The 72,089-nt window shown below is 45.2% G+C and overlaps 1 long non-coding RNA gene and 1 other non-coding gene across 2 annotated transcripts; both read right to left on the bottom strand.

The window, feature by feature from the left end:
• Positions 1-17,999: 17,999 nt before the first annotated feature.
• Positions 18,000-55,517, bottom strand: LOC142581842 (uncharacterized). The gene is made up of 3 exons (XR_012828307.1): positions 55,400-55,517; positions 49,602-49,702; positions 18,000-18,069 (listed from the first exon to the last, which is right to left on the bottom strand). It is a non-coding gene; the product is annotated as an uncharacterized LOC142581842 (long non-coding RNA).
• On the bottom strand, positions 25,360-25,542 carry LOC142583792 (U2 spliceosomal RNA). Its single transcript, XR_012828657.1, has one exon. It is a non-coding gene; the product is annotated as a U2 spliceosomal RNA (small nuclear RNA).
• Positions 55,518-72,089: the final 16,572 nt, after the last annotated feature.

Here is a 72,089-nt window from a genome sequence, read left to right as displayed (position 1 = left end):
GTAGAACAACTTGGTTCTCAAGTACATAATCGCTATTTACTCATCTGCTTATACTTGACTGAATGGGTAATGCTGCTAACAAAATATATTTGCAAAAATCCGCGCCCTTGCATTAACGGGAGTGGACAGTCAAGCTTCAGACTTCGAGTTGCCCGAATTTTTGGCCGACTGTGTCTTCTGTGACGAAATTTGCTTTTGAACGCGGCGTCTTCGCCCGTGTATTTTACTCAACTGTGCGCCTGTTCATCTCGCACCGCATCCCCGCTTCGTGAACGCGTTAGGAACTCATTACACGCCTGTATATCAAGATTTAGTATAGCCCTCGGTGCGACTTGTCCTCGAATTCTGTCTCCATATGTTCCATTGTTTCTAAGACTTATTATTAAATTTTTTACTGTGTTTAGCTAAGTCCGCTCTACGTATTCTGAATAAGCCAAACATCATTATGAATTCGCATTTGACATAAAGATCGGTTCGTTATATCAGATATTTGTTATAGAAATAGATCTGTTAGACTAAAAGCGGTGAGACAATGTTTTATTTATTTGGTCTTATCCAATAACGCGTTATATCTGATTTCCTTATATCGAGGTTCGAGTTATGGGGTGCTTTTTTTAAATTTAACAATTATTACTTTTTTCTTATTACCGGTACATGAACATGATGTTCATGGGCGTTTAGGACTATGCTGTGGATTCCTGACCGTATGAGGTGATTTCTTTTCATTTGCCTACATATTTTTTATATTGTTGTTTCCTCTATCAGAAAAGGAGAAGCCATCACCATTATAAGGTGACTACGTCTCTTTCTTTACTTTCATTTCAATAAAGAAAGCAGCCGTCGGCATTATAAGTGACTAAATCTCTCCTTTTATTTTTATCTCAATAATAAAAAAAACTCAAAATATGTTTGAGAAAGGCTTGGCCTCGCAGGCTCACATCTTTCTCATTGACGTTATGCGCTGCTCCAACTCGTCATCATAACAAAGAGGTTAGCGGACAGCGTGAAAGGAGAAAGTTATCTATGAAATACAACAAAAACACTGGGAGATATCTCCTGAAATTAATCTGAACAACGGGATAAGAGCAGCTACGTAATTAAACGAGTGATTCGCAACCCCGTAATCAGTTTCACTGGACACTCGAGAAAGCACTGGAACAGAATAATTGCAAGAAACGGAGACTTCAGAGGAAAAGCTTTCTTAGAAGAATTAACCGACAGGAGAAACGTTCTCGCATGACGAACCGCGTGTTCAAAGGTGCGCCCGTAATATTTTTCTTACCTTTATTTGTTGTTTTTGTTTTGCCTTTGCTTGGAGAAAGGGTGGATCGTAAAATGTTGCATTTCATAAATACTTTCCTATGTGTGCTACCTGAACAAATATCGAACTGTAGGAGTACGATAGATAGATAAAAGCTACGAGAAATGTGGACAGCATAAAATTAACACAGCCAATTAACCAATTTCCAGACCAGACTACAGATAATTCCTCACGCAGCTAAATTAAGAAAATAAGTCAAACGAGGACATAATAAATTAGGTCAATGTGGGAACAGACTAGCGTTAGTAGGCATGATACTAATGCAAAACAATTACATTGGGCGTAAGGCAATATCTTCTTGCCTCAATGAATTCACACTACTGCTGACCCGCGCTGTTACCTTTCTTTATTATTAGTAACTGCACTCGAGGAGAGGCATCTAGCTTTTCTACTATTTCTCGCTTTCTTTGTTGTGTTTTCTTTTTATTGAGCATTTTGCTACAACTGCATGTGTGCTCAAAAGTGAACAAATCTTCTAGCAATCGGTCTGCAACCAGCTGCTTTTCATGAAAACGCAGCCATGTACCGATGTGCCGTGATTCAATGGTTTTCAATAACGTGGCGCCACCGAAGGGATATGTAACAATAAAAAAATTTGGGACAAAGAGAAAATAAATAATAAAGGAAGAAAGAAAGAAAGAAAGAAAGAAAGAAAGAAAGAAAGAAAGAAAGAAAGAAAGAAAGAAAGAAAGAAAGAAAGAAAGAAAGAAAGAAAGAAAGAAAGAAAGAAAGAAAGAAAGGAAAAGTTTCCATTTCATCCCGGCAACATCGACCCCTCCTCCGTTTGACTTAGACCTTCGAGGAAGAAAAAGTGCCTGTAAGGAAAAAAGAAGGAGACCCGGTATCGAACTGGCCGTCATTCTTGGCCTGATATTTTTCTGGGCACTTTGTGAGAAGCGAGAGACCAAGGATGGCCGATAAGAAAATCGAACGTATAGATTTCCTTGGCGTATGAGTAACAGAAGCGGGGAAAATGAAGGACTTTGCAAATGACGAAAAAGACAAAGGCGATGGTGGGTACTTCCATGCCTTGCTCGAACTCGCGCGAGTGCTCCTTTTCAGCCCCTTTCTTACATCTCCATATTCACAGATGCCTTTTATTCCGTCCGCAGCAAAGATTTAAATTTCGGGTGAGAACCTTGCATTCTCTCGTCGCAGGTCGTCACTAAATCTTTCGCTTCCACGTCGAATGGCAATGTGAACGGAACGGCAGGCGCCTTCAAGGCTCCCAAAAACTAACGAAATAAACTTGGAAAACGTTTATCGCTGATCTTCTACGGATTCAGCATGGCCCGCCAAGTTTAAACACCCAATAAATGATTGTAGCCTTTTGAGCAACGTCATGGCTAAGCAGAGTCTCGCTGTCGAAGACCTAACTTTTGTAAGTTCCATCATTGTCGCCGTATTTTCAGAAAGAACCTAAGGTCTAAGCCTGTGGTTTCATTTTCGCCCTCTTTATTTTTTTTTTCATGAAAACGATAGCTGCCATTCAACCTTTCTCTACTGCCTTCTCTAGTTACTAACAATTAAAAAATAATTTATGGGGTTTTACGTGCCAAAACCACTTTCTCATTATGAGGCACGCCGTAGTGGAGGACTCCGGAAATTTCGACCGCCTGGGGTTCTGTAACGTGCACCTAAATATAAGTACACGGGTGTTTTCGTCCCCATGGAAATGCGGCCGCCGTGGCCTGGATTCGATCCCGCGACCACGTGCTCAGCAACCCAACACCATAGCCACTAAGCAACCACGGCGGGTTAGTTACTAACAATTACTGCTAGGTATTGCCTAACTTCTTAATTATTGCGAGCATGAGCTATTTTTCTATTTAGTGGAAAGGCCCTCGCAGCCACTTGGAATAAGATTTAGCTTGAACACCACCACCGAGATCATAAATGCAAGCGAAGAGGCAAAAATGTGTGTATATAAATGACCAACCAATTCTCTTAATCTTCTCTGTCGATTATTTTGGTGTAGATTAGAGGGGCTGCCGGCGTTTAAGTGATCGCCATCAAGGCCGTTTATATTGACGGCAATTAGCTGTTGATGTTGAAAGACAGAAGAAAGGGGAAAGGCAGGGATGTTAACCAGAAGGCGAAAACCGGTCTGCTACGCTAGGCTTGAAGGAGAGAGCAGAGGGAGGTGAAAAGATACTACGAAAGTAGAAAGCGAAAAAGAAAGGGAGCACAGACGAACAATCACAGCCGGTCACATCACCACATACTGTTACCACACAGGAGCCCTTCTAGCGCTATAAAGATTAGTTCGGGGATAGTCGATAGTCGTTGACATTAAGAGAAAAAGAAAATGGAGCTGGGCAGACCATGTAATGCGTAAGGCAGATAAATGGTAGACCATTAGAGATGGCAGAAAACTAGGTGAGGTGATGAAATGAAGAAAGTTGCAGGTACAAGTTGTAATCAGCTAGCACGAGAGAGGCGCAATTGGAGATGGCAGGGAAAGGATTTCGTACCGCAGGGAACATAAATATAGGCTGGTGATGATGATAATGATGAAAAGTCAGTTCAGGCTGCAGCTGCTTGTGCAAGTTTGTTTTGGCCTTCTAGCACTCTGATGCGATGGCTTCTGAGATCGGCATGCTAAAGTGATGGTGACGTACGAGTGTCGTTTCATAAGTATGGTAAAAGTACAAGAGATGGCGCAACAATTCGGTTTTCTTCGAAGTGGTGCGCAAGAAGCGCCCTTCCTATGATGGCAGAACATATTTACGCTGGTACCGGGAGTTGGTAAGCTTCTGACAGCCATTGGCACCGCCCGGCACTGAGCTGTGGGGTGATTCCCGCCAAAATGAGAAAAAGTGAATTTCGAGCAGTGATCAAACGTTTTTATTGAAAACACTGGATGGCTGCCCAAATTAAAGCCGAGTTTAGCGAAGTTCATGGAGGCTCTTCCCCGTCACTGAAGACCATTTACTACTGAATAAATGTATTCAAACGTGGCCGAACTTCGACGCAAGATGAAGCACGTCATGGGCGTCCAGTGCAGGTCACCACGCCAGCAATGGTACCAAATATTCGTGGAACTGTCATGGAAGACCGCCGAATGTAGGTAAGCATCTGTAGGTAGGCATCTCAGCAGACAGAGTTCGCAATATTCTACATGAGAAATTGCACATGGAGAAGGTCTGTGCACGTTGGTGCCGTGACTGCTGACGATGCATGAGGGCGCACGAGGGTAGCCATCTCTAAGCAGTGTTTATAGATGTTTGATCGCAATCCGCAGGACTTTTCACGTCGATTTGTGACAGTTGACGAGACGTGGATAAATCATTACACTCTAGTATCTAAACAGCAGTCAAAGCAATGAACTGGGCCCGATGAAGGTGCTCCAAAAAAGGCAAGGACTGTTTGTTCAGCCGGAAAGCTGATGGCGACTGTCTTTTAAGATTCACAGCTAATAATATTTGTAGGCTACTTACAAAATAGCAAAACGGTAACAGGACCAAATTATGCAACACTCCTAGATCAACTGAAAAAATAATTGCGCATTAAACGACCTAGGTTAGCCCGGAGAAAACTCCTTTTTTACCAACACAATGCTCCGTCCCACAGATCGCTTGTTGCAATGGCCAAATTGCACGAGTTAGGTAGGCTTTGAGGTTGTGCCTCATCCACCCTATTCTCCGAATTTGGCCCCATGCGACTTTTTCCTTTTTTCAAACCTGAAGAATTGGCTGAGTGGAAAGAAATTTTCTTCAGATGAAGGAGTTATCTCAGCGATAAAGGATTACTTCAAGAGCCTCGAGCCATCATATTTTACTGGGTGGGGGGGGGGGGATAAAAAATTGGGGCACCGCTGGAAATTTGTGGAGCTGGAAGGGCACTATGCTGAAAAATAAAATATTGTTTTCTGTAAACATGGTATCCTTAACTGCTTTCTACCACATTTATCAAACGGCACGCGTATGTGTGAAAAGAAGAAAATAGTAAGAGCGCAGTAGCACTGATTGCTATACAAAAAGCGAATAATGAAATCTGTTAGTGTAAATTCAGACCACGCCGGAGACGATCAGCATCGTGACCGCTGCACACGCCAGAGTTTATGTTGTTCTCGGAAGCACGGGAGACGCAGTCTTGATGCCTAATGAGAAAACTGCGACATGTGTCAGGCGGAATAAGAATGAATACTCGCGCAGACTAAGCTGCAGGACTGAAGTACTTGTAATCTCACCGTTTATCAAACGGGTCTATGGCAGCAAGTGGCTACGTAAAACAATCAGTCGGCAGGTTATGGCAGCTCACGCACATAAAGTGTCTTCCACCATGAGAATGAAATATATAATTGCTTGTTGCAGACTGAGTTTTTGCTTAAATGTTGTCAGTGTCTTCTGGACAGTGCTCCTGTCTACATCATAACAAATTTCGAAAAAAATTGAAGGAAGGAAAATTTTATTTGCAGATTCCAAAGCTTTCAGTTGCGTAATCGTTAAGGCCCCGCCTTCCTAAGCGTCAGTCAATCAGATAGCCTTTCAATGAGATACTATTAAAGCTACCATCGTTCGCGCTCACGGCACTTAGACAAGCAATTCCAGCCATATCAGTGGGCTGGTAGCGTGTACAACAGCCAGACGTTTTCTGGTGTTGCAATTTAAAACATTTTCGTTTCACGTGAAAAAGGAAACGAGAAACTGACTCTAAAGCAACGGCGCAAGACTTCCGCTGGTGGTTGGCAATGCCACGACATCCTTTTGTTAAAAGAAGAAAAAAATCTTTAGTGCTGTCGGTCGAAGAATTTGGCAGCTTTTTTGACATTCTGATGGGCGCTGTAATACAAAATATAGTATCATGCAAACCACAATGCCTAAGGCGATGTGAACGCGAGATTTCAGCTCCTGTGGTATAACTGCAAACTTAAAAACATTCGTCTAAAGCTGTCGATATAAGAATGCAGGTCGCTGTATTCAAATAGACCCTGCGACCTCACCCTTAACGGTAGCAGACAGGCACACGTCCAATTTATCCATTTTTTTCTCTCTTCTTTCTTCTTTTATTCCCTTTAACCCCTTCCCCAGCACAGGGTAGCCAGCTCCCAGACAGGGAGGCTAACCTCCCTGTCTTTCCTTCTCTTTTGTCTCTCTCTCTTTTTCAATCACGGCATTTCTAAGATAAGCTATCATTAAATACATTTTTCTTTCATATTTCTTTTTAATGCAACCTTTGACGCCAGCGTTCGTGGTGTTGACCGTCAGTACTCGCCTGGAAGCCGCCTGTTTGCTGGAAACGTCAATACGCCCCATTAATCAGCGTCAGTATACGCCACGCCTTTCAGCGATGGTGTATAAATAGGGCAACGTAAAAGAAATGATAGCCTGTCAGCTCATTCGAGCAGCGGCGAACATTACAAAGGCTACACTAATAAGATACGACTACATTTCCACATATTTGATTAAACAAATTCACTTCTAAAGTTTATAGGAATGGGGCACATATGAAACTGTCGTGCTGCATAATTATTTACATTAAATATTACAAACGTATGGTCCCATTTAAAGGCTATTACATGTTCTGTATAAGTGATTCGTAGTATCATAATTTAAATTATTGTATGTCTCCATTCGCGAGTTACCGCGTTGAGAAGATCGTTTGTATCTATTTAGATAAATTAATATCTCCTAGAATTATTTAATACCTAAATAATAGATCGAATGAAGAAGATAACCAGAAGAAAGATATTATTCTTGTAGCGCAAGAAATTTCTTCGCGCCAGTGAAATTAAAACTTCTCAAGCTCACCACAACTATTCGTCCTTATTTATTATTTTTTTATTATTTTTTTTCGTCAATCGACAGTTTTCTTTTCCACTGCCTCAATCTCAAACAAAGCACACTTTCATTTACAAGCCTCCTTCTCCCAGTTTAGGCAAAAATGTATTCAACTTGCGTTTATTCTGCAATCTAAAAGTATAACTTCTACGTGCTATTGAACAACCGATACATCTCTTCCTTTTACCTTGCGTTTGTTGTGCACACTACGGCACACTTCTGTCGGCTGTTGAACAACGGGGTGTTGAGCAGCACTCTGCAGCCCGTTATGAGGACCTTGCGGTCGGCTGCCATCCGTGGAGGAGCTACTCGAGCACCGTCCCCATCGCTCGTCGACCCACGAGGCGCTGAAGGGACACATGAGCTTCTTGAGGGCGAGGGCGACTGGCCTGCGAATGCGCTTGAAAGCGTGGTGACATATGCGCATTTGCACCATACTCTCTCTCGCGCACGCGTCCAATATTCCTGTTCCCTGTTTTTCGCTCCCCCAGCATACGGTAGCCATCCAGACGCTCTTCTGGTTAAACATGCTCGTATTTCTACCTTTCTTTTTTCCATAACGACTAATGGGCTAGCGTCTTGGTTTCCAAGAACTGAGGATGCATTCACAAAATATTTTTTGATCGGTGCTCTGTGGCACTGGTGGTCGGTCTTCGCTAATAATATACCAAACGTCACGAATAACAATTCGCTGGCTTCTGCTCTCATATCATATTTATCGTATAAGACCACCTTTATGAATACGGCCTTGATTATTAACTCGTCCATTTGCAGCAATCAAATAAGTAAGAAACATAGTTTTCCTGCTTTCTCCAGTATAACTGTGCTCACTGCATCATTAATACTCGCAGTTGGGCGAGATTCAGACGTAAGGGAGGTGATGTAGGGAAATAATGAACGACCATGTTGCTGAGTCATGCTTCATTATTATGGTCAGCCTAATGTTATGTCCACTGCAGGACGAAGGCCTCTCCCAGTGAACTCCAATCACCTCTGTATTCGGCTAGCTTATTTCAACTCTCTATTGCATATGCCCTAAGTTCATCGCCCTACCTAATTTTCTGCCGTTCTAGAATGCGCTTTCCTTCCCTTGGCACCTATTCTGTAACTCTAATGGCCCACCGGTTATCTGTCCTACGCATTACATCGCCTGCCCTCTTAGTGTCAACTATAGCATATCAGCTAGCCCGATTTTCTCTCTGATCCAAAGCGCTCTTTTCATGTCTCTTAACGTTACGCCTAACATTTTTTTTTTGTTTTATCACTCTTTGCGCAGTCCTTAACTTGTACTCGAGCTTCTTCGTTAACCTCCAAGTTTCTGCTCCCTATTTTAGCAATGGTAGAATGCAATGATTGTACACTTTTCTTTTAAGAGATAGTGGTAATCTCCTGTCAGGGTTTGTTAATGCCTATCGTATGCACTCCAACCCATTTTTATTATTCTGTAAATTTCCTTCTCGTGGTCCAGGTCCCCCGTTTGTAATTGACCTAGATAACGTACTCCTGTACAGACTTTCGAGCCTGATTGACCATCTTGATTTCTTGTTCTCTTGCCAGGCTATTGAACATTACCTTTGTCTTCTGCACGAGTTACCCCAGTGGAACACTTACTTGGTTAAGGACCTATATCATTTGTCGTAATTCGTCCTCAGTGTTGCTGAATAGCACAATGTCATCGGCAAACCCAAGATCGTTGAGATATTCGCCGTTAATTCTCACTCCTAAGTTTTCTGAATCTGATACATTGAATACTTCTTAGCAAGCAGTGAACGACATATGAAAGATTGTCTCCTTGTGTGACCGCTTTCTTGATAGGTAATTTTCTAGTTTTCTTGTGGAGAAACAAGGTAGCTGTGGATTCTTTGTAGATATTTGCCAAGATATTCAAGTATGTCTCCCGTACGCCTTAATTACACAACCCCTTCATGACTCCTTGTATCGCTACCGCATCAAATGCATGTTCATTATCTTTGAAAGCCATATAGAGAGCTTGTCTGTACTGCGCACATTTTTCAATTACCTAATGTCTGACATGGACATAATCCATTGTAGCATATCCAAACGGATTCGTGTTTACACTACTTATATTTTTTGGGAGCTTCAGCAAACAGCTGGACGCCTTGCTTTACCGCAGTTCTTTACCTGTACACCCATAAAGTCACCCAAAACTTGATAAATAACGGTCTCTTATTCTTCGGTGCCATAGAATATCAGAGCAAATTGCTTTCTAAGATGGGCCAGCACTCTGCCTTGTCACCTGTTCATTTTCCGACGCTTTGTACACTTTGTATTGAAAAAAAAATATGAGGGAGGGTTAGGGCTGTCCTGATTTTTATTAGTCACTGCCATATGAAGCCAACAGAATAGGAAGCACAGGAAAGCATAGAGGAAATCATTTGTTAATTTAATTAAAATGTGGGAACGATAACGTAACGGGAAATGAAAGTGGACGAAGAACATGTTACGGCATTTTTACATTTCAATTAAAATGACAAATGATTTACCCCTTGCTCTCCTTTACGTCATTATTTCTTGGCTTCATAAGGTTGTGACTAGGCTCTGTATGTGTTGTAACATTCCTTTTCTTTTTTCTGGCGTACTTGTTATGCCCTGGTTTGATGGAATAGCGCAGGTCAATTCTTTAAGCTGTAGGCATTACTATATTTCTGTAAGTTTTCCTTGAAATAGAAACTCTCTGTAAATTCTTCTCTCACTTCCTATAATACCATCTGGCCCTACAGATAATGATTAAAGTGCAATTGCTTATGTACCTTTGAAAGTAAACTAAGAGAAATTAAAGTGACATCAGATATGCAAATCGGGACTGCGGTGGCGCTTTAATGGAGCTCACGCGCGAATCCACAGTCGTTCTGTGAGACGGCAAACCAGGGCTTGCAAGCCTTTCCCGTTAGCGCGCCTTTTTTTGATCCATCCACGTAAAGGCCTGCTTTTGCAGTTTTTTTTAATTATCACTACTATTATTTGATTTAATTCTTATTCCTTCTACCCTTCAACTTTCCTTCGGTTTTCCTCTTCTCTCCTTAATCTGCGGGCGGGCGTCCTACTCTCAGAAGTCGTTACCGCGTAGGCGCTATCTTTGCCACTGCCGGGCGAGCCCGCGAAGGTGCAGCGACGCGACACTCATTAAAAGGTCGTTTCGCTTTCGCGTGCAGCCCAGTGACCGAGCCAGTGGCAAAAAGGGGAGGTCGCTGGAATATACAGCGCGCTGCAGTTCCTACTTCGGATCATTACCTCTTTTTCGCTGTCCCACGAGTCCTTTACGCCCGGCACGGTGATTCGCGCACATACTTAGGCACGAGAACAAGTGCTGCTGCGTTTAGTCGTGCCTTCCTGGCCGGATACAGCCCTGGACCTCGCAAGGCGAAGACCATCAGCACGCTAGCTTTCACCACATGCTGGCTAGGTTGCCGTTTGTGCTTAGTGCAGTTTTTATGGTAACGTACGAGAGGACAGGAATGCAGGGCGTGTTTTATTCGTTTCATGGTGTGCATCCCACAGCATCTACTATTTGGAAGGGCTTCTGAGAAATTTTTATGCGTGATACGAGGCTGCAGTAAAAACAAACCAAAATTTTAGCTTTAAGACGTCTTCCACGCAAGGCACCTACCAAATGGAATTTCCGCGGCAATGTTTATATAGTGATACGTGCATCATCCAAGCACATCTCATTAGACTGCGCGGAGTTTCTTGTACCAGGTCAAGCTTGCGTGCGGTATTCTTCACAAACTTTGCCAGCAAGGGGGCAATCTTTCTCGAGAATAGTGAACGATCAAAATCTTTGATATGTCATTATAGCACTCGCATTAGTGGGATAGAGTGAGACTAAAAACCTAGAAGTTAACCATGATCGCGTCGAGTTGCCTATCCCATTCGTTGGTGAGAGGAAAGGGGAAGGAACGATAATAAGAAAGAAGGAGAGTGAGTGTGCGCACACGCCCGGATGACTTTCCACACGCACATGTTCACAAGAGTTCGTTTAACCCCGGTTGATTTCATGAAGCGCATTCGTGCCTTGGTGGCTTTGTGCATTCTAGAATCCTTTGACCAAAGTCCCAGGAGTTATGCTTCCGATAACGTTCTATCTTCTAAGCGACCAAGGCTCCTAGGCAAAACACTGCTGAGAGTCGAAGAATGGACAGTGGCGCATAATAAACTGTATAGTTTCTTCTCATTTGCAAGAATGACGTCGTATTTATGAGCATATATTCGTTGCCGATTGGCACGGCCAACAGGGCTGCAGTAGGAGAAATCTTTAATTAGCGGAGAAAGGTAAAGTGCTCGCAAATGTGACCAGAACACTGTTTCTGTTCACAGAAAACAAGAAATTTATAAAGCAAAATCTGCGTCTTTGGTCATGCAGTCATGTTCTGTCCTCGGAAGAGAGCTTGAAAAAGGATGTTATGAGCTCAGCGCTGACACAAAGTTCTTGGGAAAACCTACTGCCCATATACCCTGTGCAAAGTGCCCGCGCTCCGCCGGAGAATGGCAACTACAACGGCCATTCAAAACTACGTAGCGAGATGTGCTAATAGTGACTGCGTCAGAGAGGTGATAGGTATTCGCACAAATCGCCAGAAATAGCACGGATAAGGACATGTTGCTAGCTGAAAGGCGTAGAAGACTAATACTAAGGTGTCTTGCTCATGATGTCTGCGTGTAGGCGACAGAACGGAAATTATTGAAGAAAGAAACGCTGTTTAACACTTCACTGGCATTGGCATCGCCTAAACACGATAATAGAAGGGCCTTGGTGCAATTAACACTTTGCTTACCGCATGAAGTGAGCTAGGAAGACGATAATTTCACGACTGATCGAGCGATTTACTGTCGCCGCGGCATCGCTAGTCTATGCCTAAACCACAAAATATATCGCAGTTCTCTCAATCAGATGCCTTACATCTTACCACCACCTCGAATATCACTTCGTACAGGACTTTCTCTAAGTATTGCTCGCCCCCGAACCTATACTACCACCTTTTCGTCTTCTTTTTTTCCACACTCCACTGTAGACTGCAATGGCCTTCCTTACCTCATCGTGTCGATCACCAACCCACACGCCTTCATTCTCATCTTGACTCATCGTAGTCATCTTGAGCGGTCAACGTGTCTTCCTTTTTGTACACCTAACCCTTATGTAATACAAATAAGTGAAAGTTAAAACTACCGCTGAGTGGGTGATGGGAAGACTGTAGGCTGCTGTTTCATTAAGGGCTGCAGCATAACGAACCGCATCATCCAGTTACTGTAGCATTTTCTTGCGGCAAAAACACGAATAAGCATTTAAATTTTTTTTCCTGAAGTTTAGGTTCACGAGATTTAAAGAATACTGGATGCACTTCCTTGTCTGTTTTACGTTGTCGTGGTCATCTTAGTGGTTCCATAGGAACTTGCGGTTTTGGGTAATTCAGCTTGTGAAACGACTTAATGGTTCGTGGCATCCTTTGTTCATTCATACCTGATATCATACACCATTCTAAATATCAGTCAAATTGCCACTTTGAGGGCTTCACGAAAAACCATTCGCAAGCTCTGCAGAAGTGTTTTTGTTGATACACCTTACCCAAACAGCCTTCTTTAAACGGGCGAAATAGACTGGGGAGTTCCTTATGAGATTTGATCCCTCTCTTTTTTTGTGTGTGTTAAGTAAAATAAAACACTTTGTCGGCCATTCAGGCTCACGATTCTTAGATTTCAAGGATAGCCCGCGCGCTATGGGACGTCCTGGAAGTGAGATGGCCGACAGTATTAAGTGACACGTTGTCATTCTTGACACACGTTTCCTCCTGTACGTCCAGCTAAGTGGCTCTAAGTGAAGTCCTCTCACCGCTTCGTCTCTGGAGAATGATTAGCATGCGAAGACCGGTTAATACTGGAGTAAAAAGGGTGTCAAAGCACAGGTAAAGCAGCGCTAAAATTGGCACCGTATATATGTAGCTCTGTCAATCAGTAACAAACAAAAACCTAGCGCAAGACATAAATTGTTGTATCGATCGGATGCGCCAGCGTGGAAGAGAAATGAAAAATAAATGTGAAAATACCAAAGAACATCCCTTATGAAAATGGTTATGTCCTTTATGTTTACTGTATGTTTCCTTGAGTTCACATGAGGAAACGTCCTTTATGTTTCCTCCATGTTGAAATTTGGCCACTGCTTTTATGTTTCCTTCATGTGCCCTCCCTTTATGTATCCCTTATGTGACCGTACTTTATGTTTCCTCCATGTTGAAATTTGGCCACTGCTTTTACGTTTCCTTCATGTGTCCTCCCTTTATGTATCCCTTATGTTACCGTACTTTATGTTTCCTCCATGTTGAAATTTGGCCACTGCTTTTATGTTTCCTTCGTGTGTCCTACCTTTATGCATCCTTTATGTGGCCGCAGTGATTAAATCCTGTATTTTACGTAGGCATGCATAGATGAAGAGTTCCGTGTGCACATTTTATTTTTATAAACATTTCCTGAGTTTAAAAGTTTTGCATTGGTTTTCATTGTAAGGTTACTGTTTCCTACATGATGCAGCGCACGGATTGGAACTCTGCTATGGCACAGAAATTCATGCCAATTTGTTCTAAAATTACAAAGTAATTAGACTTCATAGATTATTTCAGTATAACACTTGGAGTACCACTGTACGTTCCTCACTGCAGTGCTACTGTTCTAGTTATGTCTTTGTTACTAATATGAAATGTAATGTTCGGATAGAAAGATCAAGTTGGATCAGTGCTTGCACTTTTAAAAGAAAGTTTTGACTATACTTTGCAAAGGTTTGTCTGAAACTATGAACAGTTTATTGGACTATCAGGATGTTACTTCAATTTGCCACGTCTGCTCACAGCAGACCTCTGGAATGTGGTGCTTGGGTGAGAGCTCACAAGGCACCTGAAAAACAAAACAAAAGCCAATCTTTTTCACTTATTCAAAAATATTCATATAAGCAAGAACAGCCTGGCCTGTATGCATACAGCTAAGAAACGTGGAGCAGTCAAAAACAGCTCATAAAAACATCAGGGCAACACAGAAGCTTTTAACTAATTGTTGTTTGAAACAGACTGAGCTGCCAGTCCACTCAGGTATTAAACTGCTCACAAATTCTTTTAAACATTTCTGCAGCAGCCGCTAAGTAGTACATGACCTTTAGGAGTAGGCAACTGGCCAACAAATTTTGTGTGCCTGCTTGTACAGATGTCTCGTAATTATATCTCAAGTGGTTACATTGTTATATGGTAAAATTCAGGCGGAAATAAAACCAGCAGCAAACATCAGACTACCTGGGAAATTATCACAAAAACTTAAATATCTAGTAAATCAAACGAACAATCGATTACCAAGGGTCTAAAACCTAGGCCGCGATTTTGTAGCGATCCTTTTCCGATGCTACTCCTTTTGCTCATGATCTGACCGACATTCCGCTATCCTTATTCACTAGAACAGCTAGCCGTGCAAGGTGGGTTATAAGAGTGGCAAACATCGAGCGGAAAGCATCGCAAGAAAATCTCATCCCTTATTAGGCAGTGCTACAAGCCACTGTCTTTAACAATCGCAGGCACTGACATCCTGTTCTTCGGATGAAAATATTAATGAAAACGAGCGTCTGATTGACATGTCTCAATTAATATGAAATTTCGCTGTTGTAATGTCGGTCTATATTTGCCCTACAATATAAAAGACAAATACGCGAGCACGTCGAACACAAACAATGCAGACAAGTTCTCGCGAAGCTGGACTTCAAACTGTACACTATCAATAAAGTAATCTTCACACAAGCTAATATCTGTTCAAGTGTCGAACATCGCAGTCGCGTGCCAACTCGCGATGCCCGTGACACATCATCATGCATTACACACGTAACTTGCGGAAATTCATAACTACGGAAGAATTTATTGCCGGGAAACTACCGAGAAAACAGTAACTTTCAGCGTTTACGTAAATATATTTGCCCATTAAGTCCCAACAATCAGCGGTGGTAGTACATCACTCCATAAAGCAAGCAAGCGGTAAGAAATAATACATTTCACGGAAACTCCCCTCGTGAAACGCTTTGCTAAATGTGCACAGCAACATGGTCAACATACGCTCAGGAAGTGTTCTGTTGTCGTTCCACAAGGCTTACTACATGAACCAAAAGCTGCGAGAATGCGCGCAAGCGTCAGACCTGCTTACCTTCAATGTGGTCAGCAAACGGCTCCTTCGTCTCGCAGGCACCACGCGACGACGCTCTTTCCGGCGCGAACACTGTCGAATTGCCGATGAACACCAGCGCACGAAAGCACAACTTTCAACAAATTCTTCCACGCACCATAATTCGAAGCCACGGTATCAGGTATTCCACGAGCGTACGCGGACAGGCGAGAACAAAGGCAGCTCGGACGGGCGCTGTAGTACACATAAGACACTGGCGTATCACAGGAAACATAAGGCGAACTAATGGCGTTACACGAGTCCAGAGGTTTCCTGATGGTTAATGCACACGGTACGGATCACAGTTTGTTTAGGCACTTCGAAAATATGATTAAATTACCGTGTAACTGCAACGAGCACTCGCACCGCTCACGGCAACACAACGTGGCCCAGCTCACCGTCAACCGTCACACCGCGGCAGCGCCGCACAGCGGTTAACAAGTGAGTTTAGCCTCTGAGATCTGCATTTCCTTTTAGGGCGTACATTTTGAAAAAGCACGGCCTTCGAGATTAAAAAAAAATCGTATCTGGAAGGAAGGCTGGTATTTAAACACAAATTATTGAGTTTAAAGTGTCTTGGTGCGCTGCCTTGTTTTTTTAAAGTATATACAGAGATTTTAGACGAACTATGCGCGAACTTTTGCCGGCGGACACGAGCCAATCAGCGCGCACCATGTGCAGCTCCGTCTTCTTGGTATGGCGCACGGTGTGCAAGTAGCCACGATAGCTGTGACACCCACCGATCAGAAATTCGGAATCGCCACACATACACGCTTCTTATGGCGCCCAGTGGCGTGTTTTTGAGAATGTCAGGCCTTATCTTGAATAGGTGGAACCATATTTCCCGTAGCGTAAGGAATAAAGGCAACAAAATGTGGCGATGGCTGGCTTGCAGCGGCAGCGCAACTTCGGCCAAAGTGAAGCAGGCGTACTGCTTGCATGCTCGCGTAATCAAATACGGCCATACCCCGCACACAACTTTCATACTCAGCCAACTCACAATTATAAATTATTCAGTTGTACGCCCAAGCAAGCATTTACGGGATCCGCGCTCCCTTCTTCTACGCGTGCTAATATCGACACAGCAGTTACTCGTACTTGTGGTCAGCGCGAAAGCGACGAGAACAGCTGCTTAAATGGTTGTATAATCATATACGCTCACTATAGCAAAGCGGCAGATTGGCAGCGGAGGCGTCCGCCTCTTTTGCGGCTCATGTAGCGCAAGCCATCGAACAGTGCGCGTCGTGCCACCGCGTCTCCAGCCGCCGCGCAATTGTTATTTGTCGTGAGGGGTTATTCGCTGCATGAGGCTTTGATGTACGTATGTACTGTTGATGGCGCGTGGTGATCAATACGGCCAAGATAGATAGGGAGGGGAAGGAAGGTGCACCCCCCCCCCATTTTTTTTTTTACTTTGATACGCCAGTAGTTAAAGTTAATACATCTTTCAGGTAGACGATCTATCTGTAGCATGTGTAAAAAGATAATCACTGAGCGCACTCTATGTTACCTGGATGTGCACTCGAGGAAGTACACAGCCAGGTAACATAGAGTGCCCACACAGGTAACATAGTGCTCATATATATATATATATATATATATATATATATATATATATATATATATATATATATATATATATATATATATATATATATATATATATATATATATAAGCCAGAGATAAATATTAAGTAGATTATTTCCCAAACTGGAGGCGAAGCGGAGCCTCTGAAAGACGCCTGCTATGAGAACCGTCTTAAACACTCAATCAACTATATTTGATAGCCTAGCTGGCGCAAAACTTTCATGAAATTCTTGCATATTAGGTTAAATACTGCAGATTTCTGCATATGACTTGCTACTGGAGAATAGCGGGTTGAAAAAGTAAGAAATACTTTATATATTAAGAGAACGCATGGCAGAAATCATTATATACACCATCCTATTTCATGGCATGCTCGATTTTCCGCACAATATAGCCACAATTAGTGCCGGTCGGCATGTAGTGCGAGGGGGGCAAGCAGTGCCTTTTCCTTGAATCTGCGAGTGACTAACATACAGTACAGATAGCTCTAACTGTACTATTCGCAAAAGATGCTTACTGCGCACATTCTGTTACCTACATGTGCACTCAAGTGCACGTGTAGGTAACATAAAAAGAGTGCATGCACCATATATAGATTAATGCTCTATGTTACCTACGTGTGCACTGAAGTGCACACATAGGTAACATCCCGCCGTAAACACAAAGGGCATATACTACAATAATTATATATAAGGGTTGTTTTCTTGGGGCAAAGGAAAGGATAATAAGTCAAGATTTAGTACTTACAATGACTCTGCAGAGTGTATCAACGGCTGTCACAAAGTACAGATATATTTGCCTGTATTATATGTACAGACAGTTGTTATGTGCACTCTATGTCACCTACATGTGCACTCAAGTGTACACTCAGGTAACACATAGTACACATCCAGTTAACATCCTGCTGTAAACATAAAGGACACATCCTAGAGGCATAATAAAGGTCACTTCCTCGAGGTATAGGTTAGGATGAGTAAACATGTGGTACACACAAAGTTGGCGTCCCGGAGGTCACACAAAGGACAAGGAATCATAAAGGTCACATAGGGCACAAGAAGGAAACATAAAGGAAACATAAAGGCAATGACCATTTTCATAGGGGATTGCCCTGAGTGGCAAGTGACGTTGATGGAGAGATGGATTTCAGCGGCCACCCGAGGTGTCGTGATATTGTCCGGCTGGCAGAAGAAAAAGAAAGAGCATGTTAACGTAAATAGGGTCTCTTTTATTTTCAACATTAATCAAACACCAAAGTAGCGTGACAAATATTCAGTGTAACGGGCAGGACAAGGCTTTTTCCAGAGCAAATAAATAATTCGGAGAACCAAAATTAAGTATTCATACTTGCACCTCCTGCCCTTGTGTTGAACACGCAAATGCTTTAGCACCATTAACAATATGACATATATGTAAATGAGACACGCAAGACGTTATACGTGGTTTTCCGCGTAGACCATAACCACGTTACCACTAGAACCTACTGAAAGCGGTTCTTGGGAGCAGCAGCATATGAATGTAATTCGCTACGGAAAATGTAATTTCGCTACGTGGAACATTTTATTTTACACCGCGCAATGTTTGCATGAAGTTTCGATGGGAACGAAATTGTTTATTTAAGTATATCAATTGTGCTACCGCTTAACTTTTTCGCTGGTATCAATGCAGTTCTTTTAGTGAAGGTTAGTAATCCAGCGTACCATTCAGAACTGGGTGCAGACGTGAAAGAGATCTGTTCAAGGCAAATTAAGAGTACACGCGGACTCGCAGCGGGCAGCATGCTGGTGATCACCAGCACCCATCACACGAGGAAGCGTGAAAATTATATGAGAAGCAATAACAATCGCTCATAAACATACATACATACATACATACATACATACATACATACATACATACATACATACATACATACATACATACATACATACATACATACATACATACATACATACATACATACATACATACATACATACATACATACATACATACATACATACATACATACATACATACATACATACATACATACATACATACATACATACATACTTGTGTCTACGAAGGCATCACATACCTGTGACAAACTTAGTTTAGTTGGGCATATTGCAGTCCAACACAAACGTTTACGGACTACGGGATCTCGTAAAACGTTGAGTTTCCTAGCAGCCTGTAAATGTAGCCCGTAAAACCGGACATCAATCACCATGTTATTCCCGTATGCTAACAGCGGCTGGAAATTTTAACATCCCGCTCCCGTGTGAGGGTGCAGAGGTATTAAGCATTCTCTCAGATTTCTCTCAGATTTCTGTCCGTAAAGTGTTGTGGGCGACTGTACCTTGCGATAAGAAATGGGCATGTGGGAATACTGAAAGAATTTCCGCAACTAACCATTTTCACTGATTACTTGTACGTCACACAGAATAAGTTTTGATTTTCTAGAAATTTCGAGGACTACACTAATTCATATAAATTTGACTCCACGTCATTTTCATGCAATGTTGGTGTAAGCTGCCTTTTGCTGTAAGTTGGGCTCTCTTACAAAAAAAAGTGCTTTTTTCCTTCTTTCTGAGCATGCTGTGCTGGCGATATTGAGAAAGGGAGGGCAGCAGTTCAGACGCTGTGGCAGGAGGATGTTTTCTCGATGTTAGACAGTGCGATTGACTGCACTGTCCTTTCTGCCCTCAACACTGTGCTGTATTCTGTGTCTGTGTGCACAAATGACAACTGTTCCGAGTAACCAGCAGGTGAATTGAAGAAACTTGCTTGATCTATTTGCATTAAATGCTGTGTATCATGTAAAGGCCACGTTTCCCTAAAGAAGAACTGAAGTTTGGGATAACTGGTATAGATTCACCTCAACGTCTGATCATCATCATCATCATCATCAGCCTGGTTACGCCCACTGCAGGGCAAAGGCCTCTCCCATACTTCTCCAAATCCGGTCATGTACTAATTGTGGCCATGTTGTCCCAGCAAACTTCTTGATCTCATCCGCGCATCTAACTTTCTGTCGCCCTCTACTACGCTTCCCTTCCCTTGGAATTCATTCCGTAACTCTTAATGACCATCGGTTATCTTCCCTCCTCATTAAGTGTCCTGCTCATGCCCCATTTCTTTTTCTTGATTTCAACTAAGATATTAACTCGCGTTTGTTCCCTCACCCAATCTGCTCTTTTCTTATCCCTTAACGTTCCACCTATCATTCTTCTTTCCATAGCTCGTTGCGTCGTCCTCAATTTAAGTAGAACCCTTTTCGTAAGCCTCCAGGTTTCTGCCCCGTACGTCAGTACTTGTAAGACACAGCTGTTATAAACTTTTCTCTTGAGGGATAATGGCAACCTGCTTTTCATGATCTGAGAATGCCTGCCAAACGTACCCCAGCCCATTCTTATTCTTCTGATTATTTCAGTCTCATGATCCGGATCCGCAGTCACTACCTGTCCTAAATAGATGTATTCCCTTACCACTTCCAGTACCTCACTACCTATCGTAAACTGCTGTTTTCTTCCGAGACTGTTAAACATTACTTTAATTTTCTGCAGATCAATCTTTAGACCCACCCTTCTGCTTTGCCTCTCCAGGTCAGTGAGCATGCATTGCAGTTGGTCCCCTGAGTTACTAAGCAAGCCAATATCATCAGCGAATCGCAAGTTACTAAGGTATTCTCCATTAACTCTTATCCCCAATTCTTCCCAATCCAGGTCTCTGAATACCTCCTGTAAACACGCGGTGAATAGCATTGGAGAGATCGTATCTCCCTGCCTGACGCCTTTCTTTATTGATATTTTGTTGCTTTCTTTATGGAGGACTACGGTGGCTGTGGAGCCGCTATAGATATCTTTCAGTATTTTTACATACGGCTCGTCTACACCCTGATTCCGCAATGCCTCCATGACTGCTGAGGTTTCGACTGAATCAAACGGTTTTTCGTAATCAATGAAAGCTATATATAAGGGTTGGTTATATTCCGCACATTTTTCCATCACCTGATTGATAGTGTGAATATAGTCTATTGTTCAGTAGCCTTTACGGAATCCTGCCTGGTCCTTTGGTTGACGGAAGTCTAAGGTGTTCCTGATTCTATTTGCAATTACCTTAGTAAATACTTTGTAGGCAACGGACAGTAAGCTGATCGGTCTATAATTTTTCAAGTCTTTGGCGTCCCCTTTCTTATGGATTAGGATTATGTTAGCGTTCTTCCAAGATTCCGGTACGCTCGAAGTCATGAGGCATTGCGTATACAGGGCGGCCAGTTTCTCTAGAACAATCTGCCCACCATCCTTCAACAAACCTGCTGTTACCTGAACCTCCCCAGCTGCCTTCTCTCTTTGCATAGCTCCCAAGGCTTTCTTTACTTCTTCCGGCGTTACCTGTGGAATTTCGAATTCCTCTAGACTATTCTCTCTTCCATTATCGTCGTGGGTGCCACTGGTACTGTATAAATTCGTATAGAACTCCTCAGCCACTTGAACTATCTCATCCCTATTAGTAATGATATTGCCGGCTTTGTCTCTTAACGCATACATCTGATTCTTGCCAATTCCTAGTTTCTTCTACACTGCTTTTAGGCTTCCTCCGTTCCTGAGAGAATGTACAATTCTATCCATATTATGCTTCCTTATGTCAGCTGTCTTACGCTTGTTGATTAACTTCGAAAGTTCTGCCAGTTCTATTCTAGCTGTAGGGTTAGAGGCTTTCGCACATTGGCGTTTCTTGATCAGATCTTTCGTCTCCTGCGATAGCTTACTAGTATCCTGTCTAACGGAGTTACCATCGACTTCTATTGAACATTCCTTAATGATGGCCACAAGATTGTCGTTCATTGCTTCAACACTAAGCTCCTCTTCCTGAGTTAAAGCCGAATACCTGTTCTGTAACTTGATCTGGAATTCCTCTATTTTCCCTCTTACCGCTCACTCATTGCTCAGCTTCTTATGTACCAGTTTCTTCCCTTCCCTCCTCAGGTCTAGGCTAATTCGAGTTCTTACCATCCTATGGTCACTACAGCGCACCTTGCTGAGCACGGCCACATGTTCTATGATGCCAGAGTTAGCGCAGAGTATGAAGTCTATTTCATTCCTAGTCTCGCCGTTAAGAGCTCCTCCACCTCCACTTTCGGCTGTCACGCTTGCGGAAGAAGGTATTCACTATCCGCATATTATTCTGTTCCGCAAACTCTACTAATAACTCTCCCCTGCTATTTCTAGTGCCTATGCCATATTCCCCCACTGCCTTGTCTCCAGCCTGCTTCTTGCCTACCTTGGCATTAAAGTCGCCCATCAGTATAGTGTATTTTGTTTTGACTTTACCCATCGCCGATTCCACGTCTTCATAGAAGCTTTCGACTTGCTGGTCATCATGACTGGATGTAGGGGCGTAGACCTGTACAACCTTCATTTTGTACCTCTTATTAAGTTTCACAACAAGACCTGCCGCCCTCTCGTTAATGCTATAGAATTCCTGTACGTTACCAGCTATATTCTTATTAATCAGGAATCCGACTCCTAGTTCTCATCTCTCCGCTAAGGCATGGTAGCACAGGACGGGCCCGGTTTTTAGCACTGTATATGCTTCTTTTGGCCTCCTAACTTCACTGAGCCCTATTATATCCCATGTACTGCCCTCTATTTCCTCCAATAACACTGCTAGACTCGCCTCACTAGATAACATTCTAGCGTTAAACGTTGCCAGGTTCATATTCCAATAGCGGCCTTTCTGGAGCCAGGGATTCTTAGCATCCTCTGCTGCGTCGCAGGTCTGACCGCCGCCGCAGTCAGTTGCTTCGCAGCTGCTGGGGACTGAGGGCCGGGGTTTGATTGTCGTGTTCATATAGGAGGTTGTGACCAAGTACTGCACCCGGGTGGCCAATCCTGCTCTGGTGAGGGAGTACGTTACTGGTTCTGGTCACTGGGATCAGGCCACACTCCAGGCCTGTTTATGCAATTTATCAACACGCGGATTTTTTTTTAATCCGGTGGAAAATTGCGCGGCACCGGGATTCGAACCACGGACTTCTTGCACGCGAAGCGGGTGTTCTACCTCTACGCCACCGCTGCACCTTCAACGTCTCAAGCTCCAAACCCAACGCGAAAGGAAGGAGGAACGGAAGGAAGGGAGGAAAGGAAATAGATAGATAGATAGATAGATAGATAGATAGATAGATAGATAGATAGATAGATAGATAGATAGATAGATAGATAGATAGATAGATAGATAGATAGATAGATAGATAGATAGATAGATAGATAGATAGATAGATAGATAGATAGATAGATAGGCTTATTCTTAAAGAGGAAGTACTACGGGGCTAACTGAAACTGAACGACCTAATTAAAACAATACAAATCCGTACAAATCAACATGGCAATCAGAACACAAATCAACACAGAAAGACACAAACTAAAAGAACTACAAACAATCCTCACCCGAATATCGCATGCACAATAAAAGATACACAGATGAGGAATGAAGCATACAGCAGCGTGTGTGAAGAACAAATGACACAGTTATCTCAGTGCTTGAAGATGTAGTCTGCTTCCATAACATCTCGCCTAATCCTTCTCTTGTGCCAGAACAAGAAGTATGCAGTATTAAAGAAAGGGCCACTGCCTGCGCCAGCGCCATGATAATTAAGCGGCTTCTGGCTTTCTTGTCGACATCATTAGCATGTTCCCTTGATCTAATATTCATGCCTCTACCCGTCTGCCCCGCATAACAATGGCCACATTAAAGGGATCTTCAGTGAGCAACCTATGACGTGCATTTCTATATATATGTTCTTATGCTTGACGCTACACTGGCTGTGCGAGCGGTGACCGAAAGTATGCTGCTATTCTTATGACAGCTCCGTACGGTGTGCTTCCTATCTTCTTTGGTGCCGCAAAAGTTATATCAACACCACATCAACTCCTTCTTGCGCTCGAGAATCTGAATGACATGGAGTACTGGCTCTGGAAATAGCTGCATTAGGTGTCTTTACTTCCAATCCACGGTTTTTGTGTAGAAGGAGGAGACGTCTGTTCGTAGGGCCTATATCTATTGGCTCGCGCCTAGCGCCTGCTCTAATTTATTTTGACAATGTGTCACCTGTAATTAACCTTACACCTCTTCGCTCGTGGTAGTTCACCTAACATGACCCGGGAGAAGGAAAATTAGTAGTCAGAAAGCATTGCTGATTTGGGCTCTCTTCAGTAAAGGAGTGAGTGAAGTATGACATGTCTCTCTGTGTTCTGTCTACTACCTGGACGAACAAAACCGGTACAGGAATGAGAACATTTAACATCACATGACGACTGCGGTATGCGGTCAACATCACCGCCAAATACCGTCAATGAACACAAACAGCCCAGATAGCTTCGCTTCCACCAGTTCCCACTGTGTGTGGGAACTGATTATTTTTAAAGAGAAGCTGTCTATGCCTACCCTCCGGGAAAATCGTGGCGGCGAACAGAAAACGCCTGGCGGTAAAGCCAACTTTTTCGTGAATGATGTATAGCTGTCAAGTTAATGTAGGTATCTTGAAAAAATATCATGCTGAAATTCACTGCTAAGACGACTCTATCATTACGCCGAGTTTTATTTACTTGTCATAATTAGTTAGTTCACAAGGAAGTTGTAAACGTTACAGAATTCCCATCTGCTGTCAATACATTGGCAGCTACAGAGGGAGTATGGTTAGAGAAAACGGCTGTAACTCTTGTTTTATCAAACCTCTCCCGAAACAGATTATATGACAATTAGCAGCTAAGACAAGTCTAACACAACGCAGAGTTTCATCTACTTTTCTTAATTACGTAGCTTATAGTGAAGTTGTAAATATCGTGGAATTCCTGTCTGCGGTCGATACGTGGACTTCTACGGTAGGGAAACGGACAGCCCCGGTGTTTGTCCGCTAGAATAAAACTCTAGTCCTTCCAAGTTTCATTCAGCTAATTAACTAGAAAATATGCTCAATCCGAAATTACAAACAAACGTGTTTTATATCGTGCACTCCTTTCGACTGTGCCCCCGTCAACGCATATCATCGCTCGCGTCGAGGCTCGGTTTAACAGCCACCTGCGTCTAAACGGCGTCCCGTCGCAGCTACGTCGACAAACCTGCGTCTTTTATGACGGCGTCGTAAAAGCCCTTTGGTGTTGGCAGAGCCACTGGCAGTACGTGCATCACAGTGACCACAAGGTCATCGTCACTTGCTTGACAAGATAAAGATGTAAAATAAAGAGAAACGAGACAAGACAACAAATGATTGTGTATTTCATTGCATTTCGCATAAATGTCATATACGTAATTATATCTATGTTACGTACCAACAAAACTCTGTATCAACATACTTTATACCATCATAGAAGCTTCGCTGGTTCAACCACTTTCACAGGGTAGAATGGCTCCTCAATGTTTTTTTTTTTTTTTTTTAAGCGAAGCCGTTTATGACTAGGGTTCCGGGTATTTATGTTCTGCGTGTACAAAAACCGTGTGCCGATTCCAGAGATGGTACAATTCCGGGCCAACCCGCGGCTGAGGTGAAGCAGGCTTCAAGCACTCCGCCAACTTGCAAAATTAAGTTTAATATCGTGGGTCCAAATAGAACGCGCATGAGATATCATAATGGCAAGAACAGTTTTGCACTTTGACCCACGTCGCCCATGTCTACGTTCGCACTACCCTCTCCGTGTCGGCGTTCCAAGCGCTTGCGTATGTACTCTCCTTCCCCAGTGCAGAGTAGCAGACTAGAGCGCACTAGCTCAGGTCGACCTCTCTGTCTTTGCTATCAATAAATTCTACTCATTTCCTACAGCTTTTCCGTGGTGGCGGTGCCGTCGAAACATCACGCGTTTCTAGTTTCCTGCGGCTCCTCGGGTGCATATATATATATATATATATATATATATATATATATATATGGCTCTTTTTGAGACTCGCTGGTCATCCACTTTCACAAAGGGGAACGGCCCATCATTTTCCTTTCTTTTTCGTTTTTTGCACATGCGTAAATATAGGGGGTGGAGGGGGGAGGGTTCTTTAAAGCTGTTCATTTCTGTGATTTTAATAAAGTATTTCACTGTCGAGTTAGCACCGTTGTCTGTTCTCTCTATTTTGTGTCCTGTTTTGAACCCAAGATATCACGCTGATTTTGTTTGCATATGTTTAAGCCCTTCCTAGTTCGCTCCTTCCTGAATATATTTCGTTCTCCTTCTTTAATTTTCTTTTCTCGAAGCTCACAAACGCCAGTACTCCCTTGCACTGCCTTAAAGTCAGATATAGTAGATTCAAAGAATAACATCTACATTTACACTGAGGTGGCTTCATTGGGAAACTTTTCTAGTTCACCATGAAAACAATAATAATTGAAAGGAGCACCTTTCTTTTTTTATTCTTCTTCTTTAAAACAAGGTATTCACGTGCATCGCATTTACGCACTGCAAAAAGAAAAGAAAGGAGTAACGCAAGATAATAAAGACAACTTACATTCATGGTATTCGTTCAACGCCTCGCCGCCACACGCAAGCGTGTGTCTACTTTGACATAAACAGCTTGCAAAAAACAAAAAGAGAAAGAGGAACGCACACGCGCAAAAGCCTTTCAGTGCAACAGTAAGCTGAAAAGATAAAAAAATGTAGCAGAAAAGAACCGGCCGTTAGGACAGGTCCCTTCCAGACAGAAACGGTGCGACCGAAGACTATCACTCGTTGCGCAACTGACAACGCTTTGAACACGAATCGTCCGTACCTTGTTGTGGCCGCAACACGGCTTGCACTCGACTGCTACAAGCTGTTCTCGACGCTTTTCCTTTTTCACGCGTTCCCCCCTCCCTTCTTATTGTCTCCTCCGCGTTTTATTTTCGTATTACACGGATATTTGCGTTTATTTCGTTTGCTTCTTTCCTTCCTGTCGACCTACCGCTGAAACGAGCAACCGCGCACGACCTACCGCGTATAGCATCGCCAACCGGTACACTCTCGCAAATGAGGCGCCGCGATTAGGGAAAGGCCGCGCACTTTCCCGCTGCAGCGCCACTTACCGTGACTGCTGCCCACGCGGCCCACGGCTCACCCTTCAGGAGCACGCATTCACGGCGATTACGGCTACTCTTTTCAATGCTTCGTTTTTACTGTCGGGTGGAGAGTTGTTTCCTTTCATTTTTCGCTTCACCAACCTCTTCACTTCTCATTAATACAGACCTGGAGTTCTTTTTTTTTCTTTTTCTTCTTCTAGAAGTATAGATTGCTTTCGCTTTTTTTTTCTCTTTCCTTTCTTTTTTTCTCGCTGCTCTCACTTGGTAACGGGCCTGCTGCTGCAGACGTTAATTAGGACACGGCGATAGAAAAGAAGGATGAAAGAAAAAGCTCAGTGCAATTCCACGATGAACGTAAGCGTATAGGGAGACGCGTCGGTACAGCAGAAAAGATGGAACGGAGCATTGTAATGAACGGAGATGAGGAAACAGAAATCTTGGCGAGCCAGAAATCCAATGACGGCGTATAAGATGGAGTCAAATGGGGTGCACGCGGCTCTATGCCTCGACTCGTCGGCCAGACATTCGGTTGCGTTACATGCGTATAGAACAACGCCATCTCCCACCGCACCCTTTCCATTCTTTATTTCAAATTTCTTTCCTCCAGATCGACATCGAATGAGATCGATGAGACGTTGGCCGGGCTGTTGCAACTGCAACGTCGTCGCGGTTGCAGATTGCGGTGGCGACAAGAGGATTTATGCTGATTGCGTCGGCGTCACCGATTCGGTCCTGTGTGTATGCGCATGCACAGGCGTGCAAATTTGTTGCGCGTTTCTGAGCTCGTCCCTGTAGATCCCTAGCGCCCACGACCGTTCACGGCTTGCGTACTTTGGAGAGGGGGCGCAGGAGCGAGCGTCCGCGTTTGCATTTTCTCGATGCTTTAGAAACAGAAAGAGAAAAAAAAACTGCGCTTTTCCACAAGAACAACTATCACGCCTCGCATCAGCAACCTCCCGTCGCTGACTGTCACCTGTTTATATTTGCGCCGCGCCCCTCTTCTTTTCTGCCTCTCCCTCTTCATCTTCTTTATTCCAGCTACAGCTTTGTCCTCGCCACGCGCACGTTATGCAACAACGTGTTTATGAAACCTGGTGCAAGCATATTCGTTTGCCGTTACGGCGTAACAAATGCCATACCAGATATGACCGAGTGCATGCAGTGTTAGGCGCGGAACCCGCAGAGATGTTTCATGAAGGTAACTTTGCTGTTGTGAGGTTGGGTTTGTCATTTGGAAATACTTCCACAATAAAGAAACTGACACGACAAAATTGCTGAGACTGGAGATATCATGAAAGGCTGGACGATGCACTAGCTGACAACCGACTACCTTGCTGTTTGGGGAAACTACAAAAACAAAATGCAATCCATGAGTTAGTCTAAACGAAAGCAGTAAAAAAAAGGCGTGGCATAAAGGAACCGGTAGTCCGCACCGCTCCTCGTATGAACTGCATGGCAGCGTCATCTACACATTTGTGTAAATAACCCTGCCGCCCTTTTTGAGCAACTACCAGTTACTGGTGTTCATTACAAACCACAGATAGAGTGCAGCATCAAAAAAAAATGGTTATTTTAATTGTGAGCCAGCTGCAAATTTCATTCTTCCAGCTGTACAGAGACGAAGGCTGAGGGGACAGTCAAAGCTCTCGTAGAGCTGTTGGGGCTGCTAGAAGTGGTGTCCGCGCAGATATGAACGCGTTCAAAATCTGATTCATGCATGAGAGAAAGAGACAGCCGCTTCAAGGCTAGCGCAGGTACGTAAGCCTTCTTGGCGCTCCCAGGAACTGAGATGCGCAGCTAATATTTTCATGTGCTATGGCATCGACAGCAGCAAAACTTGCGGTTCTCGAAAGTGGCGTTGATTATGTGACTCAGCAACCACAAATATGGTGAGCAATATTTTGTAATTTCAAGGTAGCCCTTCAAACACTGCAGTTTTGCCTTGCGTCATGGCTCTCGTGAGCAGATGGTATGTGAAATTAGACATACTAACCACCAAGTCTTTCGAGCACAGCCATGACAATTTATTTCAGTAGCTGCCAAGCCGCTGCGGAATTGACGGCAACGGCAGGGTAGATGAGACAGAGCACATGGCTCTCCAGGAAGGTCAGCGCGTATCATTAACGTTGTCGACAACCAGTGCAGCTGCGCAACTTTACTTGCCTGCACATAGCATTACACTTTGACATTGGAATTTGCCTGATTTTACCAACTCGCGATTATATTCACTGGATCCTGGAGTCCTACTTCGCCTGCCATCCCAGTCCTGCCGCCATAAAACAACTTCTAGCGAGCGGCCTGTGGCTGGGCGTCGCATTCAGTAACGTTTATTCATTCTTCATCGGAATGGCCAACATTACCGCACGCAACTCTTGCGGGCGAGATAAGATCGTTTGCAATTGTATACCCAGCTGTCCGACGAGATAGGGAGAGAATGGCTGACGTGGTAGAGAAGGAAACTTCTCCTCTTTAAGAAGCATCCATGTGACAAACACATGGATGATCTTAAGGAAGGAAAAAGTGGAGAAGGAAAGCAGGGAGGTTAACCAGTTTAGCCTAACCGGTTTGCTACCCCACACATGGGAGCGGGATCGTTGGTTACAGTCTGTCACTCTTGCGCGGTACGTCACATCACTGTCACAGCCACTTGTCCAAGCCCGTCTCTTTCATAAACCGAAGTAGTCCCTTAGTCGCCTTCAGCTGCGATGTCTTCTGTCGGCGATATGTGAAAATGGTTGCAACTGACAATGGTCTATTGTCAAGGTGCTCTAGAACGGACGCCATGGACTGTCTCTGAACATTATATTCAGGACAGTCGCACAGAATGTGTTCTAGTGCCTCCTCGCAAGACAGGCATTGCAGAGAGCGTTGTCGGCCATTCCAATGCGAGACGAGTAAGATTTCGTGAAGGCCACCCCTAGCCATAAGCGATAAAGCAGGGTGGTCTCACTTCGGCGGAGTCCAGTTGGCATACAGAGATGCATCAAGGACGGCAGGTCGTGTTGACGATTGCTCCGGTTGGTCTGGCTGCTTGGTGTGCACCATAGAGAGAGCGTGATCTCCCGTGCAAGCACTTGAAGTCTGCTGGCTGCGTCGGACCGTGAAAGTGGTATGGCCTCTTCCTGTGTGTCTTCAAGAACTGTCCGAGCGGCTTTATCGGCGTCTTCGTTTCCTATGACGCCGCAGTGACTTGGCAGCCGCTGAAACGTCACGTGGTGTCCTTTCTCATGTGATGTATGGAGTAGGCATCTAATATCGAGCACGAGCTGTTCGAATGGCCCGCGACGCAGAACTGTTATCACAGATTGTAGGGCTGCCTTTGAGTCACTGAAAATTTACCATTGTCGAGGTGGTTCCCGATTGACGAAACAAAGTGCAGCGCGAAGAGCAGCTAGTTGCGCAGATGTAGATGTCATTGGTTAATAATAATAATAATAATATTTGGGGTTTTACGTGCCAAAACCACTTTCTGATTATGAGGCACGCCGTAGTGGAGGACTCCGGAAATTTTGACCACCTGGGGTTCTTTAACGTGCACCTAAATCTAAGCACACGGGTGTTTTCGCATTTCGCCCCCATCGAAATGCAGCCGCCGTGGCCGGGATTCGATCCCGCGACCTCGTGCTCAGCAGCCCAACACCATAGCCACTGAGCAACCACGGCGGGTCTGTCATTGGTTGGTCAGTCCTAAAGCTCATGGTAATACCTCTTGCTGGGGACGACCACAGCACCGGACGAACATTGGGTGTTTGTGGAACCATCAGTATAAAATTGTGCACTGTCCGCGTACCTCTCGTGCAGAAGAAGCAGAGACAGTTGTTTCAGCACAGGCGACGACGGCTCAGACTTTTTCCCGATTCCTGGTACGCTGAGATGGACTGTGAGGCTGACAAGGCACCAAGGGGTACCTTAAGGATGATCTTAAGGGACAGTGTGGTAGATTAGGTGAGTAAAATGCATAGCTTTTCCCGAAATGCTAGTACGAAACCGTCCTTTACTTCTTGGTATTAGTCGCGAAACACCTTTACTTCCAATGACCAACGTCAAGATATTTACTTCCGTGACCAATGTAAAAATAGTGAAATTGGTCACAAAATGTATTTACTTTCGGAAACCCTATCAGCGCTGACATTTGAACACAGCTCTTTCTGGAGGCTATCTCAGCTAAAGTCCATCTCTGCTATGATAATCGCAGAAGAAAAAGAAATGCTAGCGCAAGTACCATAACACAAAGGATGTTTACTTCCATTGTGCACCGTGAATTTCGCGGCGTTTTAGAATGTTCGTTCCAGAATCCTCCAGCAGCACTACAAAGCTCATGTATTGCAGCTATACTGTGCACAGCAGGCTAAAATATGAGGGCGTGGCTAAGGTATATAGGGGTACGTGCGTGAGCGTGTGCAAGTAGGCAAGCGGTATTTAATTCAACGCGCTATTTTACAGAACTCGGGTAGCGTGCCTTGGGTGCACGTTGAAGAACCCCAGGTGGTCAAAATTATACCGCAGTCCGGCACAACGGCGCCCCTCATAATCATATCCTGGTTTCTGCACGTGAAATTCTAGTATATAATTTAAATATTTTAATCTGAAAGAATTCAGTTATGGAACTCTTTCATATAATAAAGAAAGCTGAAAGTGGACCACTTAAAGCCAACATATGCGTGGTAAAGCCAAGTGAATGGCGAAGAGAAAGTAACGTTTCGTAGAAAACTAGCTTCAGTTTAATGTTTTTTACCAGCGGCCTTTTAATCATGTGTGATTGCCTTCAAGCACTCTTGTGAAAAACGGAAACACTGAAACATAGTGCCTGGTTAACCGTGCAGTGCCTGGTAACCATAGTGCCTGGTAAACCGTGCAGGTTAACTCTTGCGTGCGTCTTACCCTGATTATCTGTGTGCGTTTTCTTCTTACGTGCAGAGTCAGTTCTTCGCGCTATCGTAAGTAGTTTTGGCGTGTACGACGCACATTTCTTTAAAAGTTGTGCGTTCCTACCTTGAGCCTCTTTTCTTTCCCATTTATTATACGTATTATTGAGGCGTATATGCACGCAGTATGCATACATATACGCTTCAACGTTCTGTGGCGGGGAGCATAAAACTGCAGCTTTTTATTCATTTATTTATTTTCATTCCTAGCATTTTCCCCACACACGGAAAAGAACACCAACGGGCGTCGGTCCATTTGTGTTAGGAACTTTCGAGCGAGTTCCCAAGCATTAGCGAAATGCAGGTATTGGGTAACAAGAGAAACTGCCGGTGCTGGCCCAGCGTCATAAGCTCTGGGCACTGCATCACTAGCGCGTATGTGATTTTATTTTATCAGACTTTTGGGATGTAAAAGAGGCCCTGCATTACTTCAAGAGTGACGGAGCCCGCGCTGAATTTACGTCGTAAGCGAGGTTGTGCTGCTTGTTGAGTGGGTTTTAAAGGGGAAATGGAAGTAAGAAATAAATTTCAGCATTGCCATTGCCATACACCAGCTGTGCGCCGATGTACGGGCCCTGCCTTGTTCTTGCGAAGCCGAAAAATAAAGACGTGCGAGAGATTATCGAGGCTCAGGCGATCTGCCAGATTAGTGACATGTGTGTTAGCGCTCCTTCGGTCGACTTGTTAGAGCTTTTTTGAATAGTTAAAATTTGGCTGATGTAGCTTCTATGTATGGGAGTTAAATAGGTGGTTGTTTCCTGAAAATAAAGTTGTTGAAGTTAACGCATTCTGGTGTCGTCTCCTTTCTGTGTTTGTACGCTGGCGCTAAATATGCTTTCAATGAAAGTAAGAACACGTGAAAAGTTTCTTTCTGTCTTTTTTGCAGCAGTTTCCGATATCGAGCACTCTGTGTCCCTTACTGGCGCGACTTTTACATGTAGCTGTATGAAATGTATTGCTCATTTTATTGATCATGAAGATGTAACTTTCATGGAAAGGCTATTAGTACATGCCATAGGCATAAATGATCTTACGGTTACATTTTACTAGACGTTTGCAATGCTGTAGCCTTTGAGGGTTTAATATAGTATAGCTGATGGGCACATTATTAGGATTTCTCTCAAGTCATAATTGCAAGCACATCTGTGATATTAATATCAGTAGCGGTGTCCAAAAGACCGGAAAATAATGAATCGAGAAGTAACGCAAACAAGATCCTCACTGAAGTGGCATAAAAAAAGAAGAAACTGGTTTCTAATGAAAAAAATGTCATCGTGGAAGAGATGATAAAGCCACTATAACTTACGGTTATATGTATCGTTTTGCTGATTTTACATGTGAAGCTATCACCTTAATCTGTTCACAAGCATAAAGCGGCTGTAAAGCAAGTACTAGCTTCCTGCAGAAACAATGAAGGATTGAACCGGCTCGCTCGATCAATAGACGGTACTGGCTTCGAATCAAATACAACTTCTATGCTTCTTGATCATATCACTTAGTTATCGATTATCCGAGGGGCACAAGGAGACCTTCCCATGGTAGGGAGCGTGTTCGTTCTGCTGTTTGATCAAAAGCAAAATGTGAACTTTTCAAAGAACTTGCACGTAGACGCATATACATCAAACTCATACACAGAATAGTCCACCCGCATATATCTTGCAACATATCCCTTGTTTCCCAATTTACTAAATAATTTTCTTTTTATTTTTCTATTCTCTCCCTTTGCAGAGTCATACGGGCGCTCGCCTTTCAGTTCCACTTCAACTTTAACAAAAACAGCCGTAGCGCAAATTACGACTTTAATTTTCTCCTAAAAAGTGTGCTAAGAGCAACGCGAGAAACTCAAGGAAAGGCACACTCAAAAAACAAACACGCCCACACAGACGCACCCAGACACAAACAGAACGCGAGAGCATTGATCCATAAGCGAGGAATACATTTGCGAGGAGGCTTTTGTTCCAGGCGTCTCCTCTCCCGGTTTTTGTCTCGGTGCCAAACGATAAAACGGTCGAAGAAAGAGCGACAGAAAAGGAAGGGATGCGCTTTCTTGTTTTCACGTGACTGCACTGAGTGGCCTAGTTTTCCTCACGAAGCGGTTATGGCGACGTCACATAGATGCGCCTTCGAGGGGGAGTGCTGGAGAATCGCTGCAGAAGCAAAATGCGATAAGCGTCTTTCTCGGTCTTTAACGCCACGACCCTTTGTTTGGTCTCGTGCCCACGTGATTACACTGTCGCGCACTGGAAGGCATACTGAGAGTGGTATTTTAAAAGAGCGAGGTGAGGCCGAAAACAAGCTGCTATCGCAAGCTGTATAGACACGTTGTTTTCTTTCAACCATACGTTATACCTCTAGTTTTTAACCTTTCGTTTCTTTCCTCAGCACTAGAGATGCCTAAAAGAAAGGAGGGGGGGGGGGGCGGAGCTTATCTCCAAACTTTGGTATGTCAGAAGCTGTCTGAACTCGTGCATAACAGACCCCGTGGCCCCACCCACTTTGATTCCGCAGTCATGATTCCCTTTATACATTTCTGTCTCCTCATCTAAAGTTTATCGGTGCGTTGTATATTGATTCGTCGTAGCAAGGAGAATATGGAGAAAAAAAAAGCTTTAGCAGCATTTTTGCTTCTGACGCTAGTCGCCGACAGGGAAGTTTCCGGCCCGCTTGTTGACCACTTTCGGACGGTGCTTTTTAACCTATACATTGAAGGCAATGTATCAATATATCAACATATGAATAGAAGCATATATGAATCAAGCACAGTTCTTTGTTTTTTCCGCCCGAAATTTAAAACCTAGAGCCTTCCTCTTTGCCTTCCTCTGAAACACGTCGAACATAAACACAGAACCGTCATTCAAGTGCTTGTTTACGAAGCCAGATTCACCCGACACAGCGAAAGTAGTAAACTTTCAGCCCATGGCACTGGGCAGGCAGGTTAACTTTCAGATGCACCGGCCCGATGCTTTCTTTAACTGGTATAGAGTTGGGTATTGTGCAGCAGCGCAGATTCCTTTAGAAAAGGAACCTCTCTGCTGCACTTTTTTTGTCTTGGCTTCTCTCGTATATCTACTTAAGTCCGCACCCCTAAGATCAATCGATATACGACTACTCGCGTCAAATTATATTACATTTATCTGGCTCGACACAGCCTTTGCTTATCTACGTATCAAGGAAACGTGTCCTTGTAAACGTATATGTTTTTGCAAGCTTCAAACCACTGCCTAGCTTTCCCGTTTAGGTTGGCAGCTATTGCTCATGTCTGCTAAAACCCGCCTTCAAAAGTGCCTCGTTTGCCAGCAAGGCTTCCTCCTTGAGAACAAAGAAAGAAGTAAATACTTATACAAGATTTTGTTCGTAGCGCCAACGAAGTGTGTCGGAAAAGCGTTTTCACATTGAACGCTTTCACCGGAAACAGGCTGCCGAAGGATGGTCGAAGTGCAGTAACAGTGCTTTCCTTCTTGAAAAAGCAGAAAAACATACTGCAAGAGAAGACTGCTCGGGACGTTCAGGAAGTCCGCCGCACGTATCATACACCTCGTGGTAGAGACAGAGCTCGGAAAGGGCACGAGGGAAGGCAAGAGGCATGTTCTTGGTCCGCCACGACGTCCTGCTATGCCAAGCGCACGGTAAAAATACAATAACTCTTAAACAAAAAAAAAAAAAAGACACGCACGAGCGACGGAAAGAAAGCGCGCGCGCGCGTTCTCTCTCGCTTCAAGGTATCGGAAAGCAATCCCAAACCGTGAGAAACGACGCCACTCGGCAACATCTGTCGGGAGCCTATTTGCGATGTTCCGTGGTGCACCTACTACTCCCACAACGAAACAGGAAAGAAAAGTCGAGGTAGAAGGAAACAAAAATCTGGAAACGAAAACGGAGGTTGAGCGAGAGACTCTCACGAAAAGAAAAAGCTTGCCGTTGCTGTGTCGCACTTTCTCGAAAAAAAAAAAAGAACAGCAAAAAAAAAAAGAAAGAAACAACAGAAACGCGGGCGTTCTAGCTGCGGCCCGCTCTCATTTTCGCAAGTTTTGGAGGCGGGTGTTCACAAGCTCCTTGTTGACACTCCTCCGTCGGCGTCGTCTACGGTGTCCGTTAGAAGGGCAGTATACGTTTTTTTCTCTCTCTCTCTCCAAGGGTGTGTGCTTACTTAGAAGGGTGCGTACTGAAGTAGCCGAGTGCATCTTGACTTCACTTTTACTTTCTGTTGGATTTCTTTTCCTTCATTTTGTGCGCGAATCATAGTTTCTATTTCTATTTTGGGCTCGCTCCTCGGTATACATCTTTAGGGTGGCTTTCCTCTCACCTATTGCCACGATGAGACAACCTGCTTTGTCCTTTGCCAAGTTTGCAAGAGCTTGTTCAACACGTGTGTGCTTGCTTATGTTAGGCACATTAGCATACAAATTATTTTACGAGAGACGTTTCAAAGTGCTACAACTGAAGCGTTCCTGAGCTGCCTGAACGTATCAAGTGGTATGGGAGCTTACGAGAGCAAAGTCACGCTTATGCCGGCTGAAACGGGTGTTCGTTTCTGGTTAAAGAAATGCGCATATCCAACTAATAGTGACGGTTAACCTAAAGTAAGCACTTTTATTAATCATGAACATTTGTTAGGGCTCCTTCTCACAAACCGTGCGAGCTAGTCCCAGCTACCTTTTTCACGACCCTCTCTTTCCATTCCTACAATATCAGTGTAGTTGTTTGTTTTGGTTTTTTTACTGCAGAGTTTAGTGCTGAGCTAAGACTACACTAGTTTGTGTACGTTCGTTTGCAATTGCAGGAGGCTGAGTACTGCCCATGTCAGTGAAGTTAGACCATGAAACATCATACGTGCAGGGATGCAGAGCTGGGATGCGTTATGTTCTGTCACTGTTTCAAGACGTGTGGTTGTCTCCCACTGATCCCCAAGTAAAAAGCAAAGTGTTTCCAACCTAACTCCCCAACAAAGTAAGTGGCTCGCACGCATTGCTGTGGCATTGGCTCGGAATAATGCATAAGGCTAAGGAGCAGCAATAATTAGCGCAAGTTCTAGCAAAATTTATTGTTACCAAACATCACACATTTATTTCTGCGTGCAGGGCCTGCTGTAACCTTTGTCATGCAGTCTACTGCTTTTCTTTTTTCATCACTCGCGAACCTACCTATTGAATAGATTGAACTCCGACCGATTTTACGCGTACTCAAAAGACCTAAAAGCCCATTCTAGTAAAGCACAACATTAGTCAACAAGCCTGGCCTAGGTAGAAATTTGCAACGTTTAATAAAGCTCCAGAAACCTCTCAACTACATTCGCAAGCCCCGCTACTGACAGTAGGTATGCGGACATTTTCAATAGCATGAAGTTGATTAGCGATAGCGTCCCACTCGGACTGCATGCAATACGATAACAAACTGAAAGTTATTCGTTTAGAGGAACTTAGTTAAAAAATGGTTATCAAAATGATGTTTATCATCTTGAGGCTTGTGCGAAAGCAGGAGCATTATTGGAAGAGAAGGGAAAAATAAATAGAAGCACACACGACTATGCTCAAGTGAAGGAGCAAATAACGAGATACCTTTTATAACAAAAACCTGTCGGCTCACCGGATACGTTAACGTCTGGAATTTACATAAATAAATGAGGGCTATACCAAAGTAGCTTGATAAATATATAACACCCTGTGGATGCGTCATCCTCCTGCATAATGGCGGGACTGATAACGAAAGCAACTATCGATTTCTTAAGCACTTTCAAAGCAGGTCCACCAACGTCACACTTTAGCAAGAAAAGAAAGAAAAAAGCATGCACACAAAAGCGCCGCTTCGCAAAGTGCCGACTTGTTTCTAGAATGATGAAAGGGAAAAAACGGACAGTGCTCCAGCGAACAGATTTATCTATACGTGGTCTTTAAGTGTCTGTGTGCGTGTTTTTTTTTTCTAAAAACACTGTGGGGGATCTCTTGGCACTTCTCGCTTTGATTCCGGCTCTCATCGTAAAGTAGAGATTTCCTCGGGCAGATACCCCAAATTACAGCAGACTATCAGAGGCCCCTTGTCTGCGTCGCAAAAGCTCACTGCTGAAAACTTTTTGTCTTTCTTGCATATTAATTAGCATCTACTCAACTTATGCGTTCCTCCTTCTTTGTTTTTTTTTTGACAATATAGCTTTAAAATGTGCTTCTTTGTTTTTTGCTGGTGGAGGCAACATTCTTGTACACACTTCTTGGAATACTACATTCAGGATAACTTGACGGGCTGCTTAAAAAATGTGTATATTCTGTCAAGTTGGAGAACGCAGAAATGCCTGAAAGGCTGGCTTCCTTAGATCATTGTGGCAGGGTTAACTTGATAAATAATTATTACTTGCTTTTGCCTGTGCTGTAACTTCTCCGCTGAGTGTTGAATTATGTGTGAATCAGCACGCGGCGCCCGAGTGCGGATGTGTTGTGCGAGCACGTCAAATATTTTTTCTACTCAGATTGTTTACACAGTATAGGAATGCTTGAAATTAACTTTATGTTACTTTGATATACGTCTGTTACGCATATCTGTATACAGTTTTTATCAAATGTTCCTAATTACAGAAACACATCTGCAGACGTTCCTTACCAATAATATTGCTTCCTAGACTTCCAAAATGAGAAATCCGCTTGCAAGAAACACGATTGCAAAATGCTACCGCGTAACTCGTTATGCCTATTTTCAATTACCTAGTTTAATTTAGAAACTCCCAGACACAAAAGCAAGCACACACACGCAGATCGTGCGGTATGGCACAAATAAATTAGCAATTGGGCAAAAAACGATAACAACGCATGGAACACGCACGCGAGCTAAGCGTTTTTTATGTCTCGTGTAATCACGGTTATGATGGCTTCACAAAAAGACAGAAACGTGCGAGTACGCAACATGAAGCAGTGGCGCAGAGAGCATGATCTGGCTGAACTGGCTGGTACAGGAAACTCTTCGTCGTCTATGGATTTTTCCTTAAAGCAAAAGAGATATTTGCTATTTGTTTTCCTAAACTTCGTATGACACCGAGTATGCGCCCCTGTTTCACAAGGCGTATAGAAACCTTAAATATATTTGCACATGTGTCGTACACCTTTTTGCATACATCATTCCTCCCCGTTATTACTTGTAGAAACATCCAACATCGCCGTCGTTCCCATGTCATCGCTGCGTCGTCGTCTCACAGCGCGCATCCGCATACGGCGGTATTTGCATTTCGCCATAGCTCTTGAATGATGTAGTGGAAAAGCATAAATTTTGCATCAGATTAAATATTTAGCCGGTGAAGTGCATAAACATAAACACTTCATTAGATTGCACTTCGTATACATAACCTTCTTTATGTAGCTGCACCAAATTAAAAACAAATTGCGCCTAGCAGACAGCGCAATCCTTACCCTTCAACTAAATTAATTGATGGTGCAGCGCCTACGAGAAATAAAAACAAAAAATTGAATCATTAACATCATTACAATATCTTTATAATTGCTTAACTTACTGCACATATTTCAATTAGTGAATTTTAGCCTGTTAGTTCGCAAGACGTACCGTACATACTTGGAACGAATTCTCAGGGCTGCGCCCTTTTCGAGATAATTGTCAGTGTCTGACGAAATGTATTGGCGTTCCGGTAACTTTTGTAGTACAAATGCAGAAAACATCCTTTTCATAAAGAAAACGTAAGTTGACCAACAGTGTACTCCTAACGGAACTTTGACGGCGCCTATCTCGAAACCGGTGCTATCCTCAGAATTCGTGCCAAGTCGATCTGCCTTGCATATTCAGTAGCTAATTTTGTCGATTGAAACATGTGCCGTAAATCAAATAATTTAGAGAGTGAATTAGCATAGTTATTTGATTATTCAATTAGCCGTTTTGATATCTCGTAAACATAAAAGCCGGGTCATCGAGTAATTTGTATCAAGGATTAGAATTCTGCTATCGGCTTCAGGTAAGTTAAACAAAAAAATCTGGTGCAGCAAAAAAAAAAAAGCGCTGTATAGGATGAAAATATAGAAAACTGTATGCATCGCATTTACTTGCATAGATTTCATTAACCGCTTCAGTAAAGCCTCGCATCATATAGCTTTCAACATGTTCATTGGATTTGCATAATATTTCTGTTCAGTTTCAAGACTCCACTTCTATAATCCCCGCGAAATTCTAGACTTGCGCAAACTGCATCTTTCAATGTCAGCCGCGGTAATCATCAAGTATTCATTTTTTAATTGCGCTCCTCTCTTACTGGATCCGGGAATTCATATATGTTAAGTACTTCATACTTGCTTGCTCCACTTTTGAAAGAAATATTTTCGGTTACTAAGGATATACCAGGCCAGACGGGTCGCTTGTTGAATAAACATGGCTATTTGGCTAAGGCCACTGTTGCTGGCACCATGCTTTATTTCGTTTCGACGACAGGTTATATAAATACGATCATGTATGTAGGTACACTTATTTGAAGGTAAAATGATCTCTTACATCTTTCACAGAATTTCAGCATTTACGACTCTCCTCGAAGCAGAAAATTTTGTAACAAGCTCTGTTTTCAAGTAACATTGGCAAAACTACGCTTTCAACTGCCCTTTCCAATGCCAGAGCAAGCAGGGGGCGCTGCAAGCGCTTGATTTCATCGGACGTGTGTTCCTGCGGCTCCGGCGTTTGAAGTGTTTTTTTCCCTTTGTAACTGTGAAATTCCGCCACCTTTGGCCGCTGCTCGTAGCCAGTCCACCTGTGGCACCAAACCGAGCTATCGACGGCCCCCGGGAGCATCGCCTAAAGTGAGTTAGAATGCTTTAGGCTTAGCCGCCTCATCGCAATAACGCCATGCAAGAAAGAGCAGCTGTCGCAGCAGTTAGCTGTGGAGATTATGGCGACTATTCCTGCTGCTGAGTCGGTAACCGCCACCAACGAAGAGACGATGGAAGTAGAGGTAGACGGCCCGCGAACACCGGCGTCTCCGTGCAACGCTGCATCACCGGGCACGTCTCGCGTGCTTGCCTCGTCAGTTGCTCCTGTCCAAAAGCGTCCGTGTCCGCAGAGTCCAGACGCCCTCCCGGTACGCCCATCTAACAGCCCCCCTGGATCGTATAAGGTTGCCACCCGTCCAAAGGAAGGCTACAACATAGAAGAGATCCCTACGACGCCCCTTCAGAAGAGGCTCGCTACTTGCATCACCGCGACGGGCTTCTCAGGCTACACATATCACCGAGCCTCCAACACGGTGTCAGTGTGGGTGCCACCCTTAGAGAAAGTGTGTGCCTTGTGCACATTGGCAGCAATCACCCTTCCCGATGGACACGTCTTGCCCGTTCAACCACACCTGCTCTCAGGCACGGACATCTCTCGCTACGTGGTAACAGCGGTCGATACCGACGAATAGCCGGAAACCATACGTGATACTTTGACTTGTGACACTCATCATGTGCTGCTAGCCCGCTGCCTAGGACGTGGTCGCACATGCCTGGTAACACTTTCAGGACCCGCTGCCCCACCCAAACGCTTTATCTACAATGGGCGCGTTCTTCGACCTCGTTCATACCGCCCAAGCGTAGTATACTGTTACCAGTGCCTACAACAAGGCCACATGCGTGCATCGTGCCCCAAACCGGTTCCGGTGCAGACAAATGAGCTAAACACTTCCCAAGCCTTTCGATGTGGTCTATGCAAATCCAATGACCATTCAATAACGGATCGTGCTTGTCCAACCAAAAACGTAAGGCTCAGAAAAGTAAACGCGGCCTTCGCACTTTTCGCCCTATATACTCCACATACCCAGGACCAGTTGGCGCCTCCCAACCGCTTCGCTCCGCTAACAGAAGAGGATGAAGCCATCGAGGAAGATGACCGTTCATCATCTAAGGCGGTATGTACTCCTCAGGCGACCTACAGCGATGTTACCAGCTGGACTCGTCACAGACATCGTGTGTCTACAACAACGGCCCAGGAGGAACTTCAAAAGGAATTGGGTGACGTCGATCGCAGCATCGAAAAATTGCAAACGGAATTATCCAAACTCAACTCTCGCCGCAAACCCCTTGTCACTGCGAACACTTCGTCGACAACAAATAAGTCATCGGCGGCGCAAACGCCTCATAAATGTCCTCCGCCAGTGCCGGTGTCAGGTATTGCGTCTATGCTTGAACCTGCGCCTAAACTTGCCTCCGACCCGGCATCGCCTCTGCGTTATGTCGTGCAACAGTTACAGGCCCTAACTGCCATTCTTGCGGAGCACTTATTATGATGGCTGCCACAATGACCTCTGACCTTCCTTCATATGTGATTCAATGGAATTGTCGCGGTCTCGCTAACATGGTTGGCGAGCCCCGAGAACGCATTTGCTTGGGCTCACTTCGAGCTTGGGCGTTACTCCTGCAGGAGCAGAACTCTCTTCCTCGAATCTAGGGGTTTAGCAGCTACGCAACACCTTCCATCCCAGATCGTCGTGTGTGCCTGTCAGGTGATAAACCAGGCAAATCAGCTATATATGTTCGTACCTCTCTTGTTCAGACTGCTATACCTATGGTGACATGGTGCACTGCGTGGCAAGAGGTCATGGCTGTAAAGGTGCAACTCTCTCAGTGTATGTTTGTGCTTGTGTCGTGTTATGTGCATCCCCACTCGGGACAAGCACCCCGCCTTCGTCAAGGGATGATCACTTGGCTTCGTCGGCATTATCCTGGCTGTCCTATTCTCATCGCCGGTGATTTCAATGCTCCTCACCGTGCGTGGGGGTACTCTGTGTCCAGTGAACGTGGACGTCTCATCCTTGATACTCCCACCCAGAACAACTTTAATCTGATTAATGACGTATCCATGCCTACACGACGCTGCACCCACCCACGAATGACACCATATTCACCGGACCTGGCCTGGTGGTTGGGCCTTCAGGCAGTTATTTGGCATCGGGAACCGGACTGCTGGGGCAGTGATCACCATCCCATTCGGCTCGGCCTAGCCCCTCAGAAAACCGACCGCCTCCGTCGCCAATGTAGGGTGATCGAATGGCACATGTTTCGTGCTTCGTTATCAAGGGACCATCTCGACCCTCTATGCGACCCCATGCCAATGTTACAATCGGCGGTCAAAACAGCCACTTTAACGTCACAGGTCGAGGAATCTCGTCCAGCACCAGATCTTCGACTCCTACAGCTTTGGGCACAGCGTCGCCAGGCAGAGGTTTATGCCAGCCGACACCCAGATTCCGGGGAGGCTCAACTCCGCCACCGTCAGCTCACAGCTGCAGCTAGACGCCACGAATGCCACCTGCCACGTCAACGCTGGTTGGCGTGGTGTTCTTGGCTAGGTCCAACCACCAGCGCCACCTCAATTTGGAGTACGTTCCGAGCAATGGAAGATGGTGGATGCTCTCATGAGCCGGGTTCCAGCGCCTGCCTCGCGTCCGGCAGAACCCCAGACGTCTTTACGCTTGACATGGCGCAGGTATTCCCGGTTATGATACGCAACCGCCTGTGGTCTTCGTCCCACTTATGCTTCCGCTGAATGCAGAGGCACTCCCATCAGCTCACGTTATCTCTGGGATGCAGTCTCTGTTCACGGTAGCTGAATTTCTCGCTGCAATAAACAAAGCCAAATTGAATATTGCCCCAGGTCCTGACGGCGCGACCTATGAGGCGTTTAAAAACCTAGAAGGGGCCACCTTGGAAACTGTTCTCAACTCATTAAACGCTGCATGACTGTCAGGAGAAGTACCGGAGCACTGGCTGCAAGCAGCTATAATCGCCATCCCAAACCCCGGCTAACCTCATGACAACATATCAAATCTTCGACCAATTTCTCTTATGTGTACATTATGGAACTTGTTGGAACGCATGATGTCTAACCGTCTCTAGTGGTGGCTAGACGTACATCACTGGTATCATCCATCGCAAGTTGCCTTCCGCCTCTACCTGGGCGCAGAAGACGGCCTAGGTCACTTGTCCTCTATGGTTTTGATTGGTGGCCGATCGACCTGAGTGAGGTCCGCTCTCGGCATGGATGTACACAAGGCATACGACCACGTCAGCCACGCGGCCCTCGTTGAAGTGCTACGCTGGAGTCACTTACCCGCACACATATGCAAGTTTATTCACACCTTTCTTATATCTCGTGAATTCGCCATCCGCATCAACAAAGAGAATGTGGGATCCTTTTGGCCACATCGCCGTGTACCGCAATGGTCAGTGCTGGCCCCCATGCTTTTCAACATTAGCCTTCTACCCTTGGCGTGGCGATTGGGCGACATTGCTGACCTACCTGCACGCACTCATTTATGCGGATGACATCACAGTCTGGACCGTCCACAAGTCTCTCCAAATGCAAGCGACAAGGTTACAGCTCGCTCTTGCAATTCTAGATCAATGGTGTTCTTTTGCAGGACTCACGTTGTCGCCTCAAAAGCCGGCTCTGCTTTCTATCGCGAATGCGCGCGGTCTCCGTGCGTTTAGCACCACCCCTATCGTCCTTTTCTTGCACGGAAGCAGTATTCCAGTGGTCAGCTCACTCCGAGTCCTCAGCCTGGACCTGTACGATTCCGGCTCCGCCGACCCCTGGATTCGCACAGCACGTCAGAAGGCATCTCAAATGCTGCAACTCATCCGCAGGATTTCTCAAAAGTCAGGTGGTGCCACAACCACCATCGCCCGCCTCCTCATACGTACTGTGTTACAGCCAAAATTGACATACCACGCCCAGTTTCACCACATGACACGCGTAGAGTGGGACCGCTTGGAAGCTATCAATCGAGCAGCAATGCCTGTTATTACGGGCCTCTCACAAACTACGCCCATTCATGCGCTCCAGGCCAAAGCGCAATTAAGTACGCTAGACAAACTGGTTCACCAGCGTCGCCAAGCTCGTTCCGCAAAGTACCATAATATCCCTGAAGCCGCAGCTCTTGAGAAGTGTATCGCAGACGATTCGGTGATGCCCCGCGATTCCTGCCCGCCACGAGCACCGTGGATTTATCAGCACGTTACGGACAATCGACCTCTGACTCGCATACACCCACGATCCGTTGGCCACCTTAGTGAGTCGAGTATAATAGCAAATAGCTCATTAACTACGAGTGCGAGCTCTTCTTGCAGACATGGAGCGTATGTCGACGCTAGTGTGAGTAGTGATCACGTCACCATGGCTGTCGCTTGTCCAAAAATATTGACAGAAATAGCAACCTGCTCGTATACTTGCTCCCCTGCCTGGCCAGCGACACAGGCGGAGCTCTTGGAAATCTGAGACGCAATATCCATCCTCTGTCCGCCCTTTTTGCCATCTAGTAGGCACATTGACATCTTCACCGATTCCTCAGCTGCCATCCGTTGTCTGCGGCGTGTTCTGAATTCCGACGTTTTGGCACTGGAGATTCAGGACACAGTTGAGCAATTACCCGTTACCGTACGTGTGCAATGGATACGTCGCAATGCACATCCCACACAAGCCTTAGTGGATGCAGCAAGTCATAAGAAAACTTCTCGTCCGCTTCAATCAGCCCCCACCTCTCCGGAGACAAGGCTCCTCAAAGAAAAAGAACACTTTCGGCACGCCACACGTGCAATTCTCCCACCGTGTGTCGCCGACCTCCCTGGTGGCCTATCGTGCTGGGAAAAGGTCTTGCTACCAAGGTTACGCTTCCGTGTCGCCCTTATCCCTGCGGTAACTTGGTCGTGGTCGGCACAGTACCGTGCCTCCATCAGCGATTCCTGCCCCTTCAGTCCCACTCCTGTCTGCGAGGTGGACACTGGGCACTTCCTCTGGACTTGCCCCTCTCTACACGCCCTCCGCGAAAAACACCTGCTTCGATGTGGACCACCCCCAGGTCGGCCGCCAGACGTAGACAGTTGGATCTTGGAGCCCCACCACCGGACACTGCTGGACTTCCTCCGAGAGTCCGGCGTGTATCTACACGTGTAAATCGTTATGCCAGAAGGCACACTGTCGCAATAAAAAATATGCCACCTCTAAATAGTTTCATGTTACCTACTTGGTCTGGCTTTCTTCATTTTGTCCGTTATGCAAATCATTACACTCAAGTGATTACATTTTACTGAACTGTCATCGTTCCTCCTTCGCGAAGAAGGGGCTGTAAATGCCAGTGCGACAGTTTAGCCTGCTCTTTAACTCTCCTGCTCTGCTCTCTTTCGGGGCGTCCGTACTGGCTCCTTGCCACAGGGACATATGTATCACCATGGAGAAATTCGTTCACGAATTTTGTTGCTTGTCGTATTAGCCTTTTCTTTCTTCGTAACTTTTCTCGGCTTGGCTATTTCTTGCTATTGCATTCATTCAGTATGAATCCTATACAATAAGCGTCTCCAGTCTTCTTGGTTTCATGATCTTTTATTACTGCCAGTATCATTTTTTTTTCAATGAATCCTTTTAATACACTGAGAAGAACCACCTGACGCATGGCCTGTCAACCGGCGTTGGTAGATGCCACTGCGTTTCGGGTCATCATCAGCATTGGCGTTATCATTATAATCAACAACAACAGCGAGAACATAGCTACCAGCCAGGCTCTGGCCTATGCTAGTCTGCTTTATGCACGTCCTTGCGCCGAGCAGTGTACCACCAAATCCCAAAAACTAGAGTCAAATAATATGTGGTCCACACAGGCGAATAATTTTGTTATCACAACACAAGAATTCATAATTAAGAGAGAGAGCTAGAAGAGACGAAAGGCAGGGGTGTTAACTAGGCGCAGGTCCGGTTTGCTATCCTCTACCGAAGCAAAGGGACATAGGGACAATGAAAGAGAGACAGAAAAATAACGGGGGAGAGGAGGTATAGACTCTCTGTGCATCAAGTCGGGAGTAAGGAGGAAATAGTACTGGCGACGTTATTATTAGCGATGGCAGAGAGGCAGGAAGGCTGGCGAAAAATTAAGGATGTAACGGTTTGTAGGATGAACTTGTGTCCTCAATGTGGAAAAACATTTAATCCGCAATAACATGAGCAAGCGCTGTCGACATTTTTCGGATGAAGTATCATTGCTCGAGTCCGTTCACATCTAAAACTAATTACTTTCTTCTGCTACCGTGCGCGTTTCTTGAGACCCGCTATTTTGCCTAGTAGAGAGATTTTCTCTCTCTAATAGGCAGAGAGTGCTCTCGACAGTCCTTTTCCTTTTCTGCCGCCGCTACTCTTCATCTCTGGGGACAGCGGAGAAGGTCTACGGCGGCAGGAGTGGAGGAGGACAGTCGCCTTTAACGCCACCGCGCGAGCCGCTGGAGGCAACACACAAATTGGCATTTACATTGATTAATGTTTGATAGTTTCTGCGGAATTTTTACCTCTGCGCGAGTCATCGTCGATTATACGGCAGTTGGTGGAGCTCATGAAGGTTTGAGACTATTCTATACTACTCGTGGCCCGGCGGAGCAGCCTGAATACACATGGCGGTCTCTATCTTCTTTAAGATGATATTTACAAATTTTCATTACGGTAATCGTGCCTTGCGGGAAAGTGTTAATGTTACTACAATAATAGCGATCACAGGTAAAAATAACACACATACAGTTGCCATCTTGCCGCACTGACACAAAGTCGGGTTATAGGCAGCGTGCAACCCTCCCCTCTCACCTCAAAGGACGTTTACATAGCTCGGTGTGAGCTGTTCTTAAATAGCGCTGGCGTCTCCTCACTGCCTTTTGGGCCGGGCATTTGCTTTATCTGCAGCAAGGGGCACTAACACACTACCCTAAATTCTTTACCCAACACTATATCCCGCAGTGTTTGCTGCCTAAGAAAGAACGGGAACTCATTCGCTGGGTCCAAGCTTAGCAAAAAAACATCCGAGTGTTAGTTGCGCACTCGCAGCCGGTGCAGCTTGACGACCAGCTCAAGGTACTCCAAGCTGCGAACCCGGCCCGAGATGGGATGGACACCGAGACCAGCCGAAGCTCTTTTAATAAAGCTCTTCGCTCATTCGAGCTTATCCCCGTCGCTCGTGCATCTCTCATCACCAGCCTCGTCGAGATGCCTCACTCTCCCAGAACCACTCAGGCCGGCGAGATGAGCAGCACAGATCTCCTTGATCCATTCCTAACGATCTCGACGCCGCTGCAGAGATGAAGATGCGTGCCGAGCCCGTCACGCGACTAGAAACGCGCCCCAGCCGTTTCGCATGAGTTGCGTGCAGTGTAGTGACTGTGCACGTCGTCCTGCTAGCGTAGAAAATGAGAGATCATCGACACAGCGGAGATTTTTGACAGACGTACAGGCGCTATGGCAATCGCATTACAAACCTACGAAAGTGCAACGGCGAAGCTAGTTAGCTAGCATTTATTTTAGCTGGCGTAGACAGACCGACGGATGGATGGACGGACGGACGGATGGACGGACGGACGCATAGATAGATAGATAGATAGATAGATAGATAGATAGATAGATAGATAGATAGATAGATAGATAGATAGATAGATAGATAGATAGATAGATAGATAGATAGATAGATAGATAGATAGATAGACCCATTGCAGCAAGTAAAATTATTGTGACCTACAAGTAAAATTATTGTGACCTAAACTGAGACGTTGCTAAATGAATTATCGCTCCTTCCCGAGCGCTGCTCCACGGGACATTTTCTCGCCCTTTCCTTGAACAGGAGTGTCTGGAACATTCTCCTTCTGCACGGAGATTTTCGACAGGAATAGGATGCAAAATAATACTTTAAAAAACCGTGTCGCTTCCTAACCAGATGAACACAACGCAGTGGTGCCTACCAAAGGGACTAAGCTTACTGGTTTCGCCACCAGATTTGGCCGCCAGTGTTTCTTCAACGCAGCGTTATTATATCGCGAAAATAAGTTGGTACAATTACGTTGATGAAAAAAAGCGTATTATGACAAAGATGATAGCTGCAACATAAAAAACGCAATGTTTCCGGACCCACATAAGTCATATCCTTATGTGTTTGCTCCACGTGTGCGTATACATTCATAAAAAGTAGGCACAAATATTGCATTGAAACTCCCAATATGGAATCTGTAGCTAAGTAACTGGGGGCGCTGATCTAAATCCTGTTAAGCTAGCTGTACTAATAATACAGCTGTTATTTTACACATTATTGTTAGAAAGATATGAAAGCTTATGTTAGAGAACTTTTATTATGTGCTCGTTACATAGTGCTTGTTTTTTTCTGGTGCATTGCACCAGAATCTGGTGCAATGCAGTTTTGAAGGTATTCCTTTTTGTCTCTTAACTTTCGCCACAATGTCGATCGTACAGGTTGATTGAGAGCAAATCATTTCCCTCTCTACATATTGTACTTAGAATGGAATATTGGTGTTGGGCTCTACGCTCCTCATAGACTGCACTATGGTTTGCAAGGTTTTGCACATGTGCTGCGTGTTCAAATTTATTGTACCGGATTGCTCGCTGTCAGATCATGCGATGCGTGCGGGTAACACGTGACTGTTTCTCGAACCTGTGACCGGTCGTTCCTTTACATTTTCACTGTTGCACTGTACTAAAGAAGACCGAATGCCGCGGAGGGTGCATCAATAAAAGCGGCTCCCTCTACTCAACGTGATGAAGCAACCTAGGTTCTCTGATATAGCACACCGTTAGGAAGCATGTCGCGGGTTTTGGCGTCATTTGCGTGCTGACGTGATGCTTCCTTCGGTAATGGAAGCATCATATCGAGAAACAACTGCAAATGGCAAGTCATAAAAGGGAACGCGCAATATATTTGCTTCAAGTTTATATTAATTTTTTTCCTCGGTTGTGACACAACCAGAATTCGTTCTTGGGAATGAAAATGCGGTAGGCACTGTTTCCTCACCTCTTTCTTTTTCAAGTCTTATCTTCTTTTTTCTTTCTTTGAACCCTGCGAAGCACTTTCTCTCGTCGTACCGTCCGTCCTCGGTCGCTTGATTACTTTTTCTGTGGGACGGGAGATTATGCGAAAGAAAGATTTGCGCGCCCAGAATTTGATTAAGACATCATCACTCGTGCAAGCCACCATCGACGAACGAACGCTGCGGGAAAGACTATGTTTGTGGTACCCCCGAGAAATCCTTTCATTCCCGAGTTTTTGTAGGTTTATTTCTTGGCAGCGACTTTAGGTACAGGCGATTGATTTTTTTTTTTTTCTTACTTCCTTTCTTTGCCTGAAGTGCAGGAAAAAGGACGTGACGCGTTCAATAACTTGCACACTCTCTTATAACTCGACGAATGACAGCTCAAAACCACACAGCTGTAGTATAATCATGACACGTCTTGCGATCACGATATAATAAAAAAGTTTGGTTGCTTGAATATTCAGTTAAAGCAAATATAAATATTTTAATTTACCTATTTAAGTATAGTTCTGGCCAGGAATTGACCCAAGCAGGAGTTGTGAAGTAATGTAGCAGGGAACTTACAAAAGAATAAAACAATAGAGCAAAAATCTGAAATTCGATGGGGGCGAAATGCGAAAACACCCGTGTGCTTAGATTTAGGTGCACGTTAAAGAACCCCAGGTGGTCAAAATTTCCGGAGTCCTCCACTACGGCGTGCCTCATAATCAGAAAGTGGTTTTGGCACGTAAAACCCCAAATATTATTATTATTATTAAAAATCTGAAATAAATTTGGACACTGCGTTACATAAAGCCAATGAAAAGCAATGCATTCTAGTTCCACGGGCAAACTATCGGCTTTAAAACAGCTTGGTGGTAAGGCTCCCGCCGTCCAGGGAACGGTGAAAAAAAAAAGAAAAAAAGCTGCCAATCAAACTTCGTTTTATCAAAAGAAAAAAACAAACGCAATCAAGTTAGATTACATTTAGCTAGATGATCAACTAGAGAGGCTGGAAGGTACGTGCTTCCTACTACCCCATTTCGCTTAAATACGGGCTAAGGTTGTACGAGTGATGTAAATAACTAAAGATAGACCTATATACAACAAAAAAAAGAAAAACAGCCAAATATTGGTGGCGTGAGTAACAATCAAGCGCCTTGTTGAGAAACACTAAATGAAGTTCAAGCATATTGTAAATATCATTCATTCATTCATTCATTCATTCATTCATTCATTCATTCATTCATTCATTCGTTCTTTCATTCATTCATTCATAAAGTTCAAGCGTATATGCACTGTCAGTACTTTGAAGCAAGAGTGCAAACCAAATAAGTTGCGCACAGCGTATAATGTACTCTATGCTATGTCTCAAGAAGGCGACGGTCTAAGAATAGTCCCTAAAGAGAGAGCGAATTACTCTTTGCTTTAATCTTGACAAGCAGTTCTTGCCTCTTCTAATCATAAAGCGGACAAGCTAAGAGCACAAGAGATGTGACCTCCTCTGGTTCGCCAAGAGCACGTGGGGATGATTCACCGAGGCATATCAAATGTAGGAAGTGGTAGGCGAAATCTCGTAAAGTTAAGAGAAAAACTAAATTTTATTTCAGGGCCCACAGCATGAACAATAAAATCTTTCGCTGCATTGTATTATGTTTGTGGTAAACCCGAGAAATCCTTTCATCCCTGAGTTTTTGTTGGTTTATTTCATTATATACGTTGCAGTGTCTGTCAACGTATAAACACGTTGACAGACGCCATTGCATAGAGAGCTCCTTCATAATGAGGCTTATATTTATGGCTGTGATGAGTTCGTCGACTACTAAGAGGCTTCACGTATGACTTCAGCGATAGCTAGCATTATATTAGCGAATAAGATAGATAAAGCAAAATAATCTAATAATGCTCATCTAAACCCATTTTTCTAGATATTATTCTCTTTCATCAATTTGGGTAACTAATTGAGTTTCTTAAGTTCTTGATTTGAAGGAAAAGCAAGCCCCCCTGTTCTCTCCACTATCTTGCTGAAATCATGCACGGTGAATACCTGAACCAATTTATAGAATACAGGGTATTTTACTTAACTTGCACCAAAACTTTCAAAATGTGGAAGTGCTGCGTAGCTGAGCAGAACCAAGGGAATGTTGTTTGCCGTCTCTTGGAGATACTCAGATCATGTTTTGCATCCCGCTTAATTACGTAATTAATCTGAATTAACTAATCATTTCTCAATTATTATAATTGTATGAAAAGCGTCAAGGAGAAAATTGTAGAGCAACATGAAAAACTTCCGATACATATACAGATTTCTGTCGCTCAATACGTGCTACATAGAAGTGTTTTTCCGCCCGTGAAAGAACCCCGCAAATGCACGCAAAGTGCCTCGAGCGGCAATCCTGACGCTCGCCTCTTCTGACTGGCGTCGGGCTACTGAAGTTTGAAGCCAAGTTCTGAAAACACTCTAATTTTCATTTTGACTTCTCTGGCATCGCTGTTAACACAGAAACAAATAGCGAAACGTTGACCTCTGTACTTCATCAGGATAATTATAGGCGGGCTTGGCAATCTGCGATGTTATGGTATGAGTTAAGTATGAGATAGGGTATGAGAACGAAACATTTTCCCGCTTGGTCCACAATTGTCTGAAGCTCTCTAAAAGCAACGAAAAGTTGTTGACATCAAGGAAGTAAGAAAATCATCGTAAATTGGATAAAGTTACGAAATGCTGCCCTGACAAGCTGACCATAAGTGCGCATACATGGCCAACTGATGGCCAGCAATACTTGGCTAGCATGCGGCTTGCCGGCAAACGAAACGAACGCAACGATTTCCAGGCTAGTTGCTACACAGACACGGGGCGCCATCCGGTGAACCGACGTGCAACCAACCGGCGTAGCAGGCGGGGACTGCATAAAGTAGCAACACCGCGGCCGCGTTATCGATTTGGACTGGCATGGAGCTGCGCTGCAGTTAGCGTAACTTCCGCCAGATGGCAGCCGCACTCCGCTAAGACGTAGGAAGCGCTCAATCTTTAAAAGTAGCGCCATCACCGCGGTCCTCCCCCGCTCCGCGCTTGTTGGTCACGCTCCCGCGCCTCGGCATCGACGGGGGCGCCGTCAGCACTGTTGCAACGTAGCAGATGACCGCGGGCATGTTTGCGCATGTCGCATTTCTTTCGCTTTTCTCAGAAGTTGTGTCTTTGATGTTTACTTCTGCATCAGTAATTAGAAAATTGTTTCCTTGTTATCGATCGGACACATAGCGTGCATATGCGCTAAAGGGAGCCGTGGCATGCTTTACTCCGTGCGCGTGCGCGCCCATTTTCTCTAATTTGGTTGCGGGCGCGTGCTGCGTGAAATGCTCTGCATCAGTCAAAAATCTCTGCGCAAGCACAGCTGTCGTGGTACACCCGATTCTTCCAGTCGCGCCTTATCTGGCGCGCATATTGTGCTTGGCTTTGGTGCACCCATACAGCTTTAATTTACTTTTCAACGTCCAGCACGCTTGGCGCCGTCGCCAGAACTCGGATAACGTGTGACCACTTTGATGCCGGCGTCAAGGTAGAATACAGTGAAACATGTGGGGCGCTCCGAAGCTTAGTTGACGATGTCATGAAGTTCCGTGCACGGCACCACAGAAATATTCTACGTGATACTTCGGGTAATAAGATCGGGAACAAAGCTGTGCTGCGAGAGCAAGAAGCGCGATTAGTTTGTCATTACTCTTTTCCAGGTTGCAGTCACGGAATTTGTGTACGCGTGTGCCATCTGGTCATTTGCGACCCAATGCTGTGGTCGTCGCATCTCTGTGGGCACCAAACCTCTGCGTAACATTCGTCGTGAAAGTCACGGTGTTATTTCGCCGTGCAGTTGCTGGGAGAAGTTTCGCACCGGCAATGTTGTCATGCGTTAACCGTTTGTGTTAGGAGAGAGTGTGCTTTTTTTTCTTTACACTGGTACTCTGTGTGCCAGTCTCAATTTCTTATCAGACTGCCTCGATAAAAGCTGCATAAAATAACGCATGCCTTATTCTTCTTATTTGTTTGTGCGTGTGTGCGTTTTATCCTTGTGTTTGCCTTGTTCATGCTATATTAGGATAGAAAGAACGCAAGAGATATACACACACAAGACGCGCCTTCCAACAACGTTTATTCCTAGAAACCGGCTCTATTTATACACAGAGCGCTGTCACAGTTCATCAGTGCACAGTAGCTGTCAAGCAAAACAGCTCCTCCGGCGATAAGGGAACCGATGACTCATTGATGCAACAATCGACTGCCTCAATGCTTCTTCCGCAGTCACCTTTGCTGTCAAGCAGCATAGCCACTTGCGCACGCCATTGTTATCATGAAAGTCCCGATAACAGCAATTATCTGGATCTTCTTACAGTATTCATGGCATATCTCCTTCAGCGGTTGTCTTATGTCGCCGTTGCTGTTCACATACGTTGTATATCCTTGATAACAATCACCATCGATTATCATGATGGCGATAAAACGAAAGAATAGCTTTGAAGAAAGGAAAGTATCCCAACAACTGTAGAACTATGGATGTTTTCGCACACTGCATGCTCCCACTAAATGCGCCGCTTGGATTTCTTTCGAAATTGCCTGTTAATTCATCGACGTGACATGAATATTCAAGATACGATCTAGAGTACCCTTTCGGCAGGTTTGCGCAGTATTATTATACAGACGATCCTGCTCTCTGAGACTCACGTTCGCTCACTTCACGCGAGTGACGTGCGACTCGCAGCGATATCCTACTTCACGCTGATTGTTTCTTTATCTTATGTGTGCGCTAAAAGCTTCAAATGCATTGTTCCGCAAGCGCGCTGGGCCACGCCATCTAGCTGAAACAGCGAGGTTGAACTTCGAACCGAAATAACCTGGGAAGGCTACGAGAAGTTATCAGCCGCTGAAGTAAGCGGAAATCGTTTCCCAGCTCACGTAGTGCCGTCTGTGGTAATTAGGTACTGAGTTATGAAATACGTGGGAGCTAGTGATGGTACCGCCAGCACTAAAGCAAAGCATAAAAGGACGACAAGGAACGCTGTCGTGGGAACGCGACTGCATGGCGCTTTGCATGAAGGTTTGACTACCCTCGACTTATCCGAAAGTCGAATGTATCTTTCAAGGTATTCCGCGTTTGGTAAGCAGTCAACTGCGACGTCTAATTGTACTATGAAAGCGAGCGAAGGATACGTGACGTTATTCTTTTTCCTTCATATTTATTTTTATCTCTGCGGGCTCAATTCCGGGAAAAACAACCTACGTTTGACTACGCGTAGCATAGGTTGCTTTCATACGTTTAGATTTTGACATATTGACTTAAACGGCGATAGACAACAGTCGGTAAGCAACTGATGGAAACGGCATAAAACAGATCTGCGCCACCGTTCCCGACATTAATGAGGCAATGTGGCTTGTAAAGAAACAGACTACGCTATCTCTTTATAAGTCATTAGGAGCCTCACTTATTTTCCGAAAGCACGCTGGGACAAAAATGGAGCCTTGTCCATTGAGCTACAGTAGGCTCACGTCCTTAACAATACACAGTTACCCCGCATCATTTCGCATTTAGGCTCGGAAGAACCCGACTGAAGCTTACTCTCCGAGTACAAAAGGTGTAACAACGCGCCCGTGATTTTCCGGCAGCACTACGAACCTAAGTGAATTGTCGCATTGAATTAGAGCACCCGGGAAGCACGCAGGTTGTGGATGACAGTTAGCAGGCACGCGAGAAAAATTCAAGAAGCAGCGAGTGGAAATTAATGCTGAATTGCGTAACAAACTACATACCCGGAAAGTCAGGAAAGCATTGTTCTTCGCAAACACATAAAAATAGAAAATCTTAAGTTCCTTTCCATCGAAAGCAGCCCCGCTTTAATTTCCGCTTTCGTTGGCACTCCAAACAAGGACCGTATAGTTTCAGAGGCTCTTATTGTTTTATCATAGTCGAAACAGCAGCTGCGGCCTGAGAACAAAGCTCGCCTTTCTCGGAGAACAGAATAAGGCGCATTCGATTCATCAGCTTGGCTGCCAGCAGTTCGGATGGATGTTCCGCGAACGGCGGTACGCAGTCACCGCCGTCGGCCTTGGCTCACGATGGTGGGGTCAGCCGAAAGGCGTGACGGGGCGGCGTTGATTCAGCTTTGCCTGTGCAGGGCTGTGTTTGGGAAGGACTGAGTATTATTTGCACCCGCGCCGATAGTGGCACTGTTCTGATGAGTGCGAATGAGAGAGATGGGAACACGCAGAAAGAACAGCGCGCTGAGCGAACGAAGTGCGCGCGGCGAAGGCCTCGAGAGGTTCGCCGTTCCAATTACAGCCGGATCTGATTTTGGGCGGAATTCCGCAGTGGGTTGAGGGAAGCGGCGTCGTCCGACCCCTGATCACGTCTCTTTGATCCCGTGCTTTCCTTATTTTGGGAAGAAGTCCTGACCTCCGCCCCCCCCCCCTCACCCCCCCCCCCCCATCAACGTTATTTGCCCTTCCCTGCTCCCAGAAGAGTGCAGCACCAGCGGAGCATCGGTGATGGAAGAACAGCAAACTGTGCACTGAGAAAGCTCAGACGTGGACAGGGATCAGCCGCGCTCGTGCATCGCAGGGGTTCCTTAATTTTTGCTGTAAGGTTGGTGTCACTGCTTCGTTTTCTCCAGGCAAGGCCTTGGCTGCGGATAAAAAAAGTAACGCGACCCGGATTTTGTAGTCATGTTGTTGAGACTTCCGCTCACTGAGAATCATTAGAGGAGAAAGTTTTTGTTTTTCTTTGGTTCGTCGTGTGACTCGTCGCTCTTCGGAGCTGAAAGCCAATTAAATGCGGCGTTATTTCGCCCACGCGACATCCTATTTGCTTGAACTGCTTTAAATACTCAGCGCACATTCACCCATTTCATGTTATTTTCTATTAATTGATTGACACTCTCTCTCTTATTACGCTTTCTATTTCTTGTTGGCTTTCTTCTTTCTTTTGACGAATGTCGGCCCTCCTACCTGTTCTTCCCTTACTTAGCCACAGGGTGAAGGTTTCTTTCCCTCCGACAAAAATTTGTTTGCTCCTTTTAAGCTTGCCCTTCTAAGACTTAATAATATAGGTACACTCCTATATTAACGTGAAGGGCGCAGGACGCAAAATCACGTGCATAAACGATTACGTGCGTAGCCTGCGGTGAGACGGCACCATCGAATTGGATCGTTTTCTATTTGATCGTGAAAAAAGAAGAACTGTCGGAAATATATATATATTCTGAGAAAAGGCATGCTCGAGCTCAAGGAAACTTCAAGAATTAATTATATGTAAAAATCCTGGCTTCATTGATGCATGTGTGCGTGTGTGCGTGCGTGTGTGCGTGCGTGCGCGCGCGCGCGTGTGTGTGTGTGTGTGTGTGTGCGTGTGTGTGTGTGTGTGTGTGTGTGTGTGTGTGTGTGTGTGTGTGTGTGTGTGTGTGTGTGTGTGTGTGTGTGTGTGTGTGTGTGTGTGTGTGTGTGTGCGCGCTATAATATGTTCGCGACACTGCTTGACATGCACGAACAATTATTACATCCCAATTGTTTGATGAAATAATTTTATTAAGGTAAGTCTTTGCTAGAGCTCATATAATATCAGCTCTACTAATTCACCCTTGAGGCCTGTTTCATCAGGGGGTCTCCAATGCTCAGGACTGGGTCATCTTTTATTCCTGCTTTATATTAATGATCTCCCCTTACACACATCAGTTCAAATACGCCTTTTGCAGATGATTGCGTTTTATATCATGCAACTAAATCTCATATTGGTCCTTTTGCATATCATATGTATTATGCATATCAACTTTTCCAAAACTGTCTGCGCGTCCTTTACATGGTGCTCATGCCCTTCCTTCTTTGCCTATGCCTTTAACAATATTACTTTAAATAGGGTCTTCGAATTCACATATTTAGGCATCCTACTAACCCACGATTTGTCATGGTCGAAACAAATTGATGTCACCTGCAACAAGGCCCTTAAAAGAGCAGGTTACTTACATCGTCTTGCTTCTCAAGAAACTAAACTTCTTACATATAAAAGCCTAATTCGCCCCATCCTCGAATATGGCATATAGGGAATCCATATAAACACTGTGACGTCAAAGAACTAGAATCAGTGCAAAAAAAGGCAGTGCGTTTTGTTTGTAGGAGATATGACAAGGAATTTTACCCGTCTATCTCTCTTCCCCTACATGGTCTCACTCCTCTTGCAGAGCGTCGCACACTTGAATGCTTAAAATTCCTTCACACTTCAATCAGTTCTCCTCACCTCTCCTCTCTAGATAACTATTTGACTTTTTCCAAACCCTCATGTACGAGGAATCACCCTGCTCCAAATATTTCAACTTTTTTTGCCCACACTGGTTCCTGTACATACAGTTTTTTTTATCAACAATTGAAGTCTGGAATTCATTAACGGGCAACATACCACTGAAATAATTCACGAAAGCTTGTTTATAAATGTTTGTAAGCTTGTTGATCATCCGACTCCTGCAATAGCCTCATTGAGGCTGCAGTACAAATAAATAAATAAATAAATAAATAAATAAATAAATAAATAAAAAACATACACACACAAAAAGGCGGGTAAGGCAGGGCTAATCTACGCCTCCTTTGCAAATTTCAAGTAGACTATATATTTTTCTGAATTTTAACAGTACTTTCGGGGCACTGCCCACCGTATAAAACAAGAAGCGCGGAATAAAGTGGTGTGAACTGATACTATCACACATGGCATGTGAGAAATTTAAACATATTTACTGTCAACGCATTTCTAGCACTAGTCTTGATGGTCCTGTTACAAGTCATTAGGACACAAGTATGGCACTTCGTCACATAATAATCAGCAGATTTACTGGCATTAGCTATGCAGGCCTCATATACACATTTTTTTTTTCATGAAACCAAAAGTGGTTGAAGGCAATGCAGTTTGGAAGACTGAAATCCTCATCACTTGTAGGTCTCAGTATTTTTGGCCCCAAAATTTCGAAGTAATGTGGACATATACACATGCAAAGCACGATTCTCAGTTGCTAGGTAATTTTGCCCTGAAACCTTAACGAATTATGCCGTAGCTTTTTTCAATGATCCATATTGAAGCGTATCAATACACCATTGCTGACATTAGGGGAAATTTGTCTCACCATGACTAGGTTACAAAGTAGTTTTCTGGAACATTCAGTTTTGCGACGATATATGTATCAAGTTGTAGATTTTCTTTCTTTTTGTGCATTTAAACAGAAGACATCTGGCTAAAAGGCAGAGTACGAGCGCATATCCTAAAGAAACGTTAGCGGTTGGCGAAAATTACGGAACTGGCATGCAAACACGAGCACGTGACCACCGAATTATGTATTATTGTGATCTGTCTCAGATGGAATCAGGGAAGCAATGACATCTACTTTTCAGTGAGAAACACGACAAAGGAGATCAGGAGAACTAGCGGATACAGCGGTCTTTTGAAATACATGCACTTGCACGCGCTGCTGTGCCCACATATGCTGCCAGCGAGCAGTAATACATATTATTCTTCGCTCCGCTAGGCAAGAAAGAAAACCGGACTTATTCCCGATGCGAGTAGGAAACGCTCGAAAGCTTTATTATGTCCGTATATTCAGTTTACCTCAAAGGATGCCCTTCGCAAGCTGGCTTTTGTCTTTTCTTGCAGTTTCTTTCAATAGAGGGGGCAGAAAAATAAACTAACGGAGACAGGACGGACTGGCGTTCAAAGCGACACCGATTGTTCCGTTTTGGCTGGAATCAGCCCTGGCTTTTTGGTGAAAAGTTCAGCGGCTCGCATTCAGAACGGCGCATCGGTAAAGCGGCACAAACGAACACGCGGCGATTGCACTGGCATCCCATGTGATTACAGCGCGCTCCAGCGCACAAGCACCGTATACTCATCCTGACACGCTATAGCTACGGCTGCAGAGGCGGTTAGTTTCTGTACTCGTCACCGGCGTCGCGTTTGCGGCTGCGCTACGCCCTATAATTCGGGAAGAGAGATACCGGTTGGCGCGCGATGTATAAGCTGCTAGTTTCCTTTATAACCACGCCCTCTTCACATCTCCCTTTCCCCCCTTCCCTCTTTCCCAGTTACCCTTCGTCTCTATCGGCCGGTTTTCCAGCGGCTTCTGTGAGGACAAAGACGGATCATTTCGATTGCACTATTCGATCAACTTGGATCTGCAAGCAAACTTCAGGACGCGCTCTGAGCCCGTCGAAACATTTGTTTTCTATTTTTACACTGTCTTTCTAGTAGTTTCTTTTCGCTTCTCCCCTTCATTCGTAAAGTATCGCGAGCCTCAATCCGTTTGTTCGAACCTTTTCACAAACCCCCTTTCAAACCTTCGCACCGGTCTTCTCGTCACCCTTCCGTGCGGAAAGTGATCCTCGCGTCAATGCGTTGTAGTTGCATGCGATCGATTTATACGCGATGGAGGTGCTGCCCCTCAGCTTCCGCTTTGTGTTACTCCTTTGGTTCTGTGCCGGGCTTTCTTGCTCAATGTTTATGACTTGTTCTATGCGTACACGGGCCACAGAGACAGTAAGTGCGCCTGCTACTCAGCGCATTGGCTTCAACATAGCGGTGCGAAGAATTTGCGTTCTACAGCACTAACCCGCGTGTATTGTTACTTCAAAGCGTGAATAAACTTTCTTTTTATTTGGGCGAATCTAAACTCTCATTACTACGAGTTCATGTCAACACAAACAACTGCCACTAGTCAACCTGCTGTAAAAGAAAGGAAACAAGAATAAAAGAAAACAGCTTGCATGTTCGCTTATAGCGACGAGAACGCCACTGTAAAAGGCGAAACACTCATATTTCCTGAAAAAGAAAGTGTTTTTGGAAAGGGAAGGTAAATTGTAGACTCAGCATATACGCCATGATCTGTCATCGTCAAATGAAAAGCTAAACAAAGGCCTGGAAGTGGGTATACGACCGCAGCTATACCGTCTTATAAGACATGATGGATCACGTTATCAAATACGGAGGCCAACGGGTGCGCCCTCTTTTTTTTTTATTTCTCGCAAGGAAAATTTTTGTTGCACAACAAGGCAATATGACGAGCGAGCTTACAGGAGTTCTATGCCTGACTTCTCTTTACTTTATTTTTACTTTGTAGAAATAATGCCGGGCGTCATGCTCCCAAATTAAAAGGGAAACTCCCGTGAAGTAACAAAAAAGAGCACAGATTACCAGCGAAAATGCATGCGGCGGGGCGAACATAATGATTACAAATACGAGAAATAAGAACAACATAAAGCACTGCGTACTGTGATACTAAGAAATGAAATCTTGTGCATAAGCGTAATAGGTAAATGCGGTACCTCTACGACGAGGGGCAGGTGTCGGTTAAGGAAAACTGCCAAATTATTTCTAAACTCACCACAGTCATGTCGGTAAACATTAAACTCTCATAATGAAAAGAAACCCTCCGAGTAGAACGCTCTGAATGAAGCACTCTCATTTTAGAAACTCTGAACTGAAATAAAAACACACTGATATCTTAACGGACAGAAGCTATATTGCGTGAGAATCAGTGCATTTTTCGCGGCTTCTCAGGGATCAAATTTATAATGATAAGCCTGTATTACGGTAAATTCGCAGCAAAAGCGGTGCCCTATACTGAGCTTGAAGTTGAATGGTGGTGTATCCCTCTCATAATGTATCTTTATTCTCGCGTTTTTCTGGCAACCTATCGGCATGTTTGTATGATACGTTGGTATTCTTGCAATCTATAACTTCCTAGAGAATTCTTCATGAACGACATTTAGAAAACGACGACCTTCCCCATAGCTCTAAAACATTAATTTGTCTTATAAAGCTGGTAAAAAGAAAGAAAAGGAGGAAAAGAAAGGAAGCTTGTAGGATTCCACATACACATGCAAACCGCCTGACGGTTAACCATGACTGTGAAACCGCCACCAACTCCAAACAAAGCATGGCGATGTTCAGGTTATTATTTCATTAAACGGACATTTTAAAGAAACATACTAGGCCACCTTAGATCGATAGAGTAATCACCTGGAAACCTACCATTTTACAAGTGCCAATGTATGCCTGTTGTGCAGAGAACGGCCACCAAATGTCCTTCCGCTCTTCCTCAATTTGAATCGCTCGCACCAAAACAGACTATTTGACGTAATTCTCACGTGATGTTCCTCTGTGCCACTCGCGGTCAAACAGCTATTTTAATTTGTCTTAATCAGAACAGTCACTTCCGACATCACGTAACAGTTACCACATCCATAATTAGCGGTGCCCCTCCAATCTCCTTTGTCCTTATTTTTTTTTTCATGTACAAAAGCTCACTTCTGGTTACTACTGGTGAACCTGTTACTACAGAAGCCTAATTTTTCAATCTATCTTTATATAATATTCTCATTTATTGTCCCTTTAATGGCTTGTTTAAGCTCAAAAATTTGTCTGAAACGTGGTCTTTATTTTTTTATCTCTTTACCGCGCTGTCAGAAATTAAGGAAGTGCCGCGATACAGCATCTATGGAGGCTGATATAAATTTGTTGATTCTTAAAATGTGTCTAGGTGCACGCTACACAGATGAAATCACTTCTGCTGAGTGGAGTATGTGGAACTAACAAGAAACGGTGCTTTGAAACTTGACAGCTCGCGATGGGACATAAAAGAGCAATTATATGATGTCCCCAGCTTTCGAATATGTTATTCGGAATAGTTTCTTGTTTTCGTCTTATGCACTCGCCTCATGTAATGAGTGACAAGGTTGTTGGGGGCGAACATTATTATTATTATTATTATTATTATTATTATTATTATTATTATTATTATTATTATTATTATTATTATTATTATTATTATATGGAAACATACAAGCAGATAAAGGAAACAGGGTGGGAGCAACCTGACAGCTGTCACCGAGAAGGGCCCTGATTCATGCACAGTGTAGCCAGTTTCCTCAATAAAAGATTACTAACGTGTGCGACATGTAATTCGATCGCAGTCCTCATAGGAGCTCGTGGCACTGTACGAAAAAAGACTTATGATGTCGTCAAATATATATATTTTATGCTTTTTTGTTTTTTGTTCTTGCTCACTTGACGGGGCTAGAATGTTTTACAGCGAAGCTGTATACCTCTACCCTCCAAGGAAATTTTCCTGTCTTAAGCAAAAAAAAAAAGAAAAAAGCTCTCCATACGCGGGCCAATCCCGGAGGTAGTGCAATACCGGCCCGACCCGCGCCGGAGGTGGAAGAGACGTTAAGGAGTTCCCATATGTGGGCCGATCCCGAAGATAGCGCAATGCCGGGCCAACCTGCTGCGGAGGTGCAGTTTGCCACTAAGGTTCCCACATAGACAGCTTCGCTGCTCATCCTTCTTCACAGAGTGGAAGGGCACTGAGATTTTTTTTCTTCTCGCTATCAGTTTGGCGACACTCTAATCTCATGTCAAGGATATTTTACAGACAGATGTCGTGTGCAAGAGGACGTACAGGTTGATGATACTTTATGAAAACATGTTGCAAACTTTATATTATATGTGCTCTCGTAAACTCTGATATATTCTTTTATCGACCGACATAACTCATACACCGCGTACGAAGAGCAGAACGGCGTCAAGAATAATTCATGTAAGGAGGAAACAGACGTGATACTTCTCGACATTTTGTCAACTGACGCACCAGACAATATAACGACTTAAGTAAGTGTTCCTCCTTTTTTTTTTGGAAGTAAAAGATTAAACACATTTTCAGCTTTACACAGAATTACTACTCTTGTCGAGGCCTCTGAACATAAGGAGATGACTGATGCCCTGTATTTTTTTTTCAACGCTGTTTTTCATGACTGAATGTATTGCGCAAAAGAAAGCCCTGCAGGAATTTAATGTAAAGTCCCGTGCACTATGACCTGCAACACCAGTGCCCGTCGTCCAAGGGGCTCCAAGACTGTACGGCTGCGCAGACACAGGGAAAGTTCCAGGCCTAAACACAGCTTCAATTGGTAGTACTTATTAAACCACTATTTCGCATGTCAGAGCCGCCACGCAGCTTTAGAGACCCTTCAACCACGAACAAGGGTATTGCAAGTCACATTGCACGCGACTGTACGTCCATACGAAAAATACACGGAAAGAAAATATTGTTGCCTACTCTCCGATAGAGTGCTGTGGCTACCACGTTGATGAGAGTTTTCTATTCATGTGAGCTCGAGGAGAGATTGACACCACATTGTGTTGTTGGACTATCTCTGTTGAGTGTAACCATTATGAGAGCAAAGCTGCCTGTTGTAATGCCATGTTCCCGTCTCAAAAACGACTGCAACAAGTGGCTTTCTCCTTTGACACTTACGTCTCACAGGCAAAGCACGCTTTACAGGATAAGTGGAAAGAGAGAGAGAGAGAGAGAGAGTGTGTGTGTGCAAACTTCGGTCAGTAGCGAGGTAAGGGCCACTACTGCTGATCAGACTCAAAAACTAACATCCTCCCACAATATGCTGCGTACTGCACATGAATATATATTATACACATGTTTTAGATGCGACAGCACGGGTTAGGCATTGCATCAAATCTATCCTTCATACTCCGATGTTTTCGTTCTTTATTTACGGTTCACTTATTTCTCGCACGTCTGAAGTGGCCTGCCGGTTGAAGTGGAAGTGATAACCTATATTAGGAGACATCTTGCTAAGTTACGGTAATGTCTAAACTTGGCCAGAGCACGTGCATAATAAGTAGAACATAATTAAGAGCCCTCGTTGCGAGAGTGGCGCTCGCTTACAGTTTGCTTGGAGCTCGGTACCGATGCGCTGCGCGAGACTCTAATTACCATATTAAGCGCGGCTCCCTAATTCCACCACCGAAGAGACCGTCCGCTTGTCCGCTCCCCGACGTGTAGGTGATGCGTTAGGCTAGACAGCGCGGAACACCATAGTCATTATACTGAAAAAAAAAACATAAAGAAAGCCTTGTTCACACTAATCATCCTAGTATCTTTCGTCGTGTAGGCCGCAGTCAACAGGAAAGGTTTGCGAAAAGCACAACAATGAAGAAACGGAACTGAGGGAAAGAAGCTTTAAAAAAAACTACGCAATCAGGTATGCGGAAGGTAAAAACTTGCGTCTACCAAGCAGGAAATTGCACGAGCTACCTATTCGAAGATGCCGTTCAGCATTCGGTGGTTTACGACTTTACCGATATGGTGGCTTGAAATTGCTAGCGCGTAATGAATCACTCTGCCTACAGGTTTTAACTGAATTAATTAGGAACATTTTACTTTTAAGGCATGGAAGTTATTCTGCAGTCCTGAGTGTTGTAATCACACCGCTGGCGCGAGTTGTTGGGAACTCGGCGCTGACGCCCGTTGTTGCACCTGGGTCGCAAGCCCCAAGGGTAGCGTTGGCCTGGCGGCCTGGGGTACAACTGGAAGCATCCGAAGGTCCCGGCAAAGCATGAGTCGACTGGTAACAACAAAACAACTTGTTTATTCTAACATCGCAAAGAGTTGGCGGTCAGGTTGACCGAAGTAGAGAGACGGGAGAGCACATTACCAAACAGAAGAAATGGGAGCCCCCCTTTGGCGTCCGGGGGCAGCTGCTTTTATACTCTCGCAGTTGAGGGCGAGAAGGAACCCCTCTATAGACGAGCACGTGACTGTGCCGCTCGGGAACAATGGGATAAGGTGGCGCAGCCGTCGTGCCGGCGCCGCTGGGGCACAATGGGAAGAGAAGGTGGCTCAACGTCGTGTCGGCGCCTGTCAGACCCCCTCGCTTCACAGTTGTAGGGAGCTCCTCTCCCCGGCTGCCGCGCTTCGACAAGCGTGGGCACCAATATGCACATACACTCACACACGCACATGAAGACACGTGGCATCGGAACATGCCTGGACGCGCTTGGCGGGGAGGCGTAGCGGCGGCGCCGAACGGGCCAAAATGTCTGCCGCTTTGAACGAAGCCCCGGCGTCCGTTGCATCCGCACCGGCTAAACCGCGCGTCGTAGGCGAAACGTAACAGACCGCCCCGCCGGGGGAAGAAGATCCCGATGGACAGGGGACTGCATCCGCTGTCCGGAGGGATGTCGCTCGATGATGCTCATAACCGAAGTCGGGCGTCCCTCGACATTTCTTGAGCGCAGCGCACAGAGAAGGCCTCGTTCTCTCGTTCAGGTTCGCACGGGACACTGCAAAGTGACTTCGGGAGAGTTCACATTTTTGTTCTCGTTCCCGGCAAGCGTTAGAACTACGCTGAAACTCAACCGCTTAGTCAGCAAGCACGGCACAACCCTCACTAAGCCCTGCCAGGCTCTTTCCCCTTCTATACCACTGCCTAGTTCCTTACAGTAGTGTAGCAGCACTCAGAACGCGTCCACAAATTGGAAAATTGCACTAGAAAGCATGTCATCACTTTGAAACACTAAACAAAAGCAATATGTTAAAAATCCTGCCTCAGGAAGAAAAACATCAGTAACAAACAATTTTGAGGCTGATTCCTACGTTAGGGGCTTCGACTTAAGCCATCGGCGTTACCGTTGAGACTCCCCTTTTTGTAACGCACCTCAAAGGAATATTGTTGCAAAGCGAGGCTCCAGCACAGGAGGCGGCCATTTTTGGGAGAGATGGTCTGCAGCCCTTGGAGAGGGCAGTGATCCGTCTCAATGATAAACTTCGAGCCGGCTAGATAACATGACAATTTCTGAACGGCCCACACGAGACATGCACACTCTTTCTCGGTGGCGCTATACGCCTGCTCATACTGGTCAGCTTACGACTAGCATACAGGACGGGGTGTTCTACTTCTCCATTTTCCCGTTGGCACAGTACAACGCCCATGCCTCGCTCACTAGCATCGCACTGAACAACGAACCCTTTTGTATAGTCTGGCGATCGTAGCACAGGCTGGCTTGTTAGGGCACTCTTTAGGGCGCTAAAAGCTCTTTCCTTTGTCTCGTCCCAGACGACTGTTTGGGGCTCTGTTTTTCTTAGAGCATCCGTCAGGGGAGCCGCGATATCAGAATACCTGGGGATGTACCTCTGATAGTAGCCGGCGACACCTAAGAACGACCGAATATCGGTCTTCGTGCGCGGTTGCGGGAAGTCTCGCACAGCGGCCACCTTTATTTCAGAGGGGCGGCGACGACCCTGACCAATCACGTGACCGAGGTAGACAACCTCGGCCTGTGCTAACTGGCACTTGGGAGCCTTGACTATCAAGCCCGCTTCGCGCAGGCGGGTTAGCACTGCCCGCAAGTGTGCCATATTCTCAGACCAGGATGCGGAGAATGTCTAGATACGGTAAAGCGAATTCTTGCTGTCCCCGCAACACTTTATCCATGAGGCTTGAAAAACAGTATGGCGCGTTCTTCAAACCAAAACTCAACACTTTAGGACGGAATGTTCCGATTGGTGAAATGAACGCCGCATACCTACTAGCCTCTTCTGTAAGTGGAACCTGCCAATAACCCCTGACAAGATCTAGGGTGGAAATAAACTGAGCGCTACTAACTTTCTCAAGGCGCTCCTCGATGTTAGGGATCGGATAAATTTGATCCTTAGTGATGGAATTAAGCCTGCGGTAGTCGACGCAAGGACGAGGTTCCTTGCCCGGTACCTCAACTAAAATCAAAGGGGAGGTATAATCACTCTCACCTGCCTCAATAACACCGAGCTGTAGCATTTTCTTTATCTCAGCCTCCATAATATCGTTCTGGCGGGGTGACACCCGATACGCCTTGGATCGTACTGGCTCTGGGGAGGTAAGTTCTATGTCATGAGTAAGGACAGAAGTCCTACCAGGCCTCTCAGAGAACAGACCTTGAAACTCTTGTAAGAGCTGGTGTAGTTCGGTTTTCTGCTCAGGCGACAGCGGTGCTTTACTGATATGGTCACTAATGACTTGACCGGTGTCTTCCCTGTTCGTCACTGAGCCTAGTCCCGGAAGCTCGACCGGAAGCTCTTCAGGAACGTTTACCATCATGCACACCACTGCTTCCCTTTGTCTATAAGGTTTGAGCAGATTACAGTGGTAAACTTGCTGTGCTTTCCGCTTTCCTGGCAGACTCACCACGTAGTTAACGTCCGACAGTTTCTGAACAATTCGTGCTGGGCCCTCCCACTGCACGTCTAGTTTGTTGTTTAGCGATGTGCGCAATATCATGACCTCATCGCCCACCTCAAAACGACGGGCCCTGGCGGTCCGATCATAATAAACCTTGGCCCTCTGCTGGGCCTTTGCCATTGCTTCACCTGACAACTCCTGTGCCCTTCTTAAGCGTTCGAGGAGTTTAAGCACGTACTCCACCACGACTGGGTCGTCGCCCCTGCCTTCCCACGATTCTCGAAGCATGCGAAGCGGAGACCGAAGCGAGCGACCGTACACCAGCTCAGCTGGCGAAAACCCCGTAGCTGCATGCGGCGCGGTCCGTAATGCAAACATCACCCCAGGCAGACACAGCTCCCAGTCAGTTTGATGTTCAAAACACAAGGCTCTCAACACGCGCTTCATGACGGGGTGGAGCTTCTCAACGGAATTCGACTGTGGGTGGTACACTGAGCTGTGTAACAGCTTTACCCCACACCTTTCGAGAAAAGTTGTCGTCAAAGCGCTAGTAAACACTGTGCCCTGATCTGATTGGATTTCCGCAGGAAAACCAACTCGCGCAAATATGGACAGTAGTGCATTGACTATCTCAACTGAGCTGAGTTCTTTAAGCGGCACTGCTTCAGGGAACTTTGTCGCTGGGCAGATCACAGTCAAAATGTGTCTGTACCCCGTGGCTGTTACCGGCAGAGGTCCCACTGTATCAATAACGAGCCGTCTAAAAGGCTCCGTAATGATAGGTACCAACTTCAACGGCGCCCTCGATTTGTCCCCTGGTTTGCCCACCCGCTGACAGGTGTCACATGTCCTCACGAAATGGTCTGCGTCCCGAAAACACCCTGGCCAATAGTACTCTTGCAAGAGACGGTCCTTAGTTTTCTTAACTCCTAGGTGTCCGGACCACGAACCCCCGTGCGACAAGCGCAACAAATCCTGACGATAGCATTGAGGCACGATCAGCTGATCGAACTCCACTCCTCTGCGGTCTAGATACTTCCGGTACAGGACTCCACCTCTTTCCACAAAACGAGCATTTTTCTTGGCGATACCTTCCTTGACAATGCAGCGTACGTTTTCTAGGCTGCCATCCTTTTTTTGCTCGGCTATCAAAGCCGACCGGCTGACTTTTAGCAACCTATTAAGTCCGTCTGACGTAGGCGCGATGAGCAAATCTGCAGATAGCTCTTCTAACTTTCCCGCATCGGGATTTTCCTCTCCAGTATCTGGCGCCTTCAACGCTACAGGCTCAATTTTATTCAGTTCGGGCGTGCTCTGAATATCGGCTTGCTGCGCCTCTGACCCTTTTTCATTGTTTGATAACGTCGGCCCCGCAACTACCGCCTTTGCAGCGAGCTCCCGAACCTTCGATCTGGTTAAGGCCTGAACGCTAGCCTCACCAAACAAAAGCCCCTTCTCGCGCAGGAGGTGATCGGACCTGTTTGAAAATAGGTACGGGTACTGGGGGGGCAGCATAGATGACACTGCCGCCTCCGTCTCAAGCGCTCCGAAAAGTCCTTCAATAAGCACTTTTGCTACGGGCAGACACACGCTATGAGCTTCCACGGCTTGCTTGATCCATGCGCACTCGCCTGTGAACATATCGGGTTCTACGTAGGAGGGGTGAACTACATCCATCGTAGCTGCGGAATCGCGAAGCACTCGGCACTCTTTCCCGTTCACGAGGAGGTCTCGCATGTAAGGCTCGAGAAGCTTCATGTTCTCGTCAGTGCTGCATAATGACAAAAACACAACTTTTGGTGTTGTTTCCGGACACTGCGCCGAAAAGTGACCCGGCTTCTGGCACGTATAACAAACGCGCGCTTGCCTCGCCTCGAACCGCTTTCTGCGTTCGGCTTCGGTTGCCGCCGTCTCCTTACGTTCTGTCGGACTGCTTTCACTCGCATCCGCACTACGTGTGTCCCCCTTTAATTTCATGGGCGTGAACTTCGGCCTCTCAAACTTCGAGCCAAATTCACCCTTTTGACCGTCCTTAGCTCCGCGAGCCCGACGCGTCACAAACTCCTCGGCTAGCTCAGCGGCTCTAGCCACCGTACTAACGTCTGGCCTATCCAAGACCCAGTACCGCACGTTCTCAGGTAACCGACTATAAAACTGTTCTAGCCCGAAACACTGCAGAACTTTCTCGTGGTCACCAAACGCTTTCTCTTCTTTGAGCCACTCCTGCATGTTTGACATAAGCCTGTACGCAAACTCTGTGTATGACTCACTTCTGCCTTTCTCATTTTCCCGAAACTTCCGACGGAAAGCCTCTGCTGACAGCCTGTACTTCTTTAGCAGACTCGTTTTCACTTTGTCGAAATCCTCTGCCTCCTCTCTATCCAAGCGAGCGACTACGTCGGCCGCCTCGCCGGGTAACAAGGTGAGCAAGCGCTGTGGCCACGTTTCCCGAGAGAACCCCTGCTTCTCGCACGTTCGCTCAAAGTTAACCAGGAACAAACCAATGTCCTCTCCAAGCTTAAACGGCCGCATCAGGTCAGTCATTTTGAACAATACGCGTTCTCCTGCACCGTGTGCCTGACTTCCATTACGAGCGCGTTCCATATCTAGCTCGAGACGCTTCATTTCCAAAGCGTGTTGACGCTCTTCTTTTTCTTTCTCTTCTTTACGTTCACGCTCTTCTTTCTCTTTCTGTTCTTTAAGTTCGCGCTCTTCTTTCTCTTTCTGTTCTTTAAGTTCGCGCTCTTCTTTCTCTTTCTGTTCTTTAAGTTCGCGCTCCTGTCTTTTTGACCTCTCCTCAATAGTCTCAAGGCATTCCGACAGCTCGTCATCCTCAGCCTCTAACTCAAGAATAGCCTTTAGCAGTTCCGGCTTTCTGAGTTTGTCTGAGACATCCAGACCCAACTCTCTTGCAAGCTCCAGCAATTTCGGTTTGCGCAACGACTTCAAATCCATGGCTGCTCTGAATGCTACTTTCTCTACTGCCTATTATTGTCTTGCCGCAAACTAACCCGGCAGCAACGACAACCACAATTACCAGCTCTGTTTCTGACACTAACAAAAGCCTGGCAAAGCTCAGAAGAAGAAAGTCCCGCACTCACCAAACCTCGCAGCCAAGAATTCAGCGCAGTCGTTCCGCTGCAGGCAACCAGTCATCACACAGGGCTCGTTGCACTGCTCCCGGATCGTCGTTGAGCTGCTCAGCATACAGTCAACCGCATATCTTCGCTGCTGGCCTCAGTTGTCGCGATCTCACCGCTGGCAGACAGTTGTTGTAATCGCACCGCTGGCGCGAGTTGTTGGGAACTCGGCGCTGACGCCCGTTGTTGCACCTGGGTCGCAAGCCCCAAGGGTAGCGTTGGCCTGGCGGCCTGGGGTACAACTGGAAGCATCCGAAGGTCCCGGCAAAGCATGAGTCGACTGGTAACAACAAAACAACTTGTTTATTCTAACATCGCAAAGAGTTGGCGGTCAGGTTGACCGAAGTAGAGAGACGGGAGAGCACATTACTCAACAGAAGAAATCGGAGCCCCCGTTTGGCGTCCGGGGGCAGCTGCTTTTATACTCTCGCAGTTGAGGGCGAGAAGGAACCCCTCTATAGACGAGCACGTGACTGTGCCGCTCGGGCACAATGGGATAAGGTGGCGCAGCCGTCGTGCCGGCGCCGCTGGGGCACAATGGGAAGAGAAGGTGGCTCAACGTCATGTCGGCGCCTGTCAGACCCCCTCGCTTCACAGTTGTTGGGAGCTCCTCTCCCCGGCTGCCGCGCTTCGACAAGCGTGGGCACCAATATGCACATACACTCACACACGCACATGAAGACACGTGGCATCGGAACATGCCTGGACGCGCTTGGCGGGGAGGCGTAGCGGCGGCGCCGAACGGGCCAAAATGTCTGCCGCTTTGAACGAAGCCCCGGCGTCCGTTGCATCCGCGCCGGCTAAACCGCGCGTCGTAGGCGAAACGTAGCATGAGCAAGTGCCACTTTACCTTAGATGGAACTAGGCGGATGATAATTTTAAAAAGCCTTTTGCATGATCGAAATGTCATTGCACTTTTGCTAAAGGCAGGAAAACTCTAAACGCTATCAAATGTCCCAATATAAATATAAAAGTTGTATTTCGCAGCAGCACTCACTACAACCGACTACATATATAATTTCCTAAAAGTGAAAAAGTGCGAATGCACTATACATATGCATTTAGTAAATTTTTAAACGATACATTATACACAAGAGGCAATGCGCTGAGTCAAATAAGCGCTACTATTCCACGAAGTACCACCGACAGGCTTACATGAGGGGAACATCGCGAAAGAATATTGACTCGCACTGAATCCATAGAATTCTTCAAAGCGTTGAAAGAAAAGACGCCATCACTAATTATGATTAAAAAATAATGGAGCAAAGGAAGAAAAAAATAAATATGACATGAGCAAGAACTGAACTTCGACATACGTG

This window comes from Dermacentor variabilis, chromosome 5, assembly GCF_050947875.1.
Source record: "Dermacentor variabilis isolate Ectoservices chromosome 5, ASM5094787v1, whole genome shotgun sequence".
Taxonomy (NCBI): Eukaryota; Metazoa; Arthropoda; class Arachnida; order Ixodida; family Ixodidae; genus Dermacentor; species Dermacentor variabilis.
This window is presented reverse-complemented; position numbering and strand designations above follow the sequence as displayed.